This window comes from Liolophura sinensis, chromosome 7 (assembly GCF_032854445.1).
Source record: "Liolophura sinensis isolate JHLJ2023 chromosome 7, CUHK_Ljap_v2, whole genome shotgun sequence".
In the NCBI taxonomy this organism is placed as follows: domain Eukaryota; kingdom Metazoa; phylum Mollusca; class Polyplacophora; order Chitonida; family Chitonidae; genus Liolophura; species Liolophura sinensis.
Genome location: NC_088301.1, coordinates 34,438,779 through 34,510,867, shown reverse-complemented (window position 1 = coordinate 34,510,867; position 72,089 = coordinate 34,438,779). Strand labels below are relative to the sequence as shown.

The following is a 72,089-nucleotide window of genomic DNA, read 5'->3' as shown; positions in this document are numbered from 1 at the left end:
ACCTCGTGATTGCGCCTTTAATGCCTTGCCTCCAAAATGGGCGACGGAATTTTCATCCGTTTCCCGCATTTCTAGATGACCGCCAGAATACCCGGCATGAAGTTTCTCTAGCATTGGCTCTGTCAAGGACACTGGTAAAACGAGTCGTTGGTTGTCCTCCCCCGATGTGGTGTAGACATCCGTCACGAATGGCCAGGAACTGCCCAAATGGAGGGCGTCAATTGATTTCAACGCCTTAAGTCTTCCGTCGATGGTCCCCATTGAGCTGTACGAATTGCTTCCAACACGGGTGCTATGTCAGGGTCGTCCTATTCAGCTTTAACAATGTCTGACGTCTTCAGACTGAGAGAAACTACATCTAATGATAGCTTTGAGGTTGGTGCGCTAGACACAGTGCTCCCTTTAGACTGCTTTCGTTCCACCTGACAATATGATGGACACTCGCCATGCTGCTCCACCCTACGAGGTCCTCTGGATAACTGGTTTCTCCCGGGACAATATTCGATCTGGAGCCCATAATCCTGAAGTCTTTCTATCCATCTCGCGACTTGTCCACATGGTTCACTTGAACATTTTCACCACAAGGTAATATCGGAAATGTTCAATGAATGTCACTAAAGCCATCATGTCGCGTCTAGTATCACAGTAGTTTAGCTCTTCAGACTGTAGCTTACGGCTACCATAGGCCATCTCACGCTCTGAACCATCTTTCTGTCTCCGGGGCAAAACCCCTTTAATTCCTGCATCACTTGCTTCAGGATCCGATACAAACACACCGGAGCTACCTCCGAAGTCCGGATATGCCAATATCGGTGGTTTTGTCAGACAGGGCTTAAGTTGGTCAAATGCTGTTTGCTGACTTGGGGTTCACTGAAAGGCTGTCCCCTTATGGGTCAGAATATACAGAGGTTCTGCAATTTGTGTAAAGTTCGGTGCAAAATGTTTATAGTACGTGGTGAGTCCCAGAAACTTTTGAGTTCACTAATGTTCCTTGGAACTGGCCAATCATGAACATGCTCAGTCTTTTCTGGATCGGTGCCATTGTGGCTCACAACGTGTCCGAGGAATGTAACACGATTTGGAAGAAGTTTAACATTTTCTGCTTTCAACCTCAGATTTGCTTTTCTTAAGTGTTGAAACATTGGACGAAGTCTGTCCAAATGTTGGTAATGTTGGTAACGCCAACATCCCGTAACCTGCTGTAAAAACCTTTCCTGGCACCTTCCGCTTTTGCGCCATCCCTCTGTGTTTTAAGACGGTCACCGCTGCGCCAAGATCCAGTATTATAGAAACCTATTGGTGGTTTATCACGCCTGCCATATATAAGCCTGGAGTCATGTAACTCGACCTGTCCAATGTGTTCAACTGACATTTCTGTCTGGTTCATTCTGAGAAATCCTTGAGGCATTTACTGGTTTCTGGGAGACGACACGCTACCTGGTGTCTCCTGGTTTCCATTTCCAGACAGCTGTGAGCAGTCACGCTTAAAGTGACCTGGCTGATGGCACTGGTAACAGACACATGACTTCCTGTTACTGATAGACTCAGCGACTTGACTCTTCAACTGTGTCGTCCGAACCTCCATACGACTTTCCACCACTATCACAGTCTTACGAATGCACAGAACATTAATCTGATGAAAACTCTCCCTCTCTGGGAAAATCAAGCGAAGATATACTCACTTTATTTACTTGCAATTCCCGGAAAATGTAAGAAGAACCATCTGCACGTGCCAAATTTCTGTGAAAGTAATGCACTTCAGTTTCACTGCATTCACTTTCTCTGTGTCGTATTCGGTGAACTTGCATGGCACGGCATTTGTCGAAGTTTGTTTCAGTTTTCTCGAAACTGCTGATTGCCTCGATTTCCAAGCGTACGATCACTGAAAAGTATCTGCCACTTCTGTGCCCTGCCGTTATACAGTGTGCATATTTCGTCACTTTTCGTAGCGTACTTCCCGGGCGTAACCACCATTGGGAACTATCGTAGCGCTGCCATCAATGTAATGCTCTTGCTCATTACGCATTTAGTGTATGATAATGTCACTGATCTTTGTTACGGCTGGTAACCAAGAAATAAATACAGAAACACGCACCGTTTACCGGACACGCCAAGCCGTTTACTTGTCGACACACGGTGACATTCAAACAACGAAACATGACAACAAACGAAACTGCGTTTTTCACAGTTAGCAATGCAACGGTTCTTTTCAGAAGCACATAAGGACCTTAAAATGATTTTTGATGCCAGCAACGAAGTGTGCCTGATAAAAAATTATTTAAACTTCGTAAAAAACTTGTAATAGGCCTTATAAAATCACAATCAAGCAAAATGTGTCACTTGAAAAGTGTTAAACTTTAGGTGAAATACAGTACCTAAAATTATACCTTTTAATTTTTTGTTGATGATCTATATTTCGGCCCAGTGGACGGAAATATATTAATATTAATACAGAGGGTATATATATATATATATATATATATATATATATATATATATATATATATATTGTATAGTCACATTTTATCACTCGCATATCTAATTTCATCCGACTAATGCTCACACAAGACTTATGTTCATGAAGGGAAAGGAGTGGAGTTCTGCCACTGCATGGAAAAGACTATAGTAGACAACATTTGCTGGGCGTGTCCCCACTTTTATGATTACTGACCACAAACAATGATGTTTGCAACTCTCTGGGAGTGGAAGTGCATGAGGAAATCGGTTTTCGTTGTCCCGGTAAAGTGCGGTATGTTCCATGGCGGAAACAGGAGACTGCCAAAACATCCCCTTACGATTTCTCCGTGAGAAGTGATTTCTGGGCAGGGATTCTGAGAGCAGTTACACCGTATTCATTTTCTCCTCATTATGCATTATTAAGCACGTTCTTCGCCGCCATCAGTTTATTCAGCCTCTCGAACCATGATTTATTTGGCCCATTATTTACTTCTTCTTTTTACCTTGAGCACAATTCTAAGGAAATGCAGTCTGCTTGATTAAAGCCCAATAGCGGCATTCAGAAGCATTATAGCTTGAATAACGGAATAATTCCTTTCTCAAACAACTTCAGAGCAAATTACCATCAGTCACGCAAGCAAAACGCATTTTAATTTAGAACTGCACGCGCATTTCTCGTTCTGACCTAGCAAGCAAAAAATGGTTTCATTTGCGTTTCCATGGATCGCGCGTGTCAACTGGTAATATTTCATTAGTTTCTTTTGTTCAATCTGTAAAGTTTTCAAGAACAACCTATGATGCGTGTGTATTAATGTTGCAAATGTATACATGCATCATTGTTGCACTCCTGCTTTATCACAATGGAATTGGTAGGTTGCGGTGATGTTCAAGACCTATGTTCATGAGGGAATAAAGATCACCTGTAGAATCCTGGTTCTGTTAACGGTACATTACACATCGAATCTTCTTCAGAAAGGCAGCGATTCATCGAACTTTTTATAGTCTATCCTCTTCTCATAAGTTCCAGAGTGAATTTTTGAAACACACTATTCAAATGTAAAAAGACGCTGTAAAACCCTCCAACGAAAAAGTGTGAAAGTGGAAAGACGACCAGTTATTCCACTGAGTAGGTTATCCAGAACCTTTAACGCTTGCAAGATTCCTCTTCCGGAATGGATTCGAACGAGATGGATATTCAGTAGCAAAGAAATTTTGTTCATGAATGTTAAGCCGGGCTAAATCTACCAGTTTTGGTCTAGTACATAACTAATGGCAGTTTAGTCCAGACTAAAGTTAATACCGGGCTTAACTGTAATGCACTTTTGAACAACTGGGCCCTTTAGACCGCCATTTTTATGCAAATCGTATACAACGTATACGTCCAGCGAAGGTATTGCAAAAGTCACAGTGATCATTTGGACAATTGTGTGCCGGGAGAAACAAACGAGAAGAGAAACAATGTGATGTAAATCTGTGAACAACAGCCATCATATGCCTAAGTCTATACGTTGTATTTTATCTCGACTGCAGTCATCGTAACTTGTCCCGAAAGATTGTAGATAATGATCGAAGTAATGTGAAACACTAAATTATTTGCATTTAAATTAAATGATGTATTCATTTATTTATTGGATTGTTGTTTAACGCCATACTCAAACATTTTTCACTCTTATTCTGGTCACTTTTGTGGCAAAACTACGCGGACAATCTACCTGCAAGATAGTTTAAACTAGACCAGCGCTTCCACGATGTAACACAAATACTAACAGCACGGATACAAACTGATGCATCAATAAATAGGGGCCAAGACCTTTCGAATGCTCTTTCCATTATGGAGGAGCTTTGAACATCTGAATCAACAACCCGGTATTATCATCTGTCTAGCACCTGGGCGCTTACTGTGGCTATGCAGCGTTCGCTTGCGCTTCCGACGCCGCTGGAGGTTTCTCCCGTGTATGTTAATACTCTGTAGTGCATCAAGATTCAACATAGATTCCTTAATCTGTTCTAATGGTTAGGTTCTAATATAAATCTAACCAATATTTGCAATTTTTAGGTTAATTTTATAACATTTTCTGCAGTATATAAGGAAAGGGGAAAAAATGTTCGCAATGTTTGTAAATAAACGGTGTATATTATTTAAATGTTTGTATGTAATCACTATCATCGTTAATTTGCTAAAGTGTCGAAAACATGACAGTAATGCAGGCCTGCCCCAAACACCGATGCAAATATCAGTTGCACTGACTTAATTATGCATCAGTAGCAGTTTAGTCAAGCATGTACTCCCTTTACCAATGTATACTTTTACCATTCTGACGTATAGCAGATGTATAATGAATATCAATATTGTGACTAGGTCTATATAGTTAATGAGTGATACCTTAATTCGCCAACAATTCCTTGTTGCGGAAAATTGGTAAGATTTGGTTTAAAGGCATTAACACGTTTCTTTATTACTGAATCACGCTCACGTTATTTGACGCCCTGCACCATGAAGTGCACGCATGTTTGTCATATTTCTTTGAAAATACATGCGTATTCCAGTCAGTGTTACCGTTATATCCATTCATTACGGTGAGTGTACCCTCTGGCTTATCTGATGTTTGCTTTGTATCCGTTGGAAGTCCTATAAAAGCCGAGAATAAAATGGATTTATCCTGAGTTATTGGAAGTTATTTTCATCCTGTGAGCACGCACAGCACTTTATTGGCAGTTGTGAGTGAACCGAGACCGCAGCGCTATGGACACAAGTACCGTGCATGCAAACGTGACGAAATCACGCAACCAACTGTGCACGCAAAATTACATGCTCCACATGCAAGAAGGCACAATGTTCTCTCATCATATAAGCAAACGTGCTGTGTTATTGAATATCAAGGGCGTACGACTGTGCATTTTACATAATTATATATCTTACTAGTTTATGGGTTTGTTGACATTGCTTAATATTAACTCTTAACACTGCTTAAGTTCGATCCCGGTTAATACCAGCATTGTCTTTCTGGAGAATCTGGAGTACACATACATTTATATGTGTTATTATGTACACTGACGCGCTCTGTTTAACTGCATGTATTGTTTTCATTATTGATAAAGGAAAGTAATCTATTTCGCAGACAAATATTGGGCGATACGGACAAATAAGGCCACGACGACCTTAGTTTATACCTGATGGCGCTGAACTTAACTCGGGCATAACGTAAATTTATTTGTTCGGCACACTCTTCCCGTGATTTTCGTAAGGTTTTGCATATACTCCGATTGTGCCGAGGCCACACCTTCCTAAAAGATCAGCCATGAAGGCTTGTGGGCTGTTTCGTGCCGCTGAGATAGAAACAAGCTTAACAGGAGCATTGTGTTTCCCACATTAAATTGAACTAGTAAAAGTATATGCATTGACTGATGCTTTCCCGCCAAAAGGTTTTGTTAGGCAGCCTAACGTGGTGTGATAAGCATGCATTAGGAGCCGTGCCACTGCATGGAATATAGAAGACAAAATTTGCTGGGCGTGTCTCCACTTGCATGATTACTGACCACAAACAATGATGTTTGCAACTCTCTGGGGAGTGGAAGTGCATGAGGAAATCGGTTTTCGTTGTCCAGGTAAAGTGCGGTATGTTCCATGGCGGAAACAGGAGACTGCCAAAACATCCCCTTACGATTTCTCCGTGAGAAGTGATTTCTGGGCAGGGATTCTGAGAGCAGTTACACCGTATTCATTTTCTCCTCATTATGCATTATTAAGCACGTTCCTCGCCGCCATCAGTTTATTCAGCCTCTCGAACCATGATTTATTTGGCCCATTATTTACTTCTTCTTTTTACCTTGAGCACAATTCTAAGGAAATGCAGAGTGCTTGATTAAAGCCCAATAGCGGCATTCAGAAGCATTATAGCTTGAATAACGGAATAATTCCTTTCTCAAACAACTTCAGAGCAAATTACCATCAGTCACGCAAGCAAAACGCATTTTAATTTAGAACTGCACGCGCATTTCTCGTTCTGACCTAGCAAGCAAAAAATGGTTTCATTTGCGTTTCCATGGATCGCGCGTGTCAACTGGTAGTATTTCATTAGTTTCTTTTGTTCAATCTGTAAAGTTTTCAAGAACAACCTATGATGCGTGTGTATTAATGTTGTAAATGTATACATGCATCATTGTTGTACTTGTGCTTCAGCACAATGGAATTGGTAGCTCGTGGAGATAAGCGAGTTTTTGCTATACCTCCGAACCTTTTTCCAGGAAAAAATATTCTAGTACATCGGGCAAGTTATTTCTAGGTCAAAGGTCAAGTCTGGAATATGCTCGTTAACCGTGAACCATTGATATAAATAGCTCATACAAACATAGAAGATTTCTGCCAACGCTTTCCCACGTATATAGGCTGTATACGATACGCGTGTTATATTGCTTATATAACTGATGCAGGAAGCCCATGCCATCGGGCAGTGAAAAAAAATGTAACTGTAACATAATTCGGACATTTCTGATAATTGATATTTGTTGTGTGGAGGTGAGCTGTGGGTTCCTGTCAGTCCCTCCTCCGGGGCCTTCAGTCTCTAAACAACACCCATCAATACATATTATCTTATTTTCTGTGACAGACTGTCGTTCTTGGTTATCGTTGCGCCTGATTAATGTCACGCTGATAGAGACTGTGTAAAAATTGTAAGATGGATTTGCAGTTATATGACTGTACAGTTTTACATCAATACACTGAAATGATAGTGCATTACCCCCCGAAGTGGCCGTCTACCAAAATTGGATATTACATGTGTTTTGGCATGAACCGCCTAGGGCGTTTTCATAGTCGACTGAACAATTACGTGGGGCGATTTCTCCTACATGGGAGAGTAGCGTATACACGAAGGAGGTTTATTATGCTCAAGGACTGATATATTGACGCTTTTCATTAGCAGGATGTTGTGGGTTGAGCAGTTCTACTAAGGAGGCATCAATTTTAAATACATTATAAAAGTTTGTCTATAGGCCTACAGTTGACGACGATATTCATAAAAAGACGAGTTGTATAAATATATGTACCTTTACATATATATATGGTCATTTTGCTCGAGTACTATTTTTTCTGCTTTTATTGTTCTAGGAGCCATGGTGAAAATTAGTAGTCATTGGCGTTCTCTAGTCTAGTCTTTCACGAAGTTCCAGAGACACCATTTCCCCTCCACCAATATGACATAAGTCATGAACCGTGAGAATGAAATCCTGAAGGGACCCCAGATATGCTTGACCCCTCCCTCCATCCCACAATCTCTCCCCCCCTCCCCCCCCCCATCCACCGGAGAATTTGACCCTCTCCTACTTTGTTAGAATAATGCGTAAAATGTCGACCGTTAAAGTGGTAACAAATAGTGCAAAATACCATTGAGTCATGGTCAGTTCTCTTGGGTAAAAGGGCTAACTTTGGTGTATTTGTCACTCATTTATGTATAGTTCGCTATATTTTCCAACGAAAGTATGCAAGCACCGAATGACTCCTCCTTTCTCGTAAATGAACACTTGCTATCCCTTATATGGATAATTTAACAAATCAGACTGAAGCATTATACATGTGCGCTATTTTGTAATAAAAATACTTCTCCCAATAGGGCCAATTATCTGAATTAAAATGATCAGGAAAGCGGAAATGATTTTTTAGAAATGGCGCAACTTTAATGTAAGCCCTCGTGCGTTCATGACTAGCCCCCAGATATATGGGGCTTCCTACCAATCATGAATGGAGTACACCAGACTTTGATCAACCGGAACTTGGGTCATCGGCACTAAATAATAAATAATTCTGTTTCCTATTGGGTACTGCATTGGCGACTGTCTTTATGCCGGCTAATTTATAGTGGAAAGAATGCCAATGAAAGGTGGAGAGATTCCAGATTAGCAAGTTAGCAAAATTCTGCAACTTCCCCCCCCCCCCCCCCCCCCCCCCACCCCGGTACTTTTTCATCTGCACTTTAGAAGTTACCAAAATTTTATTGACTATGTTTGGTAAAAATGGACTTTGACAGCAATACTTACGCTAAGTAAAGGCTAAACTACTCTGCACACGCAATTAAGTTACACTTTCCGACTTTGTTCGTATGTTTTATCATTAGGCTCATATGTCTATGTATGTGTACTAGGGATTTATAGGGATTTGAAATTAACGAGAGATTTATTTTGATGTAAGTCAGATGGGCTTTTTCAGTTTTATATGGATCAAAGTATATCACACATCATATGAACAGATATTGAAGGAAAACTAGAGATTGAAGGAAAGTTTGGTGTTCATCAGCTCATTTTGTCGCCATCGTGACTGTGAGCAAATAAGTTGCTTTCAATGACTGCGCTTGCCTGGCGACTGTGAGATCACGCGACAGCGTGCAATATGTACATTTCATCGTCGCTCATTCCGTCAGCGTGAGCAAATGTTGTAGGACAAGCTGATACACGGAAACTCCATCTGGCGGCAAAAGCCTTCACGCCCGATGAAGCAAATGTGCGTCATAGTCCCGAGCTGACAATTTTACAAGTTACGGTAAAATAAACACCCAACAGCCTCAAGCGAGCCGTGGGCAGTTTTTACGTATGCTTTCGGTGTCGCAATTTTACCCCTTCCGTTCCCTAGCCAATGCTTCCGAGAGTCTATAATGATGTCAGTAATTGCTTCTGTCACATTCAGTCATGTGGAAATGTTCCAATAGCAAAGGCCACTGTGGTTTCCATGGACTACTTTTTCTGGCGGAGATTTTTCCTGATGTCTTCATGTGATATTTGTAGCGCCACGATTTCAGGCGCCACCTTTTGTGCCCGCATTGAATTTGCCATATATACCCAGGGTGATCCTTCTTGTTGGCAATAAAGCGATTGATCGGTGAATGTTCGTGTCCTTCAGTTAAATGTCACACTTAGCTGTAGAGATTGTCAGTTTGAATCCGATTCGTATGCCATCGTTTTTAGATAACAATGAAAAAATACTTTCTTTGTAAGCGCGAATTCAAATTTTGCAATAGAGCCTTTGCGGTGCTTGAAGTTTGTCAACAGAGCCAACCGAGTCCATGCCGGCAGATAATTGGATGTCGATTGTGCTGTTAGCTGAGACCATAGCAAATATCGATTTGTCCTTAACTAAATTTAATAGATTTTGAAAGTTTGTATTGTAATCGCCTGTTCAACATCACTGTGAAACAGAAACCAACTTTAACCATACCGTGTTAATGACACAGACTATTTCAGATCGAAAAAGGATTGTACTCTGTGCACGTAACTATCTTTGGTTCTTCGTAATAAAAACGCCAAAGATGGCGTCATGTTACATCGGCTTATTCCATTTAGTTTGACAGGGCTTGTGAATGCTTGTTTTGCTCAGGTTTGTCAATCTCTACCAAGATGAATATAAACAGAGCTTTCTGTCACTAGATTTGCTCAATCTCCCCGAGCCTGCTCAATGTCAACACAATTATCGCCGCATCCCATTATATGGCGCCGGATAAAACAGAAGGTAATTTCAAAAGGGGTTAGCTGAAAATACGGAAACCAATTGGTATCTTACAGGTCTATAATGGAGAATGAAGTAACAGCGTTCTTTGTTCGGTCTGACATTAGCGACGTGTCTATATTCTAACAAACTATCTTTAGAGTTAAGAGCCTGTCCAACTAAAGCGAATTTCTTTAACTTTCGGAGATGATTGGCAAGCCGTATAGAGCCTACCGATATTTACAAAATCACATCAGGTTAAAGAAGTTTACCTCAGCAGAATAAGACGCAATCGTGTAACATCTCTGTCGAACGTGATTTTTTTTGTTGTGCACCAAAGAAAGTTACAGATTGCCAGATGCGATGGAATATTTTGTGGATGTAGTTCATGGGCATTTCTGTATGGTGATCCTTCTGGCTCGCCATACCGCAGTTGGCAGCTAGAACTGAAGGGTTTAACTGCAAATATTTGGTTTTACTCTCCGAGAATCACCCGCACACTGACGCATTGCTCTCGTCATTAGCCAGGTAATCAGTGCTGAGGAACCAGAAATGGGAAAACATGGAGATAATTCCCAATTGTTTTAGCAGTTTCCACGTGACTGGCGTAAACACCTTACGTGCGGAGTAATAAACAGACCCGAGCAGTGTAGTGACTAGGCTTTACGAGCAAACCGCGCAGCAGTCAAAATAAAGAATTTATTTGTGCCATTTAAAAGTTGTAAATCATTTTGTCTCAGGCAGAGTAAATACGCAAACATACTAAAACTGCTTAAACAGTGCTCTGGCATGATGTTCATGGACAAAGTTCTATGTAAACAGAGAAACGGCGTCAAGCTAATGATATATATTTAATCCACAAGTGTCGCATGATGAACAATTAGTTGTGTGCTTACAAAAGATATATCCTGTTATATCTTCACTGAAAAATTTAAAGGATTAATCCAAGTGACTATAGGGTGGCATCGCCTTTATTTCATCGAATGATTTTGCATTCAATTTGAATAATAGCATTGGTCTTCGGCTTAAACTGTTTATCATATAACACGTTTTTGATGATATCATGCGACGGAGGGAAAATATATGCAGTGACGTCATTTTATAGCGAACCTTATTGAACATAAACATTATGCCCTACATTATTATGGGCGACATTAGGAATTTACCTCAGGTATGTCATGGGCGTAACAAGAAATATTCATGTAGGCATCAAAGATTAGTTACAAAATTTTCAGTAGATAGAAAAAAAACCCGATATTCCATGCATAACAAAATGCCTGTCAAACTTGAATTCCTCTCCCCCCCTCCCCCCAACGTCCTCCCCGAAGTCAGTTGCACAGTATATTGATGCATCACAGTTGATTGCATTTGTCAATGTGTCATGACGCTTGTACCTCGAAATTGAACCCCAGACATTCCACAAACAGGGCTTTGCTGTTAAGCGTGATGATTGGATGGGTATAGTGAAGCTTAACGTCATATAAGATGGATTATTGCAGTCTTACAAGTGTTATCAGGATATAAGGTGCATGATTGCGGAGGCACCCGACGGCAACGTCCGGAACATTTCTACCTATTTTTGTAACAGATGACTAGGACAGGATATAAAGAAAGACGCAGTTGGTATGCAATAGTTTTGCTAAGAGTTCAGACGTTTATGATCAAATGCTGTGTAGTAGACTTGGGCGGAGTGCGTGGGTGGGTGGGGGGGATATTCAAGTTTGAAATCTGACATGCATTTCGTTATGCATGGAACATCCCTACATTGCATCAAACTTGCCAGTTTCAACTCACGGACATCTTACGACCCACCAAAATGCTTATGACTTTTTGGACAAATATATTGCAAGTATTGAGTTTATATTCACAAATAATCACTGTCAGATTCAGACTAAGATGGTGCCTCAAATGGCCACTAATGAACAATGCACATGTCCTAGGAATATATATGTGCACACAGCTTTGTTTGCATGCAACTATTTTTATTGGACAATTTACGGCAGTATTTTTGTCTTCAGCATTCCATTTGTCACGTGATAAGCCTTGTAACGCGATATTTCACGAGAGACAAATGAACTGTAATCGGGCTAACTGCGTCCTTGGGAATGTCGGAATAGTTTATAAACAGGAGATAGTCCACAGGCGCAAACCACAACACATCAAACGTTCCAGGGGAAAAATGGGACTAAATATTTACTCTTTTGATGGCTGCGTTTTCAGACGAAACGGTGTGGAGTTTTACTTCCATGACATATCTAGATCATCAAAACCTTTTATCTCAGATACACGGCTAAGTATCGATGCGCTATCTTTCCGCTGTGGGAAATAGTTAGCTTTTGCATCCGCGACAAAATGGTGCAAAGGAGTGGAATGGATGTAAGACCGCATAGCGATGTAAAAGATTTATATTGTTGGCAGACTTTCGTTTTACATTACTGCCACTCAAACGTGAGCTCTCGCTTGCACACACGTATATACTGATACCTTTGTTTAACATGGCTATCCTTTAATCAAGAAAGTCGAGGTTCGATACCAGCTCTGGTTAGCACCGAACACGCCATGGTGATTTCCAGGGCCATTTTGAGGCTTTATATAAATGAAAGTGTTCTTTGCTGCAAGATTACAACATAATTAAATTAAATAATATTAATGGGTTAGGTTCAATGTTTTCGATATGTTTGGTATTAAAGGAATTGTTGAATATGATTCCTGCTGCACACTCTGTGTATTACAAGCCACATTGATGAATCTTTTTGATGGTTCGCTTTTAAACATTTATTGAAATAGGAAGATCTGTATCGACAGCTATGTGAAAATAAAGCATTTTGACCAAAAAGACATGCACATCTTTCCTGTATACGATATATTCCTGAACACGTCCACCTTATACCTGAAACCATGCGTCACTGTAGATAAATATTTGAATGACACACGTAGGCCTACGTACGATAAGTGAAAAACTGACTTGATTAAAGATTTCGTAAATTCCACCCATAAACCTAAATTAAAGTGCGTCCGTTTGTGATAGTATTGATTTTTATTTCAAAAGCTTGATTAATTATTCCTCAATGATTTTCTTTTTAGCACTTTGTGCATACTTGTGTCGGCTAATAGTGGCTTTCTCGATAAAGAAAGCACAGGTTTGTAATCACGCGACTTGTTTCCATAATTACAATCATTGGCTGTAGTCTTCAACAACACCAACTTAGCTAGTCACGTAGGGACGTCTATCAGAGATAACTCACTGCTGCCAAAGAGCGACTAAACTCCGAATCGAAGATGACGCCAATTTAGACAGAGCGTAAGTGAAGGACGACTTCAAAGCCCTTTTTTGTATCTGAAAGCTCGTATTTTTGAACGCCATTGGAATCTTTCCTCTCGAAATCAAGCTTTAGGAACGGGTTTTCTCCTAGTCGGGCCCGGGGGTTAAACATGGCCATTAAACACGATCTGGTTCCTCTTCGACCTGATTCTTCCTTGTCGTCCAGCGCGTCTTCCTGAGAACACTAGCCGAGCAGCACAGTAATTACAGGTCTTAGCTGAAACCATGACCTAGGGGACCTAACAATTAAGGTTCTTTACAAACCCTGTTTTTCGTCAGCAATACTGAAATCTGTCGTTAGTGATTACCACTCTTGAGGTCGCCTGAGAGTAAATAACACGGGTATCTAGGCCTACTGCACGATATTTCGGATGATACCTTTTCCCAGAAATTTTGAACATAGATGAATACACGTATACAAATGGGTTATCAGGTCAAAATCATTTTGGCTTTACATTTCTTTCAGAATCAGAGAGTAAGTATTTTGAATTAACAACCGTTAACTATACCAGTTCTACAGGTAGCGTATTTGGTAAGACCTGTTGACGTGATGTAAACATTTCCAAATATTGATACCTGTATATTTTAGACATGTATCGGATATGCAAGGGACGATACCACTTGGGTTAAATTACGTGAGGTAGAATATGTAGCCTAAGTACATTTGTGCCCGGGGCGTATGCTCACGATGTATATATTGTTGCATCTTCAAAGAAATGGAGCCCCGTTGTTTGTACCTCTACCTGACCAAGTTAAGCGTCAATATGTTAAATGTCGAGCTAAATCCGTTTTGCATGCAAAAGTTCTATAGTCAGTTGAATATGTGGGCATCCATTTGTGCATGTGCAATATACATGCAGTATGAACCGTTGATAAATGTGTGCTATAGTCCAACACGGTCCAGTCTGTTTTGTAAATAGGTACTGTGACATTAGCAGGAACTTTAGCGGTAAATTACATGTATCTGTATAGTTCCACTTATGACCCTCTCCAGCTCATTGGCTAAAGCGTTATTCGCGTCAGAGCAAACTGTCCCCATACCAATGATGTCGCGTGTTCGAATCCTGCTCTCGCTGGTTTGACTGCAGCTTTATGTGAAGAGGTTTGTCAGACTCGTGGCGATGACGGGCTTTTGTTTTTCCTTGACTTTCTACCAAGTTTTCTCCGTCCACATGCAAGTGAAAAATGTATTATTGCGTCAAACAAATAAATTAATGGGGCGTTGGTTGGAGACTGTCGTGCAGCAGAGAAATTGCTGACGTCCTGTCGGCGCTGTAGGACCACCAAACACTCCTCGCGAGGAAACAAAGAAGAAGAGTTGCAGGCACTCTAAGCATCAGCTTTTGTGGTTCGCACACATGTATACCTATGGCGACCACACGTTGACAATAAAATTGGCCTTCCCACGCCTCTGTTTAAGGAACATCATAAATAAATAAATATATGTATGCAATAAATAAGACTAGACACCAGTCAAATAAACAACGAGAAAGGAAAGACATTACCACAAAACTAAATAACTCAGTTTGCTGTTTGGCGCCAGATAGACGACAAATGCTACCAGAGAGTCTCCAGACCATACTATAACGAAGTAAATAGATATACGGAAAACAGCATATCACAGAAATTGAACAGCCCTTATTCGATTCGATTCGATGCCTACAACTGGTCGCTGTTGGCAGAACGTAGCTCGTAATGATTACATATCACAGTGAGATTCTGTTTCCTGTGCCAAGAGATTTTAGTTACTGGTTATATCTCGTCTGTATGTGTATATATACATCTTTATATGCAGATGTTTCATTCGAACGAAAACGGTCATTTGAAATTTTTCTTGGAAACTTTCTTCGTGGGTTGAAAATTGTCATTAGTTAAAAACGAAGTAATATATACACATGACTATGGCACGTTATTCAAGTCTATCACGTTGGCTAATTTGTTTGCCAAGCCATCTAAAGAAGAAATTGATGTCGTTGATCGATGGATTTACAAGTAACTTTTGAAATATCTGGAAGTAACGAAAGCTACCATTTACACAATTCGCTGAACCATTTTTACTGGTTTATTCCTGTGGCACCACATGTCCTTGTTATTTCACAAAAACCGTCTCACTTGTCTATCTTATGCATGCGGTTGCTTGGTCCAGGTGTCAGGACTGTTACAAACACCATCGCTCCCAAGCACTAGAACAAATTCACCAAAGTGGATATCTTGGATAACTGTGACAAATTTCTCACTACGACGAGGATATTGACGAGGAAATGGTCACGTACCGTTAACACTGATGTCTGATAGATAAATGTGTGGGTGACGTGGTTGGATTTTGGTAGACTCTTTTGTCACCTGCTGTACAAATACTACTTACCCTCTCAGACCAACCACACTTCAATCGGGGAATTCTGATAACAATTCGAACTTGCAAAGTAGTATTTTCTATGCGTGCATTGCCTTCACCAGCATTAGATTTTAACCTGAGTGGCCTTGGTTCCTCTGGGGAACGTTAGGTTCGTTTAGTCTATTAAGTATAGTCCTTTTATTCCTCAAATTTCGGACATTTTATCCTTGAAAACGGAGAATTTTGGCATGGTATGACACAACACACAGCTCTTGAATTTCTGTACATGAACATCCACACAGCCCTAAAGTTTCGCTTTTTTGCCGTCTAATGTGTTTTCTTAACAAAACATAAAATATACTCTACCATACCTGGTAAGAAATAAAATTACGAATTATAAACATAAAATGACCAGCAATGTTCAACACAAGATCGAGACAGCTCTACAGTACTGAGATACATTCTACAACAAGAATGTCCAACTGGGTTTCACAGTGATACAGTATATATTATACCTCATTCAATTCTAGGCTATTTCGGATACGTAACGGAAATGCATAACCTTGTGAAAACTGTTATATATGGTAACTCATCTGGACATAGGACTGTGCATGTGCAGTCATGTGTACCTTCCGCTTTTCCTACTCCGGTAGGTTACAGCACCCTCCACAAGCCCAAAATACTCATATGCCTGGTTTTATATGGAATCGAGGTGTACGGTGGGGGTGAAAATATGTGGGGTTTTGGTATAGGTAACGTGTAAATCAGGCAAACTTAACGGCAAACCCCTGCTGAAGCCCCAGCGTCTGATCTTCCCTGAAAACAGACCTCGTCTGGGAATGCGTTAACTTGCCCGTCTTCTTTCAAACTTCAGACATAATTAATGTAGTCAGCTGGAATCCAGATCTACTAATGGTTTGACGGTGTAACCCACCTGTATGTGATTTCGTAGATATTTACAGCTAAACACACTATCTGGACAAGACAGAGTGATGTACTTCGACTGTATGCAACGTAATGAAATGATGTAAGGCGGATTTTGTTGACGTTTCCGTGGAATCGATATACCGCGAAACATATGGCCAATGACGTCACATCCGGCCTGACGTAGACCTTAATAGTCCCACCGAGTACTTGTATATGATGCCAAGATATTGGTGCTGACAACCAATATGTTGTCCTTTCCACATCATTACATCTAATTTATTAATTGCATGCATACGTTCCCATCCACTTATAGATTGACTTAATGATTGCTGGTTTTCGCGGGAAAAAATTCCGAACGGAAAAATTAGGAGACGGAGAAAGCAAAAGGAGAGGAGGAAAGAGGAGGAAGTCGGCGAAGAAAAAATTTGAAAGTTCATTGTAGTTTTGTTTTTGTGTTTTTTTTTTTTAATTTTCTTGTATTCTTATACGATTTTACGGTCATTTGGCACGCTGGCAGAGTGCCATAGTGCAGATGTTGTTTATCACCTAGTTACACAGCTAGAATAATCAAAACGGCTCTACGTTGAACCGCGTCTAAAATGACATCCAGCACATCACCTGTCAAAAAGATGGAAGAAAACAGATCCAACTGCGCAACGGGATATTTTCTCATAAGCGTGCTGTACATGTCTGTAACTGATATGCAAGCTCTGTGGATTTGTATGTAGAACTTCCCCCTTTAAAAACAACTTGCTGTTCTCGCGAACCCAACTTTCCAACCTAGCCAGAACTTTACCAAAGTTTCTGTGGCAAGCAACGCCTCAGGTCTGCTTCAGACTCGTTGCCGACATTAAGGCCCACATGCAAGATATTCAGTTTTTGTCATATTAAGGATACACCCTTCTCACACAAAAATCTTGACAGTTTCATATGATCTTAATCATTTATTAACAATGCTAACAAAACCTAAGCTTAAAAAGAGAAATCTTAAGTTATACTCTGTGTTTACATAGTTTTTTTATGTTGATGTTCAGGTATAATCTAAAAAAAAACATTTCATTGTTCCTGATTGTCGGCTCAAGGTGACGACCTCCATGTTTTTGCGCAACAGCCTTTGAGTTTATAAACTTACATAGACAAAAGCTAGTGAAACAAAAAAGTGAGACATAAAATACTAAAAAAGCAGTTACCTCGCCAAGATCACAGAATATGATGCAAAGTAATATAAAGTTGTGTTGCAAAGAAATTATTTGAGAATGTAAACAAGACCAACGTTAAATTCAATTTCATTCTTATAATAATGTTTACGATTTCATGTAAATTTCAGTAGTCTTTATATTGTTTATTTCCTCATGTAAATATGTTTGCCAGAGACGACCAAGTTAATTGTATTCATCTGCACAATACAATATTGCGAAATTTTGTATACTCCCGCCATTATGCACTGCTTAGTCATATAGTAGGCCTACATGCATGCATGCATACCAAAATACGATGGTGGCAAATATTCCATGTAATCTATATCTGGGATTATGGGTGGGTGCCATTTCCGGACTGAATGACACATTACATATCGGCAGGGCTGTTATGCAAATTCACACTCATCCATTATACAAGTCGCTTATCTAAATCCCTGAGCCAGTTCAATTTCCATAGAAATGAGCAAATGCAATTCAGTCCTTAATTCATATGCAATATGGACACGTAAAAAGACGAGGGAGCCCAATATAACGCCACCATTAAACCCGTTTCTAGTTTTACTCCTTGTCATTTTTAGCCCAATATTTGCTTTCTGAGCAGCTCACAATCGCATCGCGATGGAACTCGATACATATTTATAATCAAAACTGGATTTTAGTGCCGTGCAAGCTGCCAACCACAGTCATCACGAAGATTTTCCTCACCTCCTAGAATTACAGCCCCAAGTTTATTCTCCTGACAACTATATAATGCATAATTTTACGCCTTGACAATATTTTGACATCAGTCTATGTATATATGTCAGAGATCTTGATGGGGAGAGAATCTTTGCTCCGTGTAAGAGGTCCACATGCAGTATATACATGCTGTATAACACTTATATGCGAAGTTTCTCGTTACCTTTTTATTCCAATGACTTGTTCGCCATCATATACTTGAAAAAATTCCCACTCAATCGGAGAAAGTACAATAAAAATTTTATTCGAACGTGTTGGATTTAGTGTCCACTCATGCTGGCTAATGGCCTAATACTGCAGAGAAACTAGACAGAACTGGATTCCATTGTGTCAGAATAGAGTATAGAGGTAAAGGAGGGTGGATAAAATTCTATAGAGGCGTACAAAGAACTCAGGACTTCGCCTTTGGGGGTCTAGAATGCGGTTAACATCGAACCCATAGCTTAAAGTATACAGATTTACCACAAGTATATTTCATATCTCCTTGGTAACAAATCTTAACGACAATACTGCAACATATGTTTGTAGTGCAATTTGAGAAAGAATAATACTCACAAATTCAACACCAAAACCATCAGAATTTCCATGCAAGGGGCAGAGAGGGAGAAGGGTTGTGTGTGTGTCTGTGGGGGTGGAGGTGGGGTACTGATAACTCTCTAGCAACTAATGTGGGTTAACCACTTGTCTTCAAACAGTGCCTAGTGTTAGGAAATCCGAAAAACTCTGCGGCCAAAGGTTAAAAGGAAGACAATGAATAGAAGCAAACTGCCGAAGACTTCGAAACAAGTATTTTCAGCCTGCTTTGTTCTTGAATAATTGATCAAAGACATAAAAAATATTGATCAATACAAATGCTAAATTATTTTCGATTATATTTTTAAAAAAACTTTCGTTCTCATCGATACAAAAGCAAAGTTGACTCCCAGATTTGTTTGCAATTCCAGCTGAGGTAAGTCCAGATTTGCCTCCCCTATGGTATGGTGTGGTCAGGACTCAAGTAGTTGATAAACCTTTCAGAAAGGCCTTCCAGGCTTCCAGAACTCGGCTACGTGACAGAAATCCTAACAGCCAACAATTTCTGATCGCTTAAACCAAGTTTTAGTGCCACACGTAAAGTCTTTATTAGTCGGGTCTTGATCAGATCAGTTCTGGGAAGGCCCTGGGTATTGGCAATGTGTGAGCAGGGTTTCCTGTCTTCAGTCAGATGGTCGGTCTGGAAGTGAAGAGAGCAAACAGCCTTTGAATATAGAAACACGTTTTATATCCTGTTAATAAAACTGTTCAATGACGTTGGCCACCTGTGGAACTATATAAACGTACAAGGATTCCTCAAGTACAACTGCTGTAAAATGCCCCAAGTGGCCAATACCTGCTCTAGATACAAACATCGTGGGATTTCATAATTTTAATTTCCTTACACCGACTACGGGCTATCGAAAGGATAGCTAAGAAAAGCCGACATGAGAAACAATGGTCAGATGCCACAATTTACAGAGCAGTTATCAAAATTGCCAGACACTTGACGATGCACGGCCTATCAAAACCTTCACAAACCGGTTCTCCATACATGCAGGAATCTAGAGATCCAATGGTACAAGTCGATAACAGGATACTGACGAAATGCTTTTTTCTTCCACACCAATTAAACATTGTGTCACAGGCACAAACTGTGGAGAAAATTAGCTGGTGCGCTTCAGCCAAAGATTTCAAAATCGAATAAAAAAATGATTATTTCTATCACTTCATGCAGAGAGAGAACCTTTAACATTTTGACTGTGGTGACACATCGTTGCATTTATGTAAACTGAGTATATTAAATCACGAACTGACGAAGCCATGTAAAGAGAAAGGGTTTCCACTGAAACGCTTTCCGTGAAGTTGCAAAGAATGTGTCAGATCTATTTGCTGCTTTTTACACTACATAAACAACATGTAGGTATGAAATAATATCTACTCCCAGCCTTCATATTATTAATATTAGACCTTCATATTATGCACAGACCTGACATAGGAAGTCATTAATGTAGGCAATCAATGGGCACATGTAAACCTTACACAGGCAATAAGAACAACAATCGCTCATGATAGACTATGTTTTTATTTGTTAAATGAAGTCATGCATGCACAGACTACTTTGATCGTTTAAAACGATTCGTTGAAGTACATGTTAATATTTTAAAATACACTGGGATGTAGCATTCTATTTACATATGCACAATACGTTAAATGGTATGATTTTTTTATATGTACAAATACTTCTGTACAATTGAACAATAGGCCAGAGAAAATCTGGCAAGAATGTCATATTCATTTTCTTTTTGGCAACTTAGACATGGCAGGAAAAATGGACATCACAATGACGTATACTGTACAGATACTTACAATTGAAAACAATTTCTGTTTTTCTGTGAGAAATTCATTTCATATATAGTTCATAAACTGTGGTTCATCTCCTTGGAGAAAAAGTTCATGTATGATTAAAAAAAAAATCAAAACAGAACATTTTGTAAGAAGTCTTAAGCTTGGTCTTGCAAACAGTTGCATGCCTAGGTGATAATTTTAAGGACAGAATAATATATCACTGACAAAATATTATACCAGCTCCATAACACAAGATTCGCGATTAAAATATACTGTTCACATAAACGTTTGTCTAAAGAATTCTGAAACAGAGTTTCAGTTGCACATTACCACAGACCAGTACAAAAACTGAACAAAATATTTTTCATCACATCATTTAGTATTGACATCAGGAGAACACTAGAATGCTTTTAGAATGGATACAAATTCAACACTAGACATAACTGTGCCCTTAACTGTCTTACATATTAGAATACGACTATAATCTTGATCTGTACCACTAAACCCAGTTGTTTAGGAAGGGTCAATATTTCAACCTGGAATAAATTTAACATTTTATTGAAATCCAATATGTTTGTGTTTGGAAAATGGGGGGGGGGGGGGGGGGGGAGGAAGAGAGACTGATATTTAGATTTAAGACTGCCTTATATTTTTGAACAAGCGTTCCCAGAATTACTTGCAATCAGTTCAAGTTAATCACTACTAGTGTAAGTTACTGGTTACTGTTTATACACGACAGTAAAACACAACGGACAATATTTCTCCTTCACTGGATATATTCCTACATATACTTGGAACACTAGGAATAGTCACCAAAAATGTTTTCCTTCATGGCCTTAGGAAAGTGCATGGAAGTGTCAACATCTGCCAGCCAAATGAAATGAAACATCAATGCTTAGGTACAATGGTAAAAGTTTTTACAGTAATATTAACATGTTAATAACAGCGATTGTCTACAGTTGGTGGGAAGAAATATGAAATATCAACTGAAATTCCACTTGCCGTTAATACCTTACTTTCTGATATTCTTTCACATAAATCAATGCAACTAATATCATTAGGACTCATGATTGGTACGTAAAAAAAGAGATTCATTTTTTTCATACATCCACAAGGATTCAATATAAATTATGTAAGGTGAAATACAACTTTAATGGCTTGAAATATTCTGAACTGATCTCATTATATTGCGTACAATTTCACATTCTGAGTTATCAAAATATAAAATGAGCCTAATTTAAAATGTTTAAATTCTGAATTGTGCTTGTCAGAAATATAACAACTAGTAATTCATGATGGATGTAACACTTACTTTCAAATAACAGCATTTAGAGAAAAATGAGCAGGGATTTCTTTGAACTGCTGATGGAACTTTTCTTCAACTGATTCACCTAAGTTCAATATCTGTGGCATAATGAAGTTTCATATCAATTTAATCAAGTGTATACACGAAAATGTGTGATAGTTCATTTTGTGTAAATAAAGATGCCAACTGTACAAATGACACTTAATCAATGAACAGAAGTGCTTGTTAAAGTGTATGTACATGTATGTGCTGGTATAATTTGGTTATGTTTTATAAACTGTGTATCAGGGACAATTTTAGAGCACAAAATATATTTACAACATTTAATGTGTGGCAAAGCAACTGTGGCTTAAAATATACACTTAAATACTTACAATTAGCAACAGTATTTCCATTTCAACAGCTGTATAAAATATAATTATCTTCCTTCTTTTTACATTCTACGCATCACATGTACCCATTCCCATATCAAAATTTCAAAATAACATTTAATGAAATATGTGAAGAAGAATACAAATCTGACCATCAAAAGTTTCTCTACACAGAGTATCAACAGTGATATTGCAACAGGTTAGCTAATACCTTACCCAAGGAGTGAAACAAAAATTCCTTTTACACATAAGCCTGCTACTAAGCAGCCATTTTTCATCAGACAACTGAATTCTAAAGAAGGTCAATGCATAAATACTTCCTAGCTAGGTTTGTATTAATGGACTCCAAGGACAATTTTAATGCTTGTTGGCATAAAACTTTGTCATAGTAGTTAATCATTTTGTCATACAGAATCCACTTTTAAATCTGTGTTCTTTTTTAAGATTCCAAGAAACAAAAGTTGAATAAGATTTTTTTATCTGTCATGGCAAGACTTAATGCCTGATGCACATGTACCTCTAGTCAAAAACTTATTCCTTTTTACCACCGTGAACCTACAAATACTTTTTGTGGAATGGCAATTTCCACGCAGTGAAAACATTACCTTAATATCATCTTTTCACAACAGCAATACAATCAGATAAAGTTACAATCTTCAGAAAGGTAATAATCTACATAGATCGCTGGCACTTATGTCCTTTATTTTTGTTTCTGAGTTATATTTAAACCATGACATACAAATTGATCTGTTTGCACTCCTCTCTCTACATTACCTCAGGCATCTCATTTCCGTGTACATTTAAAAAAAATGCAAATATTACATATTTTTTTTTTTAAATATTTTCCAGCATCTGTTATATTTAGTTTATTTAGAGCATTTATATGTCATGAAAACATAAAAAAAACTACAGTAACAACAACACACCACTGACAAATCTGCCACTTAATACTAAGAAAACATTGTTGTGAAGCAATGGTTTTACTGGAGTACACCACGAGCAAATTACTGACTATCACTGAACAGCAAGAAGATATCAGAAAGCACTGAGAATCTTCTTTGGACAAATACAAAACCATTTTGGCTTTGAGACTTCTAAACCAAGGTGCACATGAGAATGGTAGAGCTGCAGTGAAAGTGAACATACCCTAATTCTTCAACCTTTTCACATTTTAAAAAGCAACTTTCAGTGCAATTCAGACATATTTTTACTTTGATTTTGGAGGGCTTCATAAAGAGCATAATTTTATCAGTCTACACCGAATACTGACTTCAGAATAGGCTTGAATAAACACCTTACAAACATGTGAAAAGGTAGAAGTATTATAGTATATACAGAGCTAAATGGGAATCAGCCGTGAGTGAAATATCAGTATTAATTAATTTACCTGACAAGAATGGATATTTTTCAACTTTTACGATACTCCAAATATGCTTCCTATATGTAATCTTGTGTAAACAAAACTGCTCATAAAGGTAAATGTTTACAGCGTGTGCTTATTCCATAAGACTGGCTGTGACCAGTACTTCATTTCCAAGATTCAGCAAATAAATACACCTTTACTTTTATTACACACACTGACCTTCCATCCACAAAATTTACACTACTAAGACTAGTCTCTTGTATCACCAGCTGATTAGCAAAATTAAATTTTGGGGGAAAAAAAAAAAAAAAAAAGACGAAGCAATCTCTACATTATCTTCAACTTTCAACATACACATAAAGATGCAAGACTGCACACAAAGTGAACTTCTGATTACCTAAAACCGTGCTCAACAAAGTTCACATGTACATGTATCTTACATTATTCTTGACAAAGAATGCACGTCAACAGAGCTTTACCTATTTTCAAATATACTATTTTAGACTCTTAGTCGTACGTAGGTTCACTGATAATAATGAACAAGCCGTAGCATCACCATCAAACTTAAAAGGTTTTCAAAGCTAGTGAAATCTTTTACATTCACATTATGATGCCTCAATTTCTTTATCAGCATTTCCAAAAAGTTATATCGTATTATAATGGTGGTTAGCAAAGCACACTGCTTTCACAATTCTACATTCAAGTATTAAACAATGTCCATACAAGTCCCAGAACAACAGTTTATACAAAGCAAATTTCCTGAGAGCATTCGAAAAGACAGTCATCTGATGAATGCATGTGACATCACTATTTTTTTTTTTTACTTCAGATCTGTTTTGTCGTACTTTTGATGTTATCATACAAATTCAACATAAGAATGAAAACGATATGTTTTCACATCAGAGAAACAAAAATCCAATTCAGCTGACCACTTGGTTTGTACTGCACAGAAATAATTCATGAAAAGCATCTGGCCATAAGTAATCTCATGTGATCATTTGTGTTTTGCTGCTTCAAGTTGCATTCAAGATAAACAATATAAAGGTACAACTTTCAGCTATTCTTTGGAATATTGGCAGCACCATATCCCACCCCCTTTCTCCAGAAGAATGGAAAACATAAGAACAAAAAACTGAAAGCCACAAAAGGACAAAGAAACACACCTAATTAGCACCTTCGAGACACAGCTCTGTGGTAAGAGAGAATCACACTGAGACAGATAATAAAACACATAAGATGTAGACACCATTGGAAAAAAGGTCACAAGACAACTGGCAACAGAGGCCGCTAATATCACACTATCTTTGATCCCATTTCCATCATAAAGAGTCATACAAGTTTAAGATCTATCCACCAGTACAGGTTTCACTGTTCCACATTAAAACAACATGGGAACACTTCTGCTAGGAGATTGTACAGTTTTCTGATGGTTGTTCCTCCTCCTGCTCGTTGTCTGTCTTTACGGATTCTTCTTCTGCGGATTGGTCCAGCTCTGGAGACGAAGGCATTGAGATTTCGGCCGCGGCGCCGCTTTCTGTGGAAGACGTACTGGTCAGATGTGAGCGAGATGGCGCCTGCTCTATAATCTTGTTTAATGTCTCTATTTGTCCACGCAACTTGTTCAGGAAAGGCTTGTAACCAATGCTAAAAACAGAAAAAGTACCTGTATCACTATAACCTCACTCAAGTAATCTTCACTGCAGAAATGTGTCCCATTTAAAATACAGAGGAAATAATCTCTCTTACTCTAAGGGAAGCAACTTTGCAAGTACATCCCGAATGTCACATGACACAAGAGGAATTTTTTTTACCACGATCAAAGGGCAGTAACTTTACAGTCACAGAAAGGCTACTTCATGAAAAGATGGATCACACACAAGGAATGTTCCATTATCCTTTCTCTTAACAGAATGTTACCTCTCAATTCAGTCTTGGTGCAAGCAATTGTTATACTATACTATCACAACCAATACATGAGCTATTCAGCTGACCTAGCAATGTTCATGTCGACTGACAGTTTTGTAATGTCCTTATAACCTTCATTGTGTCTCTTTGTGTCTTCCACAGTCAAGACAAATCACTTTCACTGCTAAGGCATTAAGGAGACAAATATAGCACACATGTTACGCTGAAATTATGTTACTACCCTAATTGTCATATATGTACTGTGATCAGTTAAAGAAGACATAAAAAATACAACAAATTTAGCAGTGACAAAATCCTAGGACCCACCATTCAGTATCTGCCCACAGCTCAATGTAGGACAGCCCCTCTCTCATTCTGCCGACTATCTCTATGGGTGTCTCTGTGAGGCTGGCTGTGTTCACAGTCCGATCCACAGCCACGATGTCCCTCAGGACCACAGCAATGATGAGTGCCCACTCTAAACATCCAGCTTCCAACATCAGGTGTAGCAGATATCTTAGAAATGAAAAACAAAGTTATTGAAGTTTATAGGCATATGTGTAACTGGCACTCACATACCTGTGTTGATGTATGCTCACAGGAAGTGTTCTACCACTATTTGAAAACCCCCTTAACCTAGCCTACGGCCAATGTAAGTAGCTGCTGGTTCGTCAGTGTCAGCGATCAACTAAGTGAAACTAAATATTTGGTCAACTGCCATTGAAATGTAAATCTCAACAGCTCCACCTTAAACTGGAACCAAGTTCAACTCAATATGAACCTTTCCACAAAAATATAAAATGATTTGTTTTAGGCGGTTTGACATCTGTTGTGAGCATGCCGTTGAAACTTACCATGCCGGTCCATTTTTTTTAGACGTGGAAACAAAAAATTTAATTGAAACAGTCCCAGTTTAAATAGGGACCTAATTCACTTGGATATAAACCCGCACACCAAATATAATATCTTCATCTGAATCTTTTTACCACGATCACACTGATGAACTTGAAATCTGATGTTGTCATGAAAACCAGAAATTTGATTGATATAGCCATAGTTTAAAAAGGAACCCAGGCCACCTCAATATGAACCAGCACAATAAACATGAAATTCTTTATCTTCTGTCCATTCTCCAGACGGTCTGACATTCCTTCAGCATAATGTGCCAATGTGATGAGAAAATTTAAGAGCACAACTTGAGATTTGTAGCATTTTGAAACACACTGTAAATAAAAACCAAGGCTTTTGTAAGTTTGTGAAATTCATGGTCCACCAGCCTGTGGAATCAACCACCTGGCATTTCAGTATGAAATTACCAATATTATGGGTTACTGTATAACACATGTTAAGTCTACATTAAATCAAAGCTAATCTTTATGTGTCTTCTGTATGAAGTTACTATGCCCCTATCAAATGATCAATGTCAGATATATGTACTGGTATTCCTTCAAAAGAAAAATGCCATTTGACCTAAAATTTTGACCATGACTTTTTACCGCATTCATCTTGGAAAGGTGTTTTAAGGATTTTCTTTTGGGAGCTAGGATAATATCCTACTGGACCTATGTGAGTTTTAAGTAATACTTTATATCCATTCTTGTGGGTTTCCCAAGGGCTCTTCTCGGTTTCCTTCCCGGCTTTCCTCCGCCCTGTATAAGCGAAATACTCTTGAGTTCAGGGTAAAAAACCAATCAAATAAATAAATAAATATAGCCATTCTTGGTCTAAAAACGGCACTTTTTCAGTGTGACTTACAGGGAAAATACATTCTGTTTATTAGCAGCAGGCAAGAAATGTACCTGAGTTCAATTTCTGACTGGTGTGGCCCTTTGTTGGCCAGTTCATGAGAGAGCTCTTCCAGTTCCGCGCTGAGCCGGTCATTTATAGTGCTGCTTTCTGATGGCATCTCTGAGTCCCCCTGAAGGGAACTGGTGTCTGACATGTCTACAGTAGCCACACTGCCATCCTCTGGAAAAAAAACAAAAAAAAAAACACAAGGATACTGCAGGACTAAAAACAAGGGGACTAACACCTGAAAAGGAGCTTGACTAAAGATTCTGTTGTATCTTTCTGTCTGGTAAAAAATTATTTGATTAAATCTGAATACAGACAGAATCTACAAAATCAGACATTTTTTCCTGCTTTAGGCTTCACCAGTTTAAACTGTTGTTTTACATGCAGAATACGTCTCTTTTCAATGTCGTTTTCAATGTCGAATTTCAAAAATTCATCTAATTTGGCCGTCTTTCCACTTAAAGACATATTTACATAATCAGAAAGTTTTGAATGCAGGAAAGTTAAACAAACAAGGAAATCAGAAAAAAAGGTAGCTTTTAATTTTTATTCCATTTCTGGCCTTTTTTTTTAGAGTCTGCTCACCTGTAAAACACAAAATAAAATTGGTCTCGCCTTAATAATAAATAATAATATTTTTAGACGAATTCTCCAATACTTAACAGTTTGGGACAAAATCACATTTCACATTTTTTTACCAACTTGAAATCCAGTTTTAAACGAATGGCTCAGCTATATTGCATATCAATACCAGAGAGCATATGGCTTACCTTTAGGAAGTGTGGGCTTTAAGAAGACCTCCCCGGAGATATCAACTCCTGTGAGTAAATCTGGTGGAGGTTGTTTGAATACTCCCGGAGGTTTGAACATCGTGGTTGGGACCTCCAGTTCAGGTGGTGACATTCCTGCCAAATCCTCTTCACTCAAGCGACTTGAACTTGCTGTACTGTTAGATGCTGAAAGGGATACCACAATGTTTCAGCATTATTTGCACCAAAAATTGGAAGCATGAAATTCTAGCCAAATTTGTAACAGGGTATATGGAGATTTTTTTATCTGCCCATGCCCCTGCAACAAATATACACTGAGTTTAACTTTCAGTGTTTTTGAAATAACATTTTATTCAAAGAAAATAAAAAGAAGGTAATCTACTACAAATCCATCACGAGCCTATATGTACTATCAATTTTGGTAAATCCTTATTTCAGAGGGTCAAAGTCATTTTCACATTAAGTAACAAAGAATTAAAAGGAAAACTAGTTACTTTCTTGCTCAGTGGGAGGTCAGTGAATGATGATGTCCTTCGTGGTCATATTAAGGTTAGAGCATGCATTTTAAAGAGTTATTTTGATATCAAACCATCTGTCTTAAAGGCAAGGTAAATTGATAAAGACTGGGATAGTCTGAATTGCTTTCCTAAATTGTGAAAACATTGCAGTGAATTAAAACCGATATCGCACGTTTCCTCACAGTATACGGAAACAAATTATTTCTGTCCCTTCCACGTCATCCTCGAACAAATGACATCAATCGCCGACGTATATCCACAAATAAACTGCCCTTTCAAATGCTCTTGACGTCATCCCAACATAAATGCCTTACTCAACGTCACATCTGCCTGATCCGATGTCGTACAGGGAATATTATCATGTCACATCAAGAAAATTTTACGCACACAGCCAAAGATTTTGTTTTTGAAGGAATCTTCAGTTATATGGGTTAAATAGTGTTATTCATCAAAATCCTATTGAAACATAGTGTTAGGCTTACTCAGTAGGATTTCTTTCATATCATTGTAATATTTCTATGCAATTTGTATTCTGACCAGAGTGGCACTTTAAGTAATGTTACACACCTAAACATACCTTAAATGACCATAAATTTTGTCCATGACTAACTTGCCCATTTTTCCCCGATTCTGAAAGTTCTCTTGATTTTAGAAAAGTGCTTTGAGGTTTGCTTGGAACATGGGATGATATTCTACTGGAAAATTTTATCCCCAAAATAATATTTTGTGACATTTATTTGCCTCTGGAAAAGAATTTTGGGGTGCAAAATTTTAGGTCATACTGTAGATACAACATTCATTTACCCAGTACATGCGTGAGTAAGTTGTTATAAGATTTATAAAATTCAGCTATATGGTTGGTAAATTTTAGTGACACATCATCATTCATCAATATTTACCCGTACATGCACGTACATATCCTAATGCATGAGAAAAGGGGTTGATGGTGCTTAAACGACAAAAGAAGCAGAGGTTTACCAGAAATGTAGAATTTACCAGCCATAGATTTGACAAGCTGCTGAAACACTGTTTGGGAAGAGATCGGATACGGCCACTGGAACGATCGGTGAATCTCATGGAGCGCCATCACAAAGTCTTCTACTTTGGCTGCCCGTAACCTAGAATTAGCAACAAATCATTAAGCACAATATAACTGGATCAAAAATCTCACCAAAACACTATAATAAACGGAAAGTTCACAGTTACCTTTTCTACATAATTATTTTTAATAATTCCAAATTATTATATTAGTTACAAGACATCACATACATTTTATTCTTCATACATGTAGTTTACAGACAGCACCAGTACTAATGAGAAGACAGTATTGTTTTGTTGTAGAAGATAAACTTGCTCAAGCGATAGCAGGATTAGGTGTGAAAGTAAATCAATCGCTTTACAAACATCTTAGGTGTGCAAAAAGCTAGGATTCAAAATGACCTTATGACAATCTGCTTGCATAAAACATTAGTGTAACCAGCATTATTTATTACAAGACTTAAATGTACCAGTGTCTATTTCAAGTCTTTCACTTTTAAAATTATTGTTTTCTCACACTTTTCTTTTCTAGGAACAATCCACTGGTCATGATCACACTTCTGTTAAGGAGCATTTATCATAGTACATCATCATTAAAACACAACAAATTACAAGAAGTATATCAATGAAAAATGTATGTGTATTGATTCTGAAATCTACATTAATTTCACTGCAGAAAAATTTTTGAAATTATCGCTTGATATCTACCTTTCTTTCCTTAGCCAGGAAACTAGGTGGAAATCTTCCATGTTCCCAGCAAATGCCCCAAGGTCTCTCAGCCTATGTTTACTCAGTAGTTTCCGAGCATGCCGACATAGAATTACATCCATGAAAAACTGATCAGCTGTAGGCTCTTCCTTGTGTTTGGAGTTTTGTCTGGAACAAGAAAAGGAAGGAAACCTCCTCAGTGCTTCTTAAGAATTTGATTAAACTGTTGCTTCATAAATTTGAAAAGTAACACATTGAAAAGTAACACATTAACTGCCCAAGTAGCATAAATTTATTTTCTTTCATTAAACATAAGAAATTAAACTATACAGCACAGATTCACACACACATTCACAAATAGATATGGTTCATAATCTCACTCTCTAACCTTCTTAAACTGACATGCTGAGCATCACTTTTTGTTTGTCGGATTTTTTCTTTGGTGATTCCCAGATCTTTGGTGTCTGTGAGGGAGCCACTGGAGTTTCTCATGCGTGAGACACCATAGCTGAAGGGGTTGACATCCTGAGGGGTGAGGGGCGAGCTGGGGTAACTAGGGGTGTATGAGGATGTGCTGGAGACTCGGATAGGGGGAGTTACTGGGGGCGATTCCGCCTCTGCTGGATCTGTAATAATACATAGAGCTGGTCATCAGTGATAAGAGTTGCCAGGAAAGGAAATTAGTATAAATTTAACCTATTTGCGTATCTTCTAAATTTTGCAGAATATATTACACTGCTTTACCACCATAATTCACAGAAATACATACACGTGAAAATGAACGATCCATCTCCTTAATTCTTAAAGTTTAGGTCACTGGAATACTTATAAATCTAGAACTGACCAATAGCTTTGAGAAATCTGATCATGTTCCTAGCCAACTCCCACTCTCCCTTCTCCAGCGTGGAGTCCAGTAACATTGTAGCATGCTGGAAAAGTCAACAGATCATATTACATTCTGAACTTCCTTGGCAGCTAGTTTTCAAATCTATATAAAACAACAAGAAATTTATTCATTTATTTGATTGGTGTTTTATGCCGTATTCCATAGTATTTCACTTATATGAGGAAAGCGGGCAGAACCCATATGAATCCACGACCATCCGCAGGTTGCTGGCAGACTACAAATTTAAGAAACGTAGGTGACACTGTCAAGCCTTGTGTAAAACATATAGTACAAGAACAGGATACATTTTACATATATAAAATAAAACTTCAGAGTTACATTTAGAGATAAAAAAATGCAACATTTCACATGATTATGAATATTTAAAAAAATTAAACAGTAAAGCCTTCTAAAGCTATGATGTTTCGTCTCTTGGATCCAAAAACATCGAAATTTTACCAAATTTTTCGAAAACTTAGAGTTTATCTGCATTAAGGTGCAAATAAATGAGTACATGTAAAGTTTCTACTTCCTCCTTTAAACATGTTTTCACAGTCAAAGGGAGTGATTCATATCACAATCATACAGCAATTAAATATCAATGTTTCAAATCTGACTATGCAATCTCAGAACTGACCTGCCTGCTGACCAGTGGTTTTTCCAAGTTCTGTAGGATAATGAGGTAGGATCCTGCTGTGTCCAGTTGATTATTCACCAGACACTCCTGTCAACATTGAGACATCCAGTTTACGGGAGAATCAAACAAATAATTACATCAATGCTCCAGAAACCATTCCATTCCTGGAGAGGCATGGGGAAAATATCATAGTTCTATCAATAGAAAAAATAACTAAGTAAAGTAAATAAATAAATCAAAGAAAAAAATTGCTTGAATCAAATGCAACATAATTTTTTTTCTTTTGATCTGGGTGCAATTCATTTTTTATATTCAGATTACCACGGTATAAATTAGTCAGTTTACTTTTTACTACATTATTGTGTAAAAGAGGAATGCGAATACACCATTTTCTTTCTTTTCAGAACTATTTTCTTTTTTTTTTCACTTGAAATGTTACACATCCTAAAGGTCTTTTTTGGTATGTACAGTATACACAATGACTAAGCACTTTCCCTGTCCAAAACAACAACTCAGCTGTGTATTTGTTGACAAAATGTATTCCTTACTTCAAACAAATCTTTGGGGTTTCCCACTGTGTTGAAAAGGTAAGGCCATAGGGCCACCTCTGTCTTCCTGGCACAGTGAACCACTGTCTGCAGGAATTCTGGGAACTCTTGGATAAAGGCTGCCACCCGTGGCAGTAATGGGTCTGGAACAAAGGTCATGAAAAAGGTAAATAAAGTTCAAAAATCAACACGGTCAACAACCAATGAAATGAATGATTACTTTAAATATGACACACACATTGGGATGTTCAGAAACTGTGCTTAGTTCATACAAGTATTCCCAAATGACACACACTTGGGACATTTTACTTCAAGTATACTTCAGCTCTGCAGCGCTTAATTACTGGCACTCAGTTTTATATGAGGAGGATGTACTACAAGATGTCATCCTCCAAAGCAGAAGAGCAAAGGTTTCCTAATCTTCAATAAAGGTTGGTTCACAAAGGCTGCATGATAAGCAGACTTACCTGATACAGGGTCTTTGGTTTGTAAGCAGACTTACCTAGTACAGTTCTTTGGTTTGTCAGCAGACTTACCTGGTACACAGTTTTGGTTTGTAAACAGACTTACCTGGTACAGTGTCTTTGGTTTGTAAGCAGACTTACCTGGAACAGGGTCTTTGGTTTGTAAGCAGACATACCTGGAACAGGGTCTTTGGTTGTAGCTTCAGCTTCCAGGACTTCATGTAAGAGGAGCTCCAGGACATGAGGGAAGTAGGGCAATTCTGTGCAACAGCCTGCCAGGTCTAGAGCATGGACACCTAGGCTGAGAGTGCAGGAAAACATTGCCAGTGAGTGAGAACTTCAATTAATATCACACAGATGTTGATTGATTTATTTATTTATTAGTGTTTTACACTGTACACAAGAATATTTGACTTCTACAATGGCAGCCACCATTATGGTTAGAAACTCACAACCATCTGCAGGTTACTGTCAGACCTTCCACACAGGTCTTGGATTTGGGGACCACATTTCAAAAATTCACATCAAAATTCTGGCAACATGTACCCAAGGAGATGAATGTATGCTCACTCTTACAAAATATCAACATGTGTCTTAACTGTAATTGTATGTTTTCACTAGGTACGGGCAAGGTAAAGTAAATATGTTGCGGTTAGAGTTAAAAACACATTAAATTAAATACATGAATGAATATATCAAAATATACAATATACATACTTTCTCCGTAATAATTGCCTTAAAATATGATGCAGGTAAATTTGACTCTGAAATAAAAAAGGAGGAAAAAAGAAATACACTATGGCAGATACACATACACGAATTAAGAAGAAAACAATTACACCTATCCTGCATCCAAAACGAAGTACAGAAAAGCAGATTTATACAATTCAGATAATCATGTCAAGAAATCTGTTCGGATAAAACGCTTAAGTTAAAACTTCCATTACAGCTGTACAAGTTTGCATCTTTACTACAGTTACTGTACCTCACCTAAAGTGTAGTTTTCATCAAATGATGCATTTTTTCCTAATTTTGACTGATCCATCCACCTAATATGGTCCACTTTTTAGTGAAGTTAGTTTCTTTTCAAAATACCTGAAGTGTTGGCATCAAATGTATCATTCAAAGGCTTCTGAAAGTGCACTTTTTATTTCAGGTGAAATATGGTAATCTGTACGACAATTTGAAATTCCTGAAGTGCAAACTCGTCAGAATGTTATGTCATTGGAAATGCTTATAAAGCCCGCTCTTCACAAGTATTAAATATAATATTTACAAGTGAACTGCAATGTAAGCTACAAATTCTATATACATCATGCAGGGCCTAATCTGGCCTCAGAGGGGCAGGGGGTGGGACCATCGGTGAAGGGCGCCTAACTGTTGAATATTTTGTTTGTCATACATTTTTAAGGGCCCTGGTTCCTACGGTTGACCTCCACCGCACGTGCACACCACAACACATACCTAGCCCGAAAATTCAGTCCAAGGATGGCTTGTATTTTCTGATAAGCGGAGAACTCTGTCATCTGGGATGACGTGCATCTGATCATCACATTTTATTATAGCTACCCCAGGTCATCATTAAAAAGTTGTTTGTTATGGGTAACAAACCCTGTTTTTTGAAGTCATGGCGGTCGGTTGGCATTTTTTTTTGAAAGCAATTCCCGTCCTGCATAATCTGAATGCTAATTGAACTATCACGAGTCCAATTTTCGTCACCTGTTTCAAGGCATACATTTCCGAATTTAAATGCTCTTTAAAAACTTTATTGCTTTCATAATCAAGTTCTTTCACACTGAAGTCAAATATTCCTTCTTGATTCTGGATCCAGCACTAAATTTAAGTAAATTTTCGAACTTTAAATCTAAACAACTGAAGTTGAAATGCATCCATTGCCAATTTGCTTTTGCCACACAGATATTATATTCCCCAAAACTAATGTGACCAATGGTTAGCTGAAGCCTAGCGACTAAGTAGATAATCTGAGTGTTATAATGAATTCCGGCTGTTTCTTCTTTGTTTTTTTTTCTATTTTACACAACAGGCTCTTCGACGGAATGGTAGGGTTCGGTAATCAGACGCTGAGAAGGGCTGGATCAGGGCGTCATATATTTATTCTGATATATTTCACTTTCAGTTTCATGTAGAAGAGTACTTACAGTTCTCTCCACAGAGTAGTAGGGCAGCTTCTCCAGGGCCCCTGACTGGCTATTGGGACAGAATGGACCATACGACATCACATCTGTGTCAGCCCCTAATATCACAGCTTCCTCAAATAGTACAGCTGAGAAATGAAAAATAGAAAGAAAAGTTACTTACTGACAAAAGACATATTGTTTTTATCCCTTACACGCATCTGAAAACAAATATGTCATTAAATTACAGTTTTAGTTTAAAATATACTTCTTATTGTTTGGATAGATATTACTAGTGCAGACATCAGTGTGCTGGAATCTGAAAATTACATATCTCTCCGGAAGTGTCAGTGTTTTTCGGAGGAGCAAAGATACGCTATGCATATGTCATAAACCATGTGAGAAAAGAGAAACTGCACTGTGTGTTCCTGTTACAATTATGACTATGGCTTAATGTCACATCAACAATACTGGATCCATACTGTGGTGAGACATACACTTAATCTGACCAAACATTGCCACAGGTACATGTATGCATACATACCTAAAGGATATATTTCCACTTTAAATGGAAGCATGATTCTTTTTGACATGAAATTATGAGTTTTCTGTTCACCCTTGGGAAAGAGAGGCAACCACACCTAGAAAGAAACAGAAATCTTGCTTTTGAACATTCTTGGCTTTTATACACATCTTAACTACCAAACAAAGAATGATGGTCATTTCCAATATGTCCATGTTACATATTATTGTTGTTGAAATTTTTCTGACCAGGTAGTCATATGTGACATATTAGTTTATTGTATATTTGTAATTTATGAAGTTAAAGCTTTAAATAATGTATGTATATAACAGTATATGTTATAAGAATTAATTATAATTTGCTTGTCCAGATGTGGGACAAATGGCATGTAGCCTTAGGCCTGTAAAATATAACCTTTATTTTCAAACCTTGACAACTGCCTTTGAGTCTTCATGGAGGGAATGGATGTTACAGCTACATATATCAGAGATGACAGGAGTGGTCATATTTTCATGTATAAAAAATCATACAGTTTACTGTTTTCGCAAGGGAAGTAAAAAAAAACAACAAAAACATAAATAGTTTGATATCTGAAAATTATCCAACTTTACACCATTACAACATGCTAAAAGTTTAATACAAGAAAACAGAACTTGGTCGATGAATTCTTGGTTTCTTCATATTATTCACACACAAATATATCAATATTACACACAAAAGAAAGAAATACTGGCACATGGTTCATGTGGACTTGATGGTACCTCATTTAGAGAAACTCAGAAATCTGAAAATTTAAAAGACGTTTCTAACACCCGTTATCCTAATTCTTTACAGATGTTAATAGTGTTCAATGTAGAATATTACATTTATTTACCAGCCTTTTGGAAAAGTAAAGATATGAGTATGTTGTCCATGAGATGGTCTAACCATGTGAGAAAAAAAAGAAACCCAATACACCTGCTAGAATTACATATATATATTGGCTAAAATGATCAGACCAGGTGTGCCAAATTATAGAAGAAATAGAATAGTTTGCTGATTAATGTATTGTTGTGACACACTCTGTTGCATTTTTTTCTGTTTTATCAATCAAGCCATAGGCTAATTAATGCAGTATGTGACACGTATCATGTTTATCTGCCTGTTCATGTATCTCCCTCCTGTACCTTCATCCCCTGGGCTCCACAGCTCAGCCACAGAGCTTCCATGAGCTGTTTCTTGTCACCTTCTACTCTGGCTGTCATCCAGACATTCTCCACATTTGTGGCAACAACACATGGAGCACAAAATGGAAGCTGAAATAATGAAATATTTATATCCTGAAAATTTGATCTTTTTTGGATCATCATATTTGTGTGCCGTACAAAAGTAGCAATTTTGGATCCTGGGTTATTTGATCTGAATATTGGTTTATAGACTTGACTTTCAGTTTTTCAAAATAGTACATACGCAGTGTAAGGATGCTTACCTTTTATACTGAACTGAAAAAATTCTTCTATCAACAAGCACTTAACAAAATATTTTTAATTGGACTTCCCCTTTATGCCCATTGCTAAGAAGTAAATCTTAAAATTAAAACACTTCACAGGTACCCTTATTACAAAGCTATCAGAATGCTACAGATGTTCACTGTGGATGTCATGTCAGGTGACAGAATGGTTCATACGAATTCTTATTAACGGTAAACGTTTAGTGTTAAACACCACTGACTTACAGGTCTGTAATTATGCTCCTCTTCCTCCTTGATCTGAGGCCCTGAGTGGTCATGTTGGAATAAGATGAGTTTACCCGCCACGTTCAGCATGATACTCTCGGCTTCATCACTATGTTCAGGAGTCTTCATTCCTGACGAAAGAATATGCACAAAAACAACATGCATGAGGACTTCAAAGGTGTGTTGTTATGGCATACAGTTAGGGAAATTCAAGCCATGGGTTATGAGCAGTAATGTATAAGAAAAATCGTAATCTGTCAGTAACAATATCTTTACTATTATCAAATACTTCATCTGATAGCTGTGTCAAACATCTTCCCATGAGTAGCAATGTACAAAAAGCTGTTTAACACTGGCCTTCTAAGACCAATATCAGAAAGTGATCATACTTTGCAAAACTTCCTGAAATTAACCTCACGAGTACTTAATAGTTAAGTCTAAAGTATTAAGTACTTAAGACTTAAGTATTAAGTACTCGTGAGTAACAACACTGATAAAAAAATAGTTTCCATGAACTGTTTATTCAATTAAAAACATGAGTTGAAAAAAATATTTGTGCACCTTGTTAAAGAGAACCTTTCATATACATTACCTGACTCTGTTCTCAATGATGTGAGATTTATGGCTGTCACACAGATAGGGTGAGGGATGAAGTTTGCAATTGCAACTTCCTGTAGCTTGGTTATAGTCAGACTGGGATCTACAAAAAAAAAAACAAAACAAAAAACAAGCATTTCACAAACCTCTCTTTCTCTAAACAGTTAACCATGCAGGCACTATTCATCATTTTATTGCCTCTTTAACCCAAATTCCACAAAATTATGTTCAAGTCTCTGCAACAAAAAACTAGGAAATGTAAAAATATAGAAAGTGGAACTTTCTGTTAAAGACAACACTGTAATTCTTCAACAATTTCGCTTGTTTGGTATTATTCAGTGTAGACTGATAAAATTACAGTTTTTGTGAAGCCCTGAAATGGCAAATTCAACCAATGTAGTTTTGTCTTGAAAATTGAATTACAATTGTGCACAAATTGCACTCAACATTGCTCTTTCCCCTGTGAACAGGTTGAAGGATTAGAGTACTCCAAAAAAGTATCACATTTCAACTTCTATTCTCCCACTCTCAATTTCTATAAAACAAAGATGTACTGTAATTCTTCACTCTTTTCACATGTTTACAAGATGTTTAATCAAGCATATTTTGAAGGCATTATTCTGCATAGGCTGATCAAATTATAATTTTAGTGAATTCCACAACTGACCTCCCCAACCAATGTAGTTTTTTCTCCAGCATCAAGTTAAAAAGGCTGAGGAATTAGAATAATAATATGACAGGTTTGTAATAATAATAAAATCCCAAATCCTAGCATTTCAAACTTAAACATCAACATTCCATCGACTCACTGTTCTGAGTATTCTTCCTCTCCAGGCTATAAAACATGAAGTGTAAGTCTGCACAAAAGACGACCAGTAAGTTCCTGAATGTGTTAAGCAGCAAGATCTGGGAAGGGACTTTAGCTACTGCTGCAAACGTGTTGTCTAATTTGCATGATCTTGGGTAACAACGCATCTAGAGGAAGAGAAACAGGGTGAGAAATACATTTACATGTTACTTCCTTATACAAATTCAATCATTTCATTTACATATATTCTAAGTATAGTTAAACTGATCTAAACCGGAATATTTAAATTTAACCAATTTAGAAAATATGTGTACATGCACCACACCAGTGCATCAAACAGATCACTGACATGATGGGCAATAATCAAGAATATTTCACTTCTATGACCGTGGTCAGTTTGATACATGTAAGTGTTGGAAATTGGAGTTCCAAGCGCTAACTGAGAGTTTATGGGAAATGATATACCTGTATGTTAATGAAAATGTTGATTAAACCTGCATTATGACATTATTCTCAGTTTGGAATATCATAAAACAAAATGCTTCTTTTTTAACTTCATGGCATCTGGGTGTGAAGTACCAAAATGTTATAGTAAAAGTGATATGTAACATGTGAAATAATGCCTATATCAGTGCAGGAAATCCTGAGCATATCAGAGCCATACTGCGGCTATGCTAAAGCCAGAAAGTACATCACCCACCTCATCCCTCTGGTCCAACATGTTGTAACAGCCAACACAGATGAAATCTTTCCACCATGTAATACCACCGGTTACAGCCATGGATCGTTCCTGGTAGGAAATGTATAACACTTAAACACAAAATTTTCATATGAATGTATCCCAACGTTTAAATGTTTTAATATCCTGAAATAATGAATAACTCAGCATGTATGCTTGTGGTCGAACTTCATGCTTACAATTCCTTTGTCTTTTGACAAGGAGGAGTAATCAGGTGTGTGTACCCATATTGTGTCTTTTTGTGGCAGCGCCATGCCGCCAAAGTGCTGCCTCCACTGAAACATCTAGCCAAAAGCACCAGACATGACACCCCACCCAGTCATATTATACTGATAACATCTCAGTGCTAAGCGCAAATTTTTAAAAAAATCTTTGGTATGACCCAACCTGGCTAAACATTGTAAAATTTTACTGGAAAAATTCATAAATAAAGTATACTGAACATTCAAATACTGTGACATTCTCTGAGAGGCTAGTGAAACATCATACCTGAGTTTCGTTTCCAAAGAGCTTCCACTTCCTGGTAAAGAGAGCGTAATGTGCCAGACCTGTTCTCCCAGCTACGGCTACACACTGACCTGTCTGATCAATAGCTGCATACTGGACAAAAACAAATACAAAAAACACTGTGACAGTGCTTAGGCTGCACATTACGGCAGGTATGCACATGTAGATAAAAGGGAATCTTCAATGCTAAAGTTACAATCAACTAAAGATCACTTAAAACGCTGAAGCTTAGTTTGAGTCAAACATAAAACAAGTTTGTATTCTCAGGATAAGCACAAGGGAGTGAAATCACACAGGCATTTATGACAAGTCTAAATTTAAATCTCACACTCATCACACTTTATTTTGGGTACTTAAAGTTGAAATTTTGACATATTTGTTTTTCCGTACCATTTATGAGGCAGTCAAAACTTTTATCTATGGCCCATCAATAAACTCCACAACTGTATTCAAAGTGTTTGCAGAAAAACCATCACTTACCCGAACAGGCCAGTTGGGGGTAAGGTAGCTGGGAGAGATAGGGATAAGCTGCCACTGTTTGTGGCCAATAAGTCCCCCACAGCCTGAGCCACCGGAGGCCCCTTCCCTGAACGGCTGGGTCTGACTAGACAAATTCAACAGCATGTCCCCTGTGGTCAAAAACAACTTATCTTCACCCTGCAGGAACAGGTGCTCATGGTTTGGCTGAAATCAAAGAGTTGAAAGAAAATGTTACATCAGTACTAGTAGTTATTAGTAATTAGGCATTTGCTAATGCAGCACTTCACAGGTGAGATAAACAGGTTCATGTGTGGCAGGCTATGTGACCCAGTGGAAACAGGAGATTTTTTTATCTAAGAGTTTTATCATTTTGAAATACTTGTACAAAAAAATTTGCTCAAGATGTTTTTCATATTTGATTACAGGAAAGAGTCTTAAATCTTAATGTTGTCTATCAAATACTACTTCAGGTATGTTGCCATCAGGCAAGAGTTGAAACTAAACCCACTGGGTGCTTACTTAGGTTCAGTGACAGTTCAACAACTTTTTATTTCAAACAAGAAAAGGTCCAGAAACCAACCACTGATGTCATCTAGAGGACACTGATTTCTGAACTCCTCAAACATAATCCGACTTCTGAAAACTATTCTCTCCAAGGGTTTACATACTTACCATACATGGATTGACTGTTAAAGCACTTTTCACTAGGGAATATTGTAACAAATGTGGGCATGTTGTGTGATTGTTTCTCTCAGATTCTGTTTCACAGGCCATCCATAAATGATAGCCTTCTGCACCCCATTCCTATAAAATAACAAAAGGGTATGTAAATAAATAAACATACAAGGCAAATGACAAATAAGATAATTTGTACATGTAATAAACTTTACATATATCTTTATAATTTTCAAGGAAATTAATTATGTTCAGGTCGACACCAAGCTTCTTCATGACAATAATGTAATTATATACATGTATGTTGAAATACATCACTGCACACTGAATTTCTGACTCTGAGAGAGCTATCTCAAGATCAGTGAAAATTCTTTCTCTAGCTAGAATCTAAACTTATGGCATAGGATGTCTAGTCCAACCGCTCTACAAACTATTCCAATCCAGATGGGAATGGCTGGCTTGAATATCTAAGGCAATTAAGGCCTTGCTACATGGTGTCCATTTTTAAAATTTTGCCCAGTCAGTGTTTTGAAAGAAACTGCAATCATTATTGTCGCAATACGAATACCACAGCCAAAGTAAATCTTATCATTTAAAGTCTAAGGAGACATCAAAGTTCTACTGATATGATTCTAACCATCATTGCCTAATTCTCTAAGCCTGGATTACAATTATGTAGCTTAACAGCTCTAAGCAATGTAAAATGTGATAAAGAAGGCAATAACACAAAATCCAGAATGTTCAAGATTCTTGCAGAAATGGATATCTTACCATTGATTTGACTATTACAGGAGACTGTATACTTTCATCTTCAGAAGCACTAGAAATATATGTAAGAGGAAAAACAAAATGAACAATATCAAAGACGAAATATTAGAAATGCATGTATCATGTCACAAAAATGTTTTTAGTGCTGTTTGATGATATGTAGTACATGTAGTCTAAGGCTCACCAAACACATTACTTCAATCTTACAAACAACTTTATGCAAGGTTGGTAATGTTAATAAAAGATAATAAATGTATCATTTCACACTTCTTACATGTATAAAAAAAAAAGAAAAAACAAGTACTCAAGGCATAGTGTCATCCACACATTTGAAAACATTTTGTTCATAATGATCAAGTTAAAATTGCAATTCTGAACCAAACTAAGCTAGTACATGGGTCACTCACCCATAATTATTGTATGTACAGGAGGTTGAGCCTAGAGTGCAGACAAGGAGAGATCCAAACACACTCCACAGGGAGAAGCCTCCCTTCTGCCATCCCAGGGCTATTGCTTTACCATCCGGTGTCCACTGGAGTATGCGGACACATCCTCCAACTTGACCAGCATCTGCAATACAGACAAGGATAAACACAGCTCAACCAAAATCTCTTCGTACATCTAAAAAAAACCACCTTGTACATGCAAGTGGAGGTAAAGCCTGACCTAAGTGGTAGAAAATAATTTTTTATGTATACTATTAAAAAAAAATTTTCAAATATAATATTGTTTTTACAATATCAATGGTTACAAAGGTCTTCCAGCAACTTGCGGATGGTTGTGGGTTTCCCCCCCGGGCTCTGCCCGGTTTCCTCCTACCATAATGCTGGCCACCGTTGTACAAGTGAAACATTCTTAAGTACAGCATAAAACACCAATCAAAAAAATAAATAAATCAATGGATACAGAATATAGTAAGGATGTTCATGGCATGTCATGGTAATATTCCAAACACTTCAATGCTGTTCATGCTTTTGCATGATATGCACATGCATCTGGTAATTCTCTGTCAGTTTCTAACTTATCTGTACATCATTTAGTTTATGTCTTAATAACACTTGTAATCTCTTTATATAATTAAAGATATAGGATATATAGAGGACACTGCAAAGTGAAGGTTGAATAACATAAATATTTTTCGAGTGAGAGGTGAAAATCCACCTTTCACAAGAAAAATACCTTTACTGTCCAATATTCTGTTTATTATTTATATTTCAACAACATTGTGATTTTATGCATTTTAGCAATTTAAGAAATGCTTTTAGCTGTAGGCCTCAACAAGTTTGTGTATATAGCGTGACGTCGCACATGACATCTTGTATGACGTCGTGTCTTGTTACGTGGTGTAAGTAATTTTAAAGTTGACTGAACTTGTATTACGACATCACTCTGCTAAGCTTGAACTGGAACGTCAAAAAACAAAATGTTTCTTTGTGACATCATGGCGCTGGGTGTAATAACAAAATTGATATCTAACTCTAGCCAGTCAGATTCCACTTTAATCAGTGAAGGAGATTTTACCATTATATAAATAATGATAATGAGCTATTGCTTATCTATGTAGAATACCCCTTGGTTTTATCAATATATGGTATACGTGCATGTGACTTTTCATAAATTTAATTGTTTTTATACCAGCATATATTTTTTAGTACAACAACGAAGTACAGTATTTTTCTGGAGATTTGGTCCTTTCTTACCGGGATAGTCCTTACTGGAGACAGTCAGTCTGTGGGAGATGACCAGAGCACCAACAGCATCATCAATACTGTAGACCATGCCACTGCCACTATAACACAAGCCACACAGGTCACAAACAGATGACAATATAAATATAAACAGAGAAAGGTAGTCAAGGCTTTACATTAGACAAAGACCAGTTAAGACAAAGGGTGTGCCCAAACTATGATGTGTAACAAATTTCAAACCAATCTTAAAAATGTTCATTAAAATTTAAAAACACAGCAAAATAATCCTTTAACATCCTTTATCAGGCCATTTAATAAGGGCAAATAAAAATTATTAAATTGAAAAGCCTTCCACAATAAAACTTAACTAAAGTCGATGAAATTCAAGCACAGTGGTGGATACCAATACCTTCTATTTTAACTTTAAACTATTAAGAAATGTGTTGAATTCTTCATCACGTTACACCGTTCCTCTTTTACATACCTGTGGCAACCAAAGGCTATGAGTCTATACTGATGGTTGACTGCTACACATGCAGCATCACTCAGATCTGGGGCCCAGATACCACGTGGAGACTAGCAACATAATCAAGGTACCTCATAAGGAAAACGTGATGAATTTAGGTCCAAACTCTACCGTAAAAATATGCACATGGACTTTCAAAATGAATACGAACACTTGCTTGCCCATTTTAAAGATAAAATTTACACCAAATAATGCTTTTGATAGTAATAAAAGTGTTGAATGGACTGAAAACCTGAAAACAGACAGAGCGGAGGTCACTTTCACACAACTTTGCAAATCAGTTTTTCGTAACATTTCTCATAAATGATGTCGCCTTAAAAAGTTACAGGAAATGTTAGAAACACCATTTTGTGACAGTGGCCCCCGGACAAGTAACACAGGATGGTTACTATAATAAATAAATTTAGAACAATGAAATACATTTAAATTATATTGTTAGAAGAGAATAAAATAATAGCTTATGAACACAAAAGATAGAATAAATCAAAGAAATCAGGAATCAGGAAACCAAACAATAAATCTGACAGCATGACATGAACCATTCTACATGTAGTACCATACAAGTGGCTACATTTTAATATTGGGAAAAGAGTGAGCAAAACAGACAGGTGAAGGTAAGCATACTTACATTTGCACGTGATCTTAAATTTGAAGCTGGTAAGAAAATGCCTCTGCCATTACTGAGCACTAATGCATACCCTCCGAGTAAAGGACTGTAGTCCATAGAAATCATGTGGACTGATGCATCTTGAACTGAATTCACTGTGAAGAGACACATTATGCAGAGGCCTACATAGTTTTAAATGTTGCAAATCATCTGGATAAGAACTTTGTTTTATTACTTCAAAACCACTCAGCCATCAAAGATCAGCATTTACAAGTAAGTTGCTCTTCACATCAGTATTATTTTAGGCTATTATAGAGATTTTTTTTATACATACAAAAAAGATACATGATTTGACAGTGTCAAAATTACATAATGCTTTGGATGGACAAAAGAAAAGGATGGTAAAATTTAACTTGACTTAAAGTGAACTGGACATCACAGGCATCTTAAGGGGCATAATGGAGGACTATTTTTCTTTACAAAGTTTCGTGGAAGGAGATTCTCCTTAGGCATACTCTCACTTACCACGCGCAAACTGGAGATCTGTTGACAGAGATATATCTTGTAAGTGTACTGATGTGTTGTTGTTGACATTTCCATCCCATTTTATCTTCTTTAACCAGCCATCAGTCAACGAGACAGCCAGTTCATCTTTAACATCCAATAAACTGTAAAAATTAACATCACACAGATTAGGTTTACATTGCTTTGATCACCTATACGATCAATACAGCACATAAAGCTTTGAAAAATACAGTCATATTCTGAATTCAATGGGCTGTCTCACGCTAAAGTTATATTCACAAATAACATGCGCAATAAGATATTAATGCCTCTGACAGGCATTGCAATTCCAAGACATTTCCACACCCAACAAAATCACGAAAACTTCACTGTCACAGTAAAAAACTTACAGTCATCCAAACCTAAAACTACAGGTAATATAAATGATTTGTCCTTAATAGTAATTTCTGATCAATCTGTTTGGTGTTTTATATCATTCTCAAGAATACTTCCAATTATACGATGGCAGTCAGATTTGTGGTAGGAAGAAACAGGAAGGAAAACCCCACCATCCACTGGCTGGATTAGAAGCCAACTTGAACTAGACTTGAACTCACAGCAACCGTACTGTTGAGAGGGTCCTGTCTCTAGCACTCTAACCACTCGGCCACAGAGGGCCCATTTTTAATCAAATCACCTGTAAATATTAACATGCCTTTACAGACTTACCTAGTAACTTGAGCGGACAGCTGCACTTGTACAACAAGTGTGAGTCTAACTGCAGGCACTTCATCTGATGTGACTATGTTTGAAGGCTGTTTTCCTCCACTTGCTCTGCAATACCAACCAGTACAACATTCCGAACTCAAAAAAATAGTACATACTGACAACATGTTTACAACCTAGAGTTTAAAGATGTCATTGTTCTCCTTAGTAAAATGTAACTATGCACTGACTAATGTCTTATTTTTCTTTTAATTCCAAACTTAGTTTTGGTACCAAGGATATCAAGAGCTTGCCTGTAGGAGAAACATGAATGCCAAACTTAACATAATGGAATTAAAACATTTACCTTACCATAGATTCTAATACACAATGTGAAGAGAAGTAATGGTCATGAATTTGATAATTTATGTTACTTAAAATACATGCAGGGCCTCAAGAATGGAACATTTCCTCATGTTATTGTGCTACACATGCATGCAAAACTTCGTTCAATACATGAAATGCTTTTTTAGACACCAACACAAGCAGTTGACTTAACTTTGCTTACACTGCTATTGGATGTTGACGATCGGGGCATTAATTTAGTTTTAGTACAGGCAAACGAACAAAAATTGACTGAATACAGAAAAAAATATGTACACAACCTTTCTAAAATTGCATTAAGTCTTCTCTACTTTAACCACTGTCATTTGTTTCATGAAATTTTTTCATATACTTTTTCTACTTTTTCTGAAGTTAAGGGACCGTATCAAGCCTTCGTTGTTTTCAGTTCAGTTGTGGCATGATGACTATCAACACGCTATCGCCCTACACCAATCGTGGCACTATGGATTGATATTTTAGCCCATGTCAAGTTGGTATATACTTGTAGCTTTTTTAGTTGACTTCAATTGTCTTTACAGCGTGTTCAGCAAGAGTGAACACGTAGGACTGGGAAAACAAAGGTCCCTTATTAGCACAAAGGCTGTCCAGTACTGAGAACCTTGTTGCAATGCACAATGTCTTTGTATGTGCCTACCAGGTACAGATACAGCTTCTAATTATATCTCATATTGTGAAGTTTGGTATATTAGCCACATGATCAATAAGTTTTAAGGATGGCGTTTAAACTGGAAAATTAACACATGCATCTAACCGTGAATCCCGCTGTACATAGAGGGAGCATCGATAGGGCACACTGGAGTCGAGATCCACACAGAAAAACACCACATACCCAAAGGTGGTCTGAAAGCGGAAAAAAAAATTGGGGTTAGTCAGTTAACAAAGATAAAACTTCACTTTTGGAATTCAATCTGAAGTCATATTACTTACTTTCGCTAAATGCAGTCATAATCACAACACATGGTCACATCACTTAATAGGAAAGTACACATGCTACGGCTGTTTAAGTGGTTGTAATTGTTTTTTCCTCAGACACACCCAAGGCTAAATTACTGAAGGGAAACATTATTGCAAACAGACTTGGACAACTTCTGTTATGATAAATATGTTATTTCAGTCCAGCCCATGCTACATACCAGCAGACTCGGTAAATAAGACACTACTTGAGTGAAGTAAAGAGCTGATTATTTTATTAGTTTTTAAATCCACCACACTTTCTTATGTTAACCAATAACCCAAATGTATAGATATAATGGAAACACTTTCATCACTCTCTGTGTACATGTCATATCAAATACCATTTTATATCACATCTAGGGTAAACTACAATCAGGGAAAAAAGCATCTTGATTCTGACTGGACAAAATTATCTTCACAGGTCACAAGACCTGTTTAAAACAGAACCCTCAATTAAGCCGGCTTGAATCAAAAGAATTACATGTAACAAAATTGCACTCTCTGAAAATTTGTGCTCTTCAAAATTGTTGCTACAAATCGCATATTGTAGAAATCTTACCGTGACTGCTAACATACAGGAGTCTGCTTTCCACTCTGCCTGATCAAATGTCCCGACTTCCTGTTGGTGTAATGCTGACTGGGTGTAACAGCAGAGTAACACAGATGGCTGGAACATGAAACAAATTCTCTTTTACCCTTACATTTGATACAGGCCAGAAAGGGGAAGGTCACATACATCGTTATCTTACTAAATACAACAGAAAGATTTCACATGGACATGTTTATGGTTATATTCAAGGTACAGGTAAGCTAACGTTCCACATCACCACACAGACAGCAAGTGATTACAAACGTTGAAAGCTGTGACCTTTTTTCTTGTTTTTTTTTTTTTTGTTTTTTGAAAGATTTGGATGATCGATTGACTGATTGCTGTTCAATTGCTGTGCTCAAGAACTTTTCACTAATATGACATGCATAATGGTGATCACGTTTATGAGTAGAGGAAACCTGTGTCCAGAGTAACCAGTGGCCTTCACCAGCTACGTGTACCTGATGAATTTCTAGATTTTAGTCAACAGCCAAAACACTACAAACCTGAAAGGTGCACCTATTCAATGTCTTAACCATACAGATAGAAAGATATGGAGCCCTATGCAGTGAATAAATTATTAAATAAGGAACTTTACTATTTCAGAATAATTTCTTTGTTTGTTTTCAGCTGCAACAGTCAGCTATGCACCAAGTCACTGACTGCTGAACCCCACATTAAAGGGCTGGTTTTGGGCTTACCAATGAATTAAAGTTAATAAAGTACAGACAATTGTTATGCAATGTAATAGATTGTGTCCATTATACTAAACACACTGTACAAAAACACTATAGTATAGTACTACTGATGTGAACTAATTGCTACATTGTAGGTACATGTATATGTATATAAAACAGCAAACAATGCATCTAACAGGGCAATCCAACCTGTTATACTTGTAACTTATGAACCTGAATCAGCCTTTCCAGAACTAAAAAAACTTGCACAGCATATCTGACCATCTAGAAAGAGGCATATAACTTTCCAGATGGTTTCTTTTTTTTTTCTAATCAGATATATAAACCACCTGAGGCTACATATACAGTTTGGGGGAAATATTCAAATATCTGGGACTATGTACAGTGTGTACAAATGCGTTGTGTGATCACTACTATATATATATGAAGGCATTCCTAGTGCAGGTACATGTAGGTATTTACAAACCTACACATTAGATGCGTTTTTATAGTGACAAAGGTGTATACATGTACAATTCATTTACAAATGCCAATGTACATGTGCGTATGTATGACGTCAAAAGCATTACATAAAAGATCATGTCTATAAAATGTAAAAGTTACTTATTTATTTATTTCAATTGTGTTTTACTCTGTGATCAAGAATATTTCACTAATATGACGGCTGAAAGCATTAATATTGTGGGACAAAACTGGGCTAAACCCATGACCATCCACACGTTGTTGGCAGACCTTCGCCCAGAGAGGAAGCCAGCATGATAAAATATAAAATCACTGAGGGATACCCTACATGTACGCTGAACATTGGCTGCTTCCAAAGACTCACTTACCAGTACCATATTTCTACTATATTTTTTGGCCCCTCTAATTTACTCCACACTCCAGAATATTTCAGTTATTTGTCAGCAACCAGCATTATGGTGGGTGAAACCAGCCAGAGCCTGGGGAAAACTCATAACAATCCGCAAGTTGCTGACAGACCTTCCCACATGTGACCAGAAGCCAAAATGAACTGAGCAGTATTTGAGCCTCACAACTTATATGGTATTCAACATTGATTTCAAAGCAAATGAATGTTGTAAGTGAGACACAAAGAGAATATCAACTAACCAAAAAATCAATCATATATGGTACAAGCAACTAGTGACCACTAACCAAACATTGACACCAGCATGTACATCAAGGTACAGGTAGGCTACATGTATATGTAATGCTAGTTCTGGTAATATTTTTGGAGATCATCAAGCTGCGTGTCTGAGAAATGCCTACTTTTTCAATAATAAAAAACATACTGTAGGGACACGTTATATGATGGTGGCCAGTATTATGCTTAAGAGAAAACCAACGTTTAACATTGAGAACCAAAGTCACAACACACAGAAATAATAATCAAAGTGTGTTTGGTCTGACATCTCAGTCCCTGTTGGAGGAGAACTAGGAGTTGTATGGTAGGCTGGCAAGCCCACATGAGTGCTGAATGTCATGATACTGCCGTTACTAACGTCTCTACATGTACCGGTACTTAAACTGAGTGTGTTAGGTTTCGCTCAAATATGTCATAATGCTGTGTACTTGTCTACCTCTGTCATCATCTTGCAGAACACCTTTCTTCAAAAAAATTATCAAATCAATTCTTCTTAAAATAACACTTTGTAAAACTAGGTCTCTCATGTCGATATCATTCTACCCATGACAAGACAGTTTACCAACAGCAACAGCAGCAAAAAAAAACAACTTTATAACAGAATATAGATTTACATGTAAGATGATTTTATAAAAGCTACTATTTTAATAGCTTTCTGGACAGCTGCCTCAAAAGATACCTTCAATATAGAGTTGAAGTACTACTGATATAGTGTTAATCCTAGCTATTCATCTTATCACATGATCTGTGTTTTGCACAAATTCCTTAATCCCTAGTTCCTACCATTAAAATGTATACATGTATACCCCATTCAGTGAAAAGATACCCCAAAATGAATGAAAGGGCTCCACTGGAAAGGTCTATACCAGAGGTCCTTTTCATATTTACACGTAGCTACTACATCAGTACACGTAGGTTTATGTGTACTGTAAAGGGTGTGGCCCCCGAATAATTTTTTCTTACAGAATGAAATGCAAAAACGATCCAATTTTTTGACAGCTACAGAACTATTTATTATAAATACACATACATGCAAGACAGATGTTTTATCTGGGCTGTAAGGACATGCAAAGAGTCAACACTTACTAATGTACAATGTACATTCAATGCAGATATAATGTACTTGCTCACATCATACATGGGATCAAAAAGTGTATGAAAATGTGTTGTTTTTGAAAGTCAAAAGTTTACAGAGATAAACGCCTGTGCAATATTTACACAGTTTTTTTTAAGGAGAAATATCACATACATGCAGACAAACTACATGTAGCAGAAGTTGCTCGATAATGAAGTAGTACTTGCAAGCATCAAAATATGAATTTTACTGGTTGACATTTTAGCTTGGCACAAACAACAGCTTAAGACGAGACTCAACCAGCTGTACAGTGTTCTTGTTGCTGATGGCCAAAATTGAATGGAATACACATAATGACTTGAATTTTTTCACCTATATGACAATATATGAGATTCGTGCATCTTAATGCAGCCATAAAACAAATGACTGTTAATGGGGCCATCATCTGATATGTACACTATATAGTCCCCAGCTTCTGTCCTCACTGATGAAAAAACAACCTTAACACAATAAAGCAGTTTCTTAGAGCACTCGGCAAGTGCCACCTGAACACACAGTAGGCCAACACGTTACTTGAACACCCTGTGGTTGTTTTTTCACATCGTTTGAACACCTGGTACACATCACTTGAACGCTTGGTACACACTTCACTTGGATGCCTATAAGTTGTATAAATTCCTCAGCTAAATTGGTGGATACATGGTATACCTAACTCGCAACAAACAATAGTGCCCCTAAATAAAATAAAATGACGAAAGCATATTTACATTCAGAACAATCTTTTGAACCTGATTCCTGCACAAAGATTAAAATTCTGAATGCATCATAACGTTATCTTCTGTTTTCTCATGAACAGACAATGGACTTTTAAAAAGGAAATCTATAATGGCTTTATCTTACAAACATTACATGCACTATTTGCAGTAGGATTTATGATACACTGGAAGTTGCATAGAAATATCAGCAAAATTTCTTTTTTGTTGTACTTGTTAGTGATGAGTGTAGTGTATAGTATGTAGCATGAGTTCATTTGCTTTAGTGACAGTAAATTACTTCATGGATCTCTTGACAAAATAAACAAAGTACACTACAGTACCTCATTTCCAGAAGAATGAAAATCTCCAATGCGTTTACTTAATAGGCAAAACATATCCTCATCAGTCCATCACTGACAGTAATACAAAGGCTACATGTACATTTATATCAGAAAATGTTTCAGTTAGTGATCACGGGCTAACACATGCACTCGGGCAAATACCTGCATCAAAGGTAGACCTACTACAATCCATGCATACAATTGTTAACCTGTATGAGCCCTTAGGGTACAACTTAATGTAGTTTGAGCAACTGAGACAAAATGATTGTGCACATGCAAGTTAAGCTTATACTCAGGCAGAGGAGCTTGACAGCATGACAAAATCATCAGATTTGATTATACTTAAATACGTAAAGTGCATGATCAGTTGACAATTCATTTCTCAATAAATAAAATGGTATTATTAATGTGAATATCAAGAAAAATCTGGGTTCTGTTTCAATCCGTCCCAACGCTGCGTCAAACGCATTACTATCACAGCATAATACATTTACATGCCTGTTTTCACTGTATGTTGTCAGGAACACTGCTATTTTTATGAACATATATAAGTACCCTTAGTGAAGATCCAATGTACATGCTGTTTACTTGTACATTAATAATAATAATAATATACAAGCGAATGACTAAATCAAAGGGAATGTATGTACTATAGGTTTAAAATTTCTAAGACAGGTAAAAATGTTAGGAAAACAGAAAAAAGTGATGAGAAAACAGTGACAAAAGAATTTTGTCTTCTTGGAGCTCAGATAAAATTATCACCTGGTTGCCTATATTCCTTGAACCCACAAAATGTCCGTGTTCATTATTCCATGTAATCCTTGAATTCCTCATTAGCTATTGCTCTATTCAACTGTGTGTAAAACAATTAAAATTCCACTCGGCAGAGCTCTGCTAATTTAAATAGTAAATGTTACTTTCCATAAACTATGTAGAAATGAAACAAACAATGCTCTTCCTACTAAAGGCCTTTCTTTTCATTTATTTGAAAAATAAAGATCTTTAGTTGAAAAACAAATCTAATACCAACAAAATAGCTTCTTTACAGCCATGTTTTGTCTGATGTGTTTGGATACGTTAATCCTTCACATGCCATATGTAGGTGTGCTGTTGTTCTCACAACATAATGTACATTGTATTTCACGTAAAGTTTGGTAAAGTGTGTACGCTATTTCTTAACACTGAAAATTTTCCGATATGAAATGAACTGAACTTCACCAAATAAACTCCCTGAGGCCCTATAAATTGAATGAATCACACAGTATCAAGCAAAATTTTAAAACTGCCATGGATTGACCACCTTGCAACTGAGAGTAACTAGGAGCATATGACTGGGCGCAGATTTTAGTCAATCTAGGCAGGCTTGCAATCACCAGAACCTGATCAGTCAGCAGGCTAAAGCATTTTTGTTGTTTCCAGTTGCAACGGTCTACACATGCTCGCACATAGCTGAGCACAATCTACCCATGGCTGGTCATTGTGATGCATCACAACCAACATTGCTATGTTTCATACCTGTCCCACATGAAACATGAGTTACTGATAATTTCTGCAATAGTTCTTAGAGGATGAAATAGATGAGAAATGTTAATACCTTGTTAATCAGCAGATTAAAAGATGAACAAAACAAACAAGTTAACTTCTGGTTTCACATACATGTACAAGCTGAAAGATGACATAATACAATCATACACTAAAGCTTTTCACCAATAAAATGAAAGAATGTCACTCAAATGAAGACCTGAGTCTGCTCCAATATTGCTTGTTGTCATTTTTTAATCCAAAGCTATTTGTGCACAGGTATAAAAGCTGCAAGAAAATTTCAATCAACAACACAAATGTAGTACATGTACCTCAATCTATTGAATGTGTTTAAAACTGGAGGGAATTTGCATTTTTAAACTTTTGCATTTGAACCCTTAGTCAAATGAATAATACATGTACATCTGCCAAATTATTAAAACAATGACAACAGGCCATGTTAGCAAAATAAATATCTAATCTCAAACAACAAATGGTTTTAATTTACCTTTGAATTTTAACATATGTAAGTATTCTGCACAGGAAACAGCATCATGCCAAATAATTACAGTAAATTTTCTGTTTATTTGATAAAATCATGTGTCTACATAGCTTACATGTACACACATTTTAAGTTTAATTAAACAAGTTTGTTAACAAATATAAACCTTTAGGGCCATTAAAAGAAAGAAAATCAAAATGTAGTTTAATGTGGTCTGACCACATCCATCTGTTCAGCATTTATGTTTAAGGATATCTGGTGTGTGCATTTCTGGTACATTACACCCAGCACATATAAATATACAACACATGCACTAGTTAGTTCATGTTAGAATCTGGTAAAATAAAATGATACTGACAAGAGCTATCTGTATGTGTACAATTACTACCAAAACTAAAGGTATGACATGAACACAACTAAAATTAAATTCCAGCTATTTTTCAGTGTGCAGCTTTAGTGTAGTGGGGAAGAAGGACATGGTAGCCTGAGACACCACCAAAGAGAGCGAAACATGAGGGAAAGTGATAGAGTAGGCAACCTAGCACCTACCTGTTTAATTACCCAAGGTGAGATGAAGGAGCTTATATCAAAAGGCTACGTAAATAAGCGCATACACATGGAGGTTCACACGGAACATAGTTCAGTTTTAGCACCTGTAATTTTGTTACCCCTTTCTCAATCTCTATATTCTCTAAAGAATACACAGTATCAACACCATGTACATAGGTATCTGCACACGTATCTTCTTAACAAGTGAAGCAAAAACTAAGCCATTACATTATTTTCAGTGAAAAGTAAATGAGAGCTTGAAGAATAACAGTAGACTAATGACATCCACAATATTTACATGTAGGTCTCTTTCCTTAATGGAATCCTCACTGCTCATGTGGTCTAGCATACATGTACATTTGCAAGTGAAGTCAGATTAGTCCCTCTCCACGAGACAGATACATATTTACACATAGCTCTTCGGTCTAGCTTTACTGCAGGAGGTGGCTTTGTGTTAGAGGGTTACCAGTACTCACACAATTTTTCAGCCTTTATACTTATAAAGATTTTTGAGTAACTATATGTGAGACATATCAGGCTTTAGAAAAAGGTTCACAATTTTATGTTTACTCCTAACTGCTATCCTTGATACATACATCCACAAATTAATTTATCTACATGTATTCCATTTCAAATTCTAGCTCATTTGGCCATAGAAGTTTTTAAATTTATTACAAAGTATAAAATATTATCTCTAAAAGCTTTCAAATTACATCCATATAATACATCCAGTATATCTATGCATGCACTTTTTAACATGCAACTACACTCCAGGTATCTTAATGCCAGCACAGTTGGTCGTGTCCAGACCTTCAGTAGTGGAGTATTGATTTGTTCCAAGAGGCACAATAGAAGCTGTATTTTTAGAACACATACACGTATCTATCAGAGACATACCTCCTAATTATAGCAGTCTTAGATGAAGTGTGGGACATCTGTTAAAGCCCATCACACCTCATACACATCCAAAAGCTGAAGCGATTATGTAAATCTCTAAGACATCAACTAGAACACAAGTCAACAGCCATATACATTACATTGAATAGTATGGTTTCAACTGACATGACTACTTTCAAAGAGGAATACACACAATGACATCAAACGCAATTCTCAGACTTCCATTCATTCCAAAAGCAAACTGATTTTTATCATGCCAAAGACGTTCCATCAAACACATGAATGAAGGCAAACTCCTACAAGAGCTACAGAATAACTTAAGACGATGGCCAGCAGTATGGTGTGAGGAAACAAGGCAGAGCCTAAGGGAATCCCACCACCAGGTTGCTGTCAGACCTTCCCACATACAACCAGAAAGGAAGCCAGCATGAGCAGGACTCACTATACTCTTTGAGATACCACCACTAACATTTGCCTTAACATCGATTCTATTATATACTAGACAAGAAGTCGTAAATTTTGTAATATATCCTAATTAATTCAACACAGAGCAGCAAATAATGGAAACCCCCTTGTTTTATTGTGATATACATGTATGCAAAACCTGAGCTGAATATGTTCTGTATTTTTTAAGATACATCTCCTAACATTCACCATAATATTGCTTTTACTCTTAACGTGCGCCAACACAGAAGGTATGACATTAGCTGTACCTGTACTTTGTACTTTTCATTTTAGCAGCAACTCCTACAGGAACAGGAACATCCTAAATTGAAACAATCACCTTTCATGTGAATTGTAGTTGTTAACAGTAATACCAATTTTGTTATTATGATGCTACCTGCAACCTGTTACAGGTAGTATCTTTTTACAGGAAGGTTGTGACAAAAATATGAAAGAAGATAACACATCATCTACTGGAAGTCTTACATTCTGCACTGACTAAGGCCCATGTAGTTCCTACACATACGTGGATGACTACATGTGTATGCTTGCATACTGAATGAAGTATACACATGATACATGTGCCATTGTCGCATATGTAAGTACACATGTACACTGTACATCTCCTCAAATTATTTCCTGAAAAAAAACACACTCAGCTAAGTTTATGACTACTGGTACTTGCAAAATCATGTTTGGACCCACAAATGCTCAAATAAGACTTTAAAGTCAAGGTGTGACATACATTTTTCCTTGTATATTTCCTCTCTTTTCAACGTTAATTTCATGGAAACAATGTTTTGGCTTTCTCTTTTATCTAACTGACTAAAGTATTGTTCTTGGAGTGGACAAGTAGTGAGCATGCTGCTTTAAGTTTGTCTGATATCTGGTGATTGGCATGTGTAATCTGGTTTCCTTCATCCATAAACTTCCCTGCTAGTGTAAAAATAACAAATTCTTGTAGAACATCGATCAAATAAATAAATGTTTCATTCATGTTACAATACAACCTTTTGGATATTTAATGTTAATGCTTAGTATTCAAAGCATTTTCAAGGTACCTGAATGCTGTTGTTTACAAAACAATGCAAAAATAAAAAAAAAAAATAAAAAAAAAATTCAGTGTTAAACCATCAATGGTCACATACTCAAATAACCCTTCTGCTGCAGTTTTACATCAGTGCAATTGTCAAGTACCTGGTGAAGGGTTCTCTGTGGTTTACTCTGGTTTCTAGCCAATAAATCGGCCGTGAACTTTAAATATATTGTAAGGTCTAAATACAAGCCAAAACTTATGTGTCATTTGCAAAAGTCTGGTGAATTACATTCCTAATGTAATTCGTCTTCATGGTCTTCTGAACAATTTTTATAATTTTTATTTTATTCCGTGGCGTATGAGACTGGTAATATCATGATATCTTGCTTCTGAGCCCTACTCACAACTGTTTTTTTTCTCACATATTTTACATGTGAACGATACACCTGCACATCAATGTTGGACCTATCATGTCATGGCATATCAATTCCCTGTCAAAGCGTCAACTTTAAAAGCGGTGCCACTTCATACTTCTACTCCACTCTAGAATAAGCTTTCAAAGCAACGCTGTTGTCCAACACTGCATATTCAGCTCTTCTATATCTACACAAATGCTCAAATAAGGTTGTGACACACTAAGACGGTCAGTCGAGTAGACATGGCATCACATGGCAGATAGCTCAACACCGATCTGACTTTCAAGTTCGACTAAGATTTTCTGAGAAAATATCCGATAATGCCAAGGTCAATGGTTGCAAAAAAGTACATAAATGTATTTTTTTACCTTAGCTCATCGACAGACCTCTGCATTAAATAGATTTGGATATTACCGCGAATGCAACAAGCTTTGCTGATCAATCAGCTAAAAACAGATCTATACAATGTTATAACTGGGAGCACACGTCGTCTGGGCCAAGGATGGCAGCAGTCCTTGCGTATGAATAAATATAAGCCATCCTTAGACCAAATTTTCAGACTATTCTGGTGTCTACCTATTAGCAGTGATGTCATAACTCTTCTGAGCCAATCACTAGCACACTCTTTGGTCATCTGACTTAAGTACTGAAGGTGAAAACAAATCGTATTTAACCAAGGTGAGATTTTAGCATAAGAAATAAAAAATATAGCTTTCAGGCAAACAATTTTTTCTGGAGAAGTAATCAGTGTGTGTCTTTGCCTTCAAATGTTGATGGTTAAAGTGTCTTGAACTACTTTGAACTTTAAGAATTGGCAAAAATCAGCATTTCATAAATTCAGCACCATGTTATTTATCACCTCCTGCTCCTTGCCAGGTGCTCGGAATTATGAATAAACATGACTGCTGTTATACAGGTGTAAAATTCTTGAGTACTGCAAAACCAATGAAATAAATATATAAACTACTTCAACACAGTACCCGTACCTCACAATTTCTCAACTTATTCTGTGTTTATATCATGCTGCAGTTTATTTTCACAATCCTGTAATGAGTCCTGTACGAGTTTGTTTTGTTTTTTTTGAAGATATTTTCTGTTCGAGGTTCAGTCACTGTCAAAGGCAAATATTTAAACCTGCATACGCAGCTGGATATCCCTATCTTCCATAAAATTGAATCACACTGCAGACTGTTGAATCTCTTATGTACAACACTTAAACAGGCATCAAAGTGCTGATTAAAAGACAAGACGAGTTGGATTCGATGTTTCTTTCCTTAGTACATGTATAGTGCAGTCTTAAGAACCTTACCTTACAGTACCACACACTAACGCTATCAGCTGTCACAATCGCAAACAGAGCCCGATCATGGTTACTGATGATGTACTTTAGACCCGAACACTGCTTCTCGTTTGGCAGTTTGAGGCATTTGGGCCAGCCAACAGGAAAATACATCATGCATCAGAAATAAATCTGCCTTTCCATCTCACGTTGTCTCCTTTTCAAGTTACACATCGTCAATCAAGTGGCCATGTTCTTCGGCAATGTCTACTTTGTTACCAGCCCTGCGATTGGCTGCAACACTAAAACTTTGAACTAATGAAATGTGTGCACACAAAGAGAATCTCGCGATATTCTCAAGCATGTTGCGAGACGTCGCTGTTGCTCCATACACTCGAGTAGAAACCAGAGAAGGGAGCACTTGTCAAGGTAGGGAAAACAGAATCCTCGATGGAAAAACAGGTATAGTCGGAGATAAACATGTGGCATAAGACCAAGCAGTGTTTATGTGACACAAGACATTAGATAGGAATACTATTTGCCTTTCACGTTGAAGAAGTCTGTATTTTTATGTTTCCTAGCAACGGCCATCACTCGCCACAACAGAGCGTGGCAGCAGTAGCGAAAATTGGACACATACCGCTTCCTACATGTTAATATGCTGTAGTTACGTTTTTCAAAATGCGTTTTCTTCACACGAATTGTTAAAACAGCCTTTCGGCGACAGTCACATGTATGTAATAAAGTGATTGTTGTTTGTCCTTCATTTTTAATGAAGTTAAAATAAATTGTTAAATACAAATTTGCAGATATTTAAGTTGAATCAATATTTCATGCATGTCACGAGTTCACACAGACATAGACGAGACAGGGTGGGGGCTTTCAAACACTAGCACATATAAAAGGTGTAATTTCGCAGTAGCTGTTAGATTGAATATACATCATGCTTAGGCTATGTGGGCTCAGCAGAACTGTTAGCATGTAAAATTACATCTATACTTTTTAGCACAGTAGGCCTACTTTTAATTACATTTTATACTTTCTTCTTTGATAAAACTGCCAGTTTTTGTGAATGTCATCTTGGGCCATCTTTCAAGGTATTGTTATTCATTATAGCTTCCATACACATGTACTGTTAATAATCTGAATAATCTGATGAACCCCCACTCTCTCAAATAAACTTATCTAGTTGCAAACTTAATTCTGATTCGAGTCACGCAGTCATGAATTAATTTGCAGTGCAAAAGAATATCAAATTTGTTGTGGGATATGTGGCTTTTTCTCTGTGCAAGATAGTAGTGCTTTAGTCTGGAGCCTTGCCTAAAGCCAGCTCGTTTATGGTGTATGTGTAGAAGTCCAACCAGGCCCATGTGATTTCATAAAAAATAAACACAAAAAAGTGCGCAAATTCTCAGGAAAAGGAGATAATGCAACAATCAAAACTTGTGGATGAGATTTCTCATGCAGTAAGTGCCCAGTTACATTACACTTATCAGTGACAGTTCTGGAAGCAGCCTTTGCTTTTATTTGAAGGAATTGCCCCCAAAATATGCAACTACTATATCATTGTGACACACTAGAAAGTGTTTTACAGTGTAACTCAAGGAGTTGGCTGCATATATATATATGTGTTTTTTGTTTTCATGTGGTCCTGACATGACATGTCCTGAGTGTTTACCATTTTTGTTCTCTTTTAATTTGTAAAAATGTTCTCAATTGTTAAGGTATACTTTACATTTTAAAAAGTAAACTGTTACTGATACGTGTACGTCGTGTTACTAATTCATTTGTTTGTGTCCCAGATGGCTGATCGGGATGTTGCAAGAGATCGAGCTGCCAAACTGCTAGTAAAACGAGGAAGTGGATCATCATTTTCTCAACAGGAAGCCAAACAAAACCATGACAACCGTTTACCTGACAGGCAAAGAAAGCCAGGGTATGTCCCATGTGAGAAAAACAACCATGCAGAATTAATCGAGTTGTACATAAGTACACAGATCTTTATAAACTTTTTTTTTTTATTTCACTGAACAAGATGAATGGAATGATGGCCATGTACAAACCCTAACTGTAGCTGAATATTTAGCTGAATTGTCAAATTTGAATAACGTATGATTGAGATTATTGATGTGTTTTAAGTAAAACTTTTAATTTATACATTAAGTTTTATTGCCCATCTGCTTGTGTATTTGATGAATATTGTCATGGTTCATCCATTGCTCCTATGTCATATATAACTCAAGAGTTAATATCTGTGAATTGAACACAAGATTTTGATATCATGATCTAAAAATTGTCTAATAGAGTAGAATGTCTTGAGCTTTAAGTTCCTTTTGCTGCATGTCTCTTTAACTATCGAAAGTAGTCAGTACATTGAAGATATACGATGATGCAGGAATTGATTTGCGATTTCACACAGAAGTGTAAATTGGCAAGCTCATTCATGATTCAGCCCCACTCATAAATACAGCTCGCCTTCCAACAGGTGGTGTGATGTTTTACCTGTGATGTTTTTAAGGTAGAGGTACAGCACTACCCAGAATGTTATTTTTGAAGTAAACGATGTAATTTATAAACTTACATTTATTACAGGCATACAAGTATGTGATATGAAACCTTTCTCCTTCCAGATCATTGAGTACAGTGTCATTTATTGATGAACCACGAGATGTTAATATTCACCCCTCTCTCAAGTTGGAAAACACATACCAGCTGAAACCAAAGCAAAAATTCTCAGAATCTATGGTGCACAATATACTGAAGGAAGTACTGGAAAGCTATCTGGCAGAAGAAAAATATGAGCCAGAACTGTGTAAACAGATGACAAAAACAATATCAGAGGTGAGTCGAGGACCTTGTGCCTAATTGTTTGTCCACTCATATTCTCACTTGCAAGGCGTGTGTAATATTTCTGGTGAACTAACACAATCTGAATTAAGTTACAGCAATTGTAATTCTAATTCCTAAAATAGTATTGTTGGAAAGGTCATGGATACATGAACTGTACATCAATTTGTGTCCTCTTGCAGGTTGTGAAGGCCCGGGTGAAGGAAATGATAGTGCCAAGATATAAAGTCATTTGCTTGGTACATATTGGACAGCTTACTGATCAGGGGATGAGAATGGGAAGCCGCTGTCTTTGGGATGCTGCGTATGATACCTTCTCCTCATACGAGTTCCGCAACAACTCCATCTATGCTGTTGGCATGGTATTTGGAGTGTATTATGAATAATCCCAGCTATACTTTACATTTCACTTCTTGATATTGGCATAATTTATACATAATCAAGTTGGTACAAACTTGTCTGATTTTATTCCTTAATTATAGCTCTGAATGACAGGATGCATGAAATGAATGATTGCAAGCAACGAAGCATTTTAATGGCTACTTCATATGGTGTAGGAATTATCGTGTGTGAGTACATGTACATCCATGGATCTGTCTTTTCCTTCTGCTTACATTAAAATGTGGTAATGCATTATAATGAGATTAGTTTTGGTGCCATAAAAATGTTAAATTGATTGATTTCAATACGGGTAGTTTGATTGCACTTTCAGATGAAAGAAAAAAATAATAATAAAAAATTCATCATATCGAATTTCAAAGATCTTTGTGGAATACTTTGCAAAAGTTGTCCGGGATGTCCGGGAATCTGAACTGGAAAGCATTGCTCAATAGTAGGCCTTTAGTCATGCTTAACTGTTTTAAATTTGCACATTCATTTTTCTGATAAAGTTGAGTAAACTTCTTTTCCTTATTGTTTAAGTCATACTAGTCTTGAGTTGACAATAGAGACTAATCTTCATTGATGCTTGGTATGAAAACCAATGCACTTGAAAATAAATGGTTTGTTAAAAAGAAGAAAATAAATAAACAGAATTGTATCTGATGCACATCAGAGTGAGACAAACCAAGGCTGTGCTAAATTATTTTTATTGTACACTTTTTAAGTACCCACGACAGCATATGCTACACTGTACCTCTTATCTACACTGTCTGCCAGCCAGTGATGATTGCTTACATGTACATGTATTTACTGCGAAAGCTCTGAACATTAACAAAGAAATTGACTGATAGTTATATATCTCTATGTATGTCATTTCACACTGTACCAAACTATACGTTTTTATTTCAGATTTTTATTACGCCAAATGATGCACGCCATAATTCTAAATTATTGTACATTAACCAAAGGTATCATTTTGGTGTTTACTAGAAGTTTTTGTTACTTTTGGCAATATGTTGTATATTTCAATTTTGATATATAGTTATACATATTTACTTGTGTGCAACACTATCATTATTTAATTATAAAAATTCTATTTTATTCTCTATACCAGAGTCTGTTGTTCTTTACTTGTGATCAGATATCAGTATGGAGTGGGTGGGATACAGAATGGTCACTCGGGTGGTGTGGGAGATAGGCAAGTCTAGGCTATATGCTGAGTCACTGTATTTTGTCAGACGTGAAAAAAGCTTCATGATGCTTCAACCCAGGAAATTGTATCTCCATCAAACGTTAGAGTGTGAACACAGCCACACAATCAATTGTCGTTAACAACTTGTCACTAAGTCTGGATGAGTGTGAGAGAAGAGTATCTACAAATTTCTTGTCCAAGGTTGGGATTGAAACATGCTCTGTGTATGTCCTAGAGATTGAGGAACAAATGTCTTCACCACTCAACCATGACCAACTCCTGACATCAATTACCACTCTCAATAAAGCTACACTGAGTTGTTGCATATACACTTTGTTATATGTTGACTAATTTTCCTATGTCCGGAATGGAGGAATAAAAATTCTTAGAATAACCTAAACTAGAATGTTAGTATTGCCACTTTAATGCAATCTGCCCAAGGAGTGGATAGAGCATCTAACCTCTTAAACCTTTGCCAGTGATTGTGAGATTTTGTGCATCATCCATTCTCACACCCATCGCTCATGATGGTTTCATCCTGGACAGAACTACACTGTACATGTTTCATCAACAAAGAACAAAGTGGCATAGAAGCATACGGTAAAGTGTGCTTCACTGTATTTTGCATCATGTGTTCACCATGAAAGAGGCAATGATTTAGTGCAGATGAACTGAATGCCAAAAAAGGCAAAAAGTTTTTTGTTATAGGGATGGTTTCTGAATGACCCCCAAATGATCTCATACCATGTATAGTGAGGGTCAAACTCATAAAGGATGCATCAAACAGCAGACATCTGTCTTTTGCAATATACATTTACAAACAATAGAATTTAATGTATTTATCCATTAACAGTGTTCTAGGGCCACCTTCACAAAACTTTGTTAATCAATTTTTAGTACCTTTTCTAAATGCTGTCACCTTAGAGCACTATAACCCAGAATTCTTATGTGAAAAGAAGTTACCAAAAATGTGATCTGAGAAGTTTAGTGAAAGTGGACTTGGTTCCGAACTATCTCTCCATTTTCATCTCTTTCTTGAGATGAGTTGTTGGGTATACTGTCTTCTTGGTATAACCAGAATTCATCAGGTAGACAGTCACTGTCACTTCTTCAATTCAATTTCTGGCACAGACTTCTTTCTTAATAGAAGGACCACTTAACTTTGTAGATTCAAACATTTGACATCCAGCAAGTCTGGACTGGTGAGCTTGATACAGCATTCTAGCCCTTAAAGGGGATGCAGAATTGAGGCTGACTGGCTGACAGTTGAGATAAGGTTTCCAGGTTTAAACTAGACATAGCCTGGACATGGCTATGTCTGACACCAGCCAATGAGAATCAATTTCATATCACCAGCAAACACTTTTTCATGTTGATATGTTTATGTCATCATTAACACCGATAGCTGGTCCCACCAACTCTTCAGCCACAGTTGATAGCTAGACAAGGTAGAATACACAAGCAAGAATGTAACTGAAATGGTCTGATAGACAACTTAGAATAAAAAAAATACAAAACACTGGATGATGTATGTGTGTATGTATGCTTGGGGTTTTAGGGTGTATCATATTTCACAATGTTTCAGTCATATGACGATGATGAGTCATTAGGTGTGTTTACATAACACTGTCTTCTTGTGGCAGGGCCAGTCGCCAGAGTGCTGCCGCCACTGAAGTATCATGCCGGAGACACCAGACATGACACTTCACCCAGTCACATTATACTGACACCTGGCCAACCAGTCCTGCTTCCTTGTTCTAACCTCTCAGTGCTAAGCACCAAGCTAGGCAGTGACGTACCACATTTTAAAGTCTTTCATATAACCTGACTCGGGTTTGATCCCAGGTCTCCCGATTTCAAGGCCGACACTCTAACCATTGACGCTGGATGATAGATATTAATAAAAAGGGAAAGGACATGGCACAAAAGACAATGAATGACAAAAAAAAAATATGTAGCATGTGATGATAGTGGAAAACAAACAACAAAGAACGCCAGTGACACAGGGTTTAGTGGAGAATAAACAGCAAACACAGAAGATGGGGAATGCACAAGGAAGAATGTAATTGAACGGGTGTGACAAACAATGGAGAATAAACAACAAAGAATGCAACGAGACGTGGGATGATACACAATGAAGAATTAATGACAAAGAATGCAACTCGCAGAATGCAAAGCTTGCCTCTGAAAAAAGAGTAAATTCAGTGCTCAACCCCTTCACAACTCTTTTTTTTTTCTGCATAGTAAAGAGGCAAAACTAAAGGAAAATATGAATATTTCTGAAAACACAGGACATTTATAGGATCCTACATAATATAAACATAGGAAATCCCCCGACGGTCTTTTTGTTCCTGAAACACGATAATCATTTCAACCAACAGAATCACAGCATTACTGACAATTTAACTGATAATGATTAACTTATCACCAAATAATATTTTACTTTTTTGACAAGAGCCAGTTTTAAGGGTTGGAGAAGCCAAACTGAGCTTTCACATCAAGAAATAATTGTCTTTAGAGTAGTACATTTATCTTAAGTTTGTCATCACAAAAAATTCAAGTTGACACAGCCTTTTTAAATTGCAGTGCTTTATTATCATCAAAATCATTAGAGTATTCAAATAGCACTTGTTTGTTATTTTGTCACATGCAACTACATTTCCAACAGAAGCATGAACGCTAACATATTAGAGCACAAAATTATTGTCAATGTATGTGATGCCCAATGGAATTTGGTTTTACCATCAGTTAATATTTAAACAATATCTTCCTGGGAGAAACCAACATCTCTTAGATTAGCAAAATAAATTCACACACAATGTAGGCGTACAAGTGGTACTCAAATACATACACCATACATTTCTCAATGAATTGGGGGTAAAATGTTGTCATAAGATTATAAAACAAATTACAGTACCTGTACCCTAAATTCTCAACAAAAATTCAACAAGTCTAACTTTAGATGCAATTTGCAAACAAGATTTTGAACACAAAAATGTACTGTTCAGATCAGATAACAATCTTCTAATATGCTAAAGCAAGAGGTACTTCTTGGTCGAATTTGTTAAGGATGCTGGGTATGGCCTAAACATATATCCTGCTAGATATCTTTCACATTTTTTCATCTGTGTTTAACATTCTGACCAATCATTCGTGGTTTTAATTCCTTATTCTTAGTGGCATTGATACCATCAATTTCCATGAGTGCAGGGATTCTCAGTATCAGTCTGCTGGACTTGATAATAGCCTGTAGATTGACATCAGGACAAGTGTTTATCAGGAAGAAAGTGTGATCTTCAAGTAGAACAGATATGAAATGTGATCAATTTTAGAAAGGGCACAACAGGGCCATGATTTTGATTTTCACATTCCTTTGTAAAAAAGGTCAACATAAAAAAAACCATAAACTAAGAAAACACCAATAAGCTGTTACATCCTGTAAAAATGTAACGTCATGTTGCACTCCTATGTTAAATGAATTGTTCACCTTAAAGGATAGAATTCAAAAACTTTTGGGGCTACTTATTGCAGCTAAAATTGTGAACGACCAGTATTTTATGCTCCACAATAAGAATAAAAATACTTGCCACTTGTAAATGAACTGAACCCAGCAGTTTTGATGAACAACAGAATTACTGATTCTTCTCTGTTAACAAATCTGGTCTTTTATCAAGTCAGTATACAACATTATTAGCATATCAACCATATGCGATAGTATCATTATACAATTACCTCTACATTATATAGCATACAATTAAGTGGTAACATGGATTAAATACCCTTATCCTTATTACTCAACCTTTTTGCATATGAAAGAGGTTGCGTACCACCTTTTCAATTTGATTTTGAAAACAAAACTACATGGGTCAGGTTGACAATTTCAGGGCTTAAAAAAAATGAATACATAATTCTACACATCCTTCAGAATATTCCTGTAAACATCTTGCAAACCTTTGAAGAAAAGGTTGAAGAATGACAGTATGTTCAAATGAATGTAGTGCTATTCACTGAATGTTCTTAATTATCACTGTGGCTGATTTTTAACAAGAATCTTAACCCATACTCTGTAGTTAACCTAATCTTTGACAATATGTTGTCCTCATTTTTTTTTTTAAGTTAGTTAAGTCTCTAATCTTTCTGTAACATATATATATATATATATATATATATATATATATATATATATATATATATATAGCCAGTGACAATGACCATATACACAGGCTACAAGACTTCTTTCATATTCTAACTTAATAAAATGACAATCAAAACATTTACAGGTACTTCTATCGCCAAATACCTATTTGACAGAGCTGTTTTTAAAGTTCTTCAACGGACATTTTTCTCCTATTTATAACAAACATAACCTAATATTTCCCTTGAAAATGACTCATTTCATTTGCCAGGCAGTCTTGATATCCATGATTTTATGTATTTAATCGGTGGTAAAACAGAACATCATATAAATGTGACACACAATATATGAAGTGCAATGGCATATCTGATAAATGTTTAGTCTCCTAATTAGCTCTACCATTAAGCCATCGGTATGATGCTTGTAGAAAGTTTGTCTGGCCACCTTTGTAAACATCAATGAGAACAATTTTGTGAACAAATGAACTACTGCATTATGATAACACATTTAAATCTAAAATTGACTTGGAACAGACTGGGCATGATTGTGTCTGGCAAGCTGCATGCATTATTTATTTATTATTAATCCGCGGTCATGATTATTATATTTTTTTTTTAGAGAGAGAAATTTATACAACAGTTACATAGTCATGCTCAGAAATTTCTAAATTCACACAACAAATTGTACATCAAAATTCCATTACGATCAAATGACATGCAACTGGCTTTGAACTCAAATACTACACACATGAACAATTACGAAATAATAATTAACAAATAATCATGAAGGGTAACTCTAAAATGCTGGATATGGTTATGTGGGAAACAAAGAAAATCACATCAAAAAATTTATGACTTTTTTTTCATACTTGGGGTATGTTTTATTCCTGTTAATAACTCCACATTGTGGAAATGATAGAAAGGGTGAACTTACTTAGGACCAGACTAGTGTCCCACACTTGGATTTTTAACCCCACAGCCGCTTTGACAACTATATATATCACCATTGATATCACAACTGAATTGACTGCAGGCTACGATAACTTAATTTCGACACTGATCAATGAAGACTTTAGTTCAAAGCCAATTTTTACCCTCCAAAACAAGACTGAGAAATTTTTATATATGATACTTCTATGTTAGGACATGTGACATCCTAAACATGTGTTAAGATTTGTCATATGTTTCATGCATCTCTTAAAACTCATTGTTACAACCCCCGAAAAAGTTATCATACCACTCATTTATTCCTATCTTATCTGTATGAATATTACATAAAAACATGGAAAATTTACATTCAGTAGTATTTTATAGATACTAGTAATAGCACTTTGTCATAATCAGCAATGAATACATCACAAATCTCTTACAAAGGTATCACAGTCATGACTGGGTATTTGCTTCACAGATATTCATACCAATGTGATTATTCTGCACATTCAAAAAGAGCCGAATATCAGCTACTGAGCCTTGTGTATGCTTGTAAATTGAAACTGGACATCTGATCTATATATATATATATATATATATATATATATATATATATATATATATATATATGTAAGTATAGGTTACCAAAGTGCACAACACTTACGAACATGCACTATTATGAACCTGCATTACAAATATATGTACACATTGCTAAATAAGGGATAAATTTGCACTACATGTACCGAACTGAATATTTCATTCATTTTTGCATATTTTCTGAGGGGATAAATGTCAAAATTCAAAAAGGAATCCAAAATACCCTGTGACAGCAGAAACACCAGATGCCTGATGCTGGGAAAGGTCTGGAGCACATCTTGGCGAATAACAACTCAACAACACTGCATTTTTTTGATAGATTTGTAACAATTAGACAGATTATACAAGTATATTCAAATGTGGTTAGAATACAATTATAATTCACTGTAGTAGTTATTGAGGTAAACAAACATAACATAACAGTCTTCCAAAGACACAGATCTATAATTCATTACATTCTATCAGTTTGTTTAAACCTTAATAACGGAACAACATACAGCTGGATACTCAGGTGCGTGACAACGACAATACCAACCCATCTAACCAACTAAACCCATATACAGTAGTTATATCACAATTTCATGATAAGTATATTAATGTTTAATAATAATAATGACATAATGGTACTGTAGTTCACAATAAGAAGCACACAAAGGCCTTAACATGATACTTTTGATGTCCACACCCCAATAAGTTTTTCTCATAGGAAATAATTCAAACTTCACACAAAACATTCATCCTATACAGTGGGTGAATCCATCAAAATCAAGCAAAATGTGTTACTTGAAAAATACTTAACTCTTAAGAGAAATACAATATTTATAGTGGGCGGGGGGAGGATATCGCAGTTCCAACAGTGTACATACTGCATGTGTTTTCAAGGGTCAATGATAAACAGAAATGAAATTTCATGTATTCGAACAAAAGCTCAGAAAAATTTCATCGATTTGTGAATTTGTGAATTCTTCATCTGATCCAAATCTAGTAAATTTGTAGACCAACTTGAACTGCGTAATATTGGTCTAGCACACTGTACAACCAGTATGGCCACTAAAACAAAGTAAATAGCAAGCAGGATTCTGCTTTGCAATGTAAAAAGAGCAACTGAGATAAATGATGATAAATTCATGATAATTACAGCCACAAAGTTCACTTTATTCTGTATGAAAGGCTTGCTGAATTTTCATTTCCACTCAATATGTAAACCACTGTTCTAAAATAATTGATTCTTCACATCTCTTCTTCTAATTAGGCTGTTTCTTTTCATGACCACAAATTAATAATTCACTGAAAACAAACAGACTAATGATTGCACAAATAAACCTCCTATTCTATTTTTATATATTTTTTTTTCCCATTGCGATTGTAACTGGCCAATTTTTCACATTGCAAGTACATTTTTTATATCTCAAATTTCTCACAAGTGAAATGCCCACCAGTTACTGACTTCCTGTCTTACTCATTGGAAATCTCTGACATGTTCCTTCAGCAGGCTCAGTATGTTTGTGAGAGTAGTAACAACTGTAGCCTCTGTCTTTGGGTTAGCTACCATCTGACGCAGCAACTCCACTCCTCCCTCCTTTACCAGCATTGGGCAATAACGCTTCCCTGCAGGAAAGAACGTAGATGAGAACAAAAGGTTGTAGTGTCGGTTAAGATAACACAGCTCCCAATGGGTTTCCCCCAGGCTCTGTCTGACTTCTTGCCACTGTATAATACTGACTATCATTGTATAAGTGAAATATTCTGCAAAGTCATATTTACTTTTGCACACAAACACACAATACATATACATGTATACATAAGATGACCCAGAGAAAACAAATGCTTCTTGTACAATAAGGTAAGGTAGTGTAGCATTATCTACATGTGCCACAGGTCCAATTAGTTCAGCTTAAAATTTGCTTTGACTTTCAAGTCTACCTGGCAAGTTCTGGCAGCTTCCTTTGGGTTCTGACAGTTTCAGTTTTATTGGCCACTGATACACGCAAGTAATATTCTAGGTCAAGGTCAAAAGCAATCAGGTTAATGTAAACTTCACGGTTTGATTTCTATAACCTACCATTTCTGGTGACTACATGTTGAATGGCCCATGATGCCCAAAGTTGTACTGAAGGCATATCATAGCAGTTAAGAAGGGGAAAGAAGGGACTGAAAGACCTGAGTGGAAATAGAAATACATGCAATTACAATTTACAAAGATTCACAACATTATGGCCAAAGAATTTTTATTGTATGCCAATCTTTCAATACAAACAACTTGATATAATAACATTATGTCATTTTACTGTAACTGCAAAACTGCACAGATGTCAGGAAATTCCAAATGAAAGCCCCACATATAAGTCTATTTAATTATTATTAACATTTAATTATTTGTTTGCTTAACAGTTTATTCTTTCTTCTTTCATGATCTTTGATTCAGAGAAACACAAAGGTATCATTTTACCTGTATGCCACCATTTCTCCCTGGGGCTGCTGCCATTCACGGACAGTCTCTCCCTACAATGAAAGCATTTTAAATGGTAATTAATTGAAAAAAGTACCATTACATATATCTTTACCTTGCACAAATTCTACAGAGACAAGATGAAAGCACACCTGAAAAGCAGTCAGACAAAGATTGTACATTATTGTGAATGAACATGACAAGTGAATGAAAATAAGAAATGATAAAAGGATGTGTTTAAAAGCACATGTGGACATGTAGCATGGTCTCACCAGGTCTCTCAAAATATCTTCTCTGTCAGTGCCGGCTATCAGCCAGGCCTGTTCTCCATCACTGGCCAAATGAGCTATAATGCCAGCTGCAAAATAGCTCACATCTATGTCCTGTACCTTCAGCAAGCGCCTAGAACGAAACAAAAGTGAATACCATAGAGAGTGTGGGTCTTCATGCACTGCCCATATATGTATGCTGAATACTGAATTACCTTTTGGAAGAAAGACGATGTGGCTCCAAATATAGGAGCACAAACATCTCCTCTGGTGACAATTTGTGCAGAAAATGAACAGTGGCACATTTATGTGCACAGCTAAAAACTCAGTGAAATTCATACGAAGTTTTAAGAGAAACACAGCAAAAGTGGTGTATAGCACAACAGGCTCACACAGGCTGCTGCATAGCATTTTGAAGTCTAATCTAAACTAAACCAATAATACTGTATATATAATCAGAATACATTCTTTGATCAAGATGGAGGCCCACCTTAGCCCTGAGTACATGTAGCATACATGTATATCCACTGTCAACTAAACAAGATTAATTCTGTACAGTTTTAAAATTTCCCCACCAAGAGCTTTATTATT

General features: G+C 36.9%; 3 protein-coding genes across 5 annotated transcripts in view; 1 reads left to right on the top strand and 2 right to left on the bottom strand.

Moving 5' to 3' along the window:
• Window positions 1-24,221: 24,221 nt before the first annotated feature.
• LOC135470063 (guanine nucleotide exchange factor subunit RIC1-like) lies at window positions 24,222-58,948 on the bottom strand. 2 transcript variants are annotated; one of them, XM_064748782.1, is made up of 32 exons: window positions 58,730-58,948; window positions 48,013-48,120; window positions 47,251-47,339; window positions 46,119-46,223; window positions 45,411-45,553; window positions 44,907-45,040; window positions 44,237-44,328; window positions 43,765-43,853; window positions 42,472-42,634; window positions 42,068-42,116; window positions 41,294-41,425; window positions 40,622-40,825; window positions 40,124-40,234; window positions 39,596-39,685; window positions 38,897-39,062; window positions 38,083-38,190; window positions 37,491-37,621; window positions 36,943-37,071; window positions 35,798-35,894; window positions 35,278-35,402; window positions 33,836-33,882; window positions 33,295-33,419; window positions 32,655-32,797; window positions 32,107-32,193; window positions 31,428-31,512; window positions 30,972-31,209; window positions 30,584-30,751; window positions 29,816-29,955; window positions 28,320-28,505; window positions 27,555-27,723; window positions 26,083-26,271; window positions 24,222-25,494 (listed from the first exon to the last, which is right to left on the bottom strand). In XM_064748782.1, the coding sequence occupies exons 1-32, from the start codon at window positions 58,874-58,876 to the stop codon at window positions 25,254-25,256; spliced, it is 4,230 nt and encodes a 1,409-aa protein (XP_064604852.1). In that variant the 5' UTR covers window positions 58,877-58,948; the 3' UTR covers window positions 24,222-25,253. The 2 variants fall into 2 exon arrangements, with proteins under 2 accessions (XP_064604852.1, XP_064604853.1); XM_064748783.1 differs by having other exon boundaries at window positions 29,834-29,955.
• A 146-nt stretch (window positions 58,949-59,094) lies between these two features.
• Window positions 59,095-62,889, top strand: LOC135471655 (dynein light chain Tctex-type 5-B-like). 2 transcript variants are annotated; one of them, XM_064750964.1, is made up of 4 exons: window positions 59,095-59,128; window positions 60,502-60,635; window positions 61,330-61,540; window positions 61,729-62,889. In XM_064750964.1, exons 2-4 carry the CDS (start codon window positions 60,502-60,504, stop codon window positions 61,930-61,932), a joined length of 549 nt encoding a protein of 182 aa, XP_064607034.1. In that variant the 5' UTR covers window positions 59,095-59,128; the 3' UTR covers window positions 61,933-62,889. The 2 variants fall into 2 exon arrangements, with proteins under 2 accessions (XP_064607034.1, XP_064607033.1); XM_064750963.1 differs by having other exon boundaries at window positions 59,109-59,161.
• Window positions 62,890-69,612: 6,723 nt separating this feature from the next.
• Window positions 69,613-72,089, bottom strand: part of LOC135471090 (protein zyg-11 homolog B-like) — a 12,235-nt gene continuing 9,758 nt past the window's right edge. The window contains exons 12-15 of the mRNA XM_064750139.1: window positions 71,502-71,631; window positions 71,230-71,282; window positions 70,843-70,940; window positions 69,613-70,388 (exon numbers count right to left, since the gene is read on the bottom strand). Coding sequence (XP_064606209.1) covers window positions 70,240-70,388; window positions 70,843-70,940; window positions 71,230-71,282; window positions 71,502-71,631 — 430 coding nt within the window. The 3' untranslated portion in view covers window positions 69,613-70,239. The remainder of the gene's footprint in view (window positions 70,389-70,842; window positions 70,941-71,229; window positions 71,283-71,501; window positions 71,632-72,089) is intronic.

What these genes read in the sequence shown, in the direction of transcription:
- LOC135470063 (XM_064748782.1), bottom strand. Translation starts at nt 58,876, where the DNA reads ATGATGTATTTTCCTGTTGGCTGGCCCAAATGCCTCAAACTGCCAAAC. An exon ending in CAGATTTCTCAAAGCTATTG is followed by an intron (nt 31,210 to 31,427) that starts GTCAGTTCTAGA and finishes GTATTATTACAG; the next exon opens with ATCCAGCAGAGGCGGAATCG. An exon ending in AAAGCCCACACTTCCTAAAG is followed by an intron (nt 27,724 to 28,319) that starts GTAAGCCATATG and finishes TTTTTTTTCCAG; the next exon opens with AGGATGGCAGTGTGGCTACT.
- LOC135471655 (XM_064750963.1), top strand. An exon ending in GACAGGCAAAGAAAGCCAGG is followed by an intron (nt 60,636 to 61,329) that starts GTATGTCCCATG and finishes TTCTCCTTCCAG; the next exon opens with ATCATTGAGTACAGTGTCAT. An exon ending in TGACAAAAACAATATCAGAG is followed by an intron (nt 61,541 to 61,728) that starts GTGAGTCGAGGA and finishes GTCCTCTTGCAG; the next exon opens with GTTGTGAAGGCCCGGGTGAA.